At 38.9% G+C, this 72,089-nt stretch overlaps 1 protein-coding gene and 1 long non-coding RNA gene across 5 annotated transcripts; one reads left to right on the top strand and one right to left on the bottom strand.

Moving 5' to 3' along the window:
- The first annotated feature begins 11,150 nt into the window (after positions 1-11,150).
- Positions 11,151-13,215, top strand: LOC132605073 (uncharacterized). The gene is made up of 3 exons (XR_009569013.1): positions 11,151-11,384; positions 11,826-11,879; positions 12,676-13,215. It is a non-coding gene; the product is annotated as an uncharacterized LOC132605073 (long non-coding RNA).
- Positions 13,216-38,399: 25,184 nt separating this feature from the next.
- On the bottom strand, positions 38,400-42,557 carry LOC132606139 (uncharacterized). Of its 4 annotated transcripts, XR_009569610.1 has the most exons (5): positions 40,432-42,555; positions 39,537-39,738; positions 39,266-39,462; positions 38,961-39,193; positions 38,400-38,875 (listed from the first exon to the last, which is right to left on the bottom strand). XR_009569610.1 is itself a non-coding variant. In XM_060319498.1 (4 exons), exons 1-4 carry the CDS (start codon positions 42,191-42,193, stop codon positions 39,123-39,125), a joined length of 2,226 nt encoding a protein of 741 aa, XP_060175481.1. In that variant the 5' UTR covers positions 42,194-42,556; the 3' UTR covers positions 38,400-39,122. The 4 variants fall into 4 exon arrangements, 3 of the variants coding, with proteins under 3 accessions (XP_060175481.1, XP_060175480.1, XP_060175482.1); XM_060319498.1 differs by having other exon boundaries at positions 38,400-39,193; positions 39,266-39,456; positions 40,432-42,556; XM_060319497.1 differs by having other exon boundaries at positions 38,400-39,193.
- Between the last annotated feature and the right edge of the window lie 29,532 nt (positions 42,558-72,089).

The raw sequence follows: 72,089 nt of genomic DNA, 5'->3' as shown, positions 1-72,089 counted from the left end.
GATAAATGCAACCTTTTGTGATCATTTTCCTTGCCTTTAGATAGGAAATAAACCTACCTTTTGGTGACGCAGTATTCCCTTTCCATTATAAAACTGGTTCTCCCGGAAATTGGAAACGAACCATTTTCATTCTACAATCAACATTGGCATAGGAAGAAGCTAACCAATCCATGCCCATAATAACATCAAAATCCACTATTTTTAACTCATGTAAGTCAACCATAGTATGATGGTCACAAATCACAATTATGCAGTTTCTATATACTCGGCTAGCTATTACCGATTCACCAACTGGTGTAGACACCTCAAAAGGTTTGATCGACTCCGGTTTGACTCTAAACTGACTCGCAATATCCTATGTAACATATGACAATGTGGACTCCGGACCTATCAAAGCATATACATTATGAGAATATACCGATAATATACCTGTGACAACATCAGGAGAAGACTCAAGATCTTGGCATCCAGCCAAAGCATAAATACAGTGCTGAGGACCGCTAGAACTGGGGACTCTCCCTCTGCCTCTACCATGGCCGAATGGCGCATGTGAACCTGGCCCCATAGGATGATGAAGATCCGGCTACCGACCCTGAAGGCTGGGTCCTACCTCTACCACCAACTGAGGGGCAATCATGCATAATATGGCCTGGCCGACCACATGAATAGCAAGGCTTTGAACCCAATCGGCACTGACCCCAATGTAACTTCCCACACTGGAACATCGTGGCACGGGTAGCCTCTCCTGACCCAAATCACCCCTGAACTGCGAACCGAAAAAACTCTGACTCTGCCCGGAATGAGTAGATCTATCAAATCTCTGGCCTGAAAACCGTGGAGGCGCACTAGTCATAGAATGGCCTGAATGCCTCGAGAACTGTTGTCTGTTCCCTTCTCTATACTCACTCATCGGACCCGAAGATCTAGCCCTCTTGTTATACCCTCTAACATGCTCACGTTTACTTCTTTATTTTTGTAAGCTTTCTTCTAACTTTTGAGCATGGGCCTGAATGCGTGAAATATCCATGTTTTTCTGAAGGGATGCAGTCAAGCACCTATCCATCAAATGCGACCCTAGGCCTTTCACAAATCGGTGCACTCGGTCACCCATATCCGCTACCATGGCCGAAGCATACCTGGCCAAAGAATTGAAGCGGAGACTATACTCTAAATCACTCATGCTTCCTTGCCTCAAATTCAAGAACGTATCGGCTTTAGCTCGCCGAACCTCTGGAGGCAAATAATGTCGGAGGAAAGCATCTACAAATTTTTGCCATACCGGGGGAGGTGCATTAGCTCCCCGTGAAGCCATCCAAATTGTGTACCAATAAACCGCAACATCCCTCAATCTATAGGATGCTAACTCCACTGATTTGGTGTCTGAAGCATGTATCAACTGAAGCGTCCTCAACATTCCATCGATAAAATTCTGAGGGTCCTCATCCGGCTTTGATCCAAAGAATTCCGGAGGGTTTAAGCTAATGAAATCACGGGCCCTTACACTAACAACCCTATCACCTTGCCCTGTACTTTGTCACTACATCTGGGCAGCAACCAATTGAGTAAGCAAATGAATGGCTTCTTTTACATCTTAGCCTGAAGCATCCGGTGGAGGAGCCGGAGGTGCTGGAGCTGGGACTGAGGCTCCCTCACGCTCCTCAGAAATAGGCACTGAATGGGGGGATTGAGATTGAGCTGCATTCTGGGACTCACTTTCCTCTATAACTGGTGGTGGTGCTCTTTCAGTCCGCTTTTCTGCCACTGTCTTGCCCTTTTGGGCTGCCATAGCCTTTCTCTTTACAGGCATTTCTGAAATACATAACACACGGTTAAGGAAAAAGAAGTTCTTATGTCATAGCTCTATCGCACGATCTTATGAAGAAAGAAGGTCATTCATTCCTAAAATACCCACAGCGTCTTATTTATAAGTGTGGCGCGTAACACACCCATAACCAAGACTCTACTGGACACGGCTCGTAGACACAACCTAGGACTGAACTGCTCGGATACCACTTTTGTCACGGCCCAACCGGAGGGCCGCGATGGGCACCCGGTGCTAACCCACCCGGGCACCTCTTATAATACTTTCATATTTACATCTAGGTGAGCCATATAGCTAAATCATATTTTCCATCCATTATTCATACTGATCCCATTGGGCAACAATACACTTATATCATCGTCAACAAGTGTGCCCACAACAATGTACATAAGCCGACGAGGCTAACAAAATGATATCAAAAACATAGGCCGACAAGGACAAATACATCTAACCATATACACATGTCTACGAGCCTCTAAGGAGATTATGTCATATCATATAGGCGAGACAGGACCCCGCTATGCCCATAAATATGTACACAAAAGAATAAGTACCAAAAGTTGTAACTCCGAATGAAATGGAGCTCCGCTATGTAGTCCCTGAGTAATAAAGCTATGGATCAAGTCTGTCTCCCTGGCCACCTGAGGGCATGACGCAGCGTCCATAAATAAAAGGACGTTAGTACGAAGAATGTACTGAGTATGTAAAGCATGATCAACATCATTATGAAAGCATGATCAACATCATTATGAAAGCATAATAGACAACATAAGATATAGCATAGGATGGGAGATAGTAGTATCATCGTCGCAAACACTTATTTGCTTTTCATAGGGACTTTCCATTTACAATGCGTGATTGTGTACATACATCTGTATTCGTATCATATTCATATCCGTACTCAGTTACATTTCGTATCCATTTTAATATTCATTTACATATTCATATTCATATACATATCATTTACATAGCATACCCGACCATGAAGTTTCGGTGTTTCACATACCTGGCCCTACCAAGGCTCAAGGTCATACATACCTGGCCCTACCAAGGATCAGGTTGTCCGTACCCAATTGCAGTGGTGCGGGCGCAATATATATATACATTCTACCTGGCCTTATAAGCTCGGGGTTTCATAATAGCCATACATAGGCACATATACATAAAAGCCCATAAGCATCTTTAGCATCATTACTATTGTCGTTCATTACATCTTTCCCTTGAGGATTACTCATCATAGGAGGAATTTAGTACAATCGTAACATATCGAGAATCATGAGCTTAGTAGCTTTTAGAGATAGAATCATTTGGAGGACATCATAGGCTTATAGAAGATTAGATATTTGGCCAAGGAACCATGCCTTATGAAAGAAGGGTTAGCCTTACATACCTTTCCGTTCAACTATTCTATCCCTTGCACGTTCTCCTTCAATGCTCACGTTTCTACCTTCATTAGAGTTATACTATCATTAGAAAATCGATAGCTTAGCATACATGACTAAAGCTAGAGAAAAGCGGACAGCATTTCCTTTATTTATACGACTTCCTCCATATTATATATCGACTCCCAAACATTAATAATAATATTCACAACATCATAACAATGGTCTTTATTCACCCACATTATCCATATTCCTCAATTCACTTAGAGTCATCCATATCCATGGTCATAGCACACTATTACATTCACTCATATACAATGTAAACCCATGTTCTCTTATATCATTTATAACATGGTTATAATCATAACATATCAAGAATCATTACTCAACCCAAGCTACTACTCACATCATCACTATTCTCACATTCAAGACCCATTTCTATATTCTTCTACAATGCAAGTGTTTCAACTTCTCAATACCTTAAATAACATGGAAATACCATAAAACTTACCTTAGATGGTTTAGTAATAAGCCTTGGGTGGAAATACTTCACTTGAGCCAAAACCCTAGTTCACCTCCAATGAAATTTCTTGACTTGGATGATCTCTAATGAGTTTCTTACACTTGGTTTTCTTAGTTTGATGAAGTTGATCATAAATTTCTCTTGAGTTCTTATGGAAGAAGAGTAGAGAGGGTTCTAGAGAGTTCTTGAAGTGTTGGGTGAAAAATGAAATAAAACAATGAACTTGGTCCCTTTTTAATAACTTAAAAAATCTGACCCGTCGGGAAATTATACGGACACGTATACGGTCCGTATAAACTTATACGGTCCGTATAAGTTACTGTGAAATCGCCCTTTCAACATCTCGCTTCTGTGACCATTATACGGCACATTATACAGTCCATATAATTTTATATAATCCGTATAAGTGACCATATAATCCCATCAGTGAGGGAAATTCACTGTGACGGTTCTGCGGACCATTATACGGACCGTATAATCGGCCGTGGAACCCATATTTTCTCTGATCTTATTCTCGTTACTTCGTTTGATCTCCAATCCTTATGGAACCTTCTTGGTACTTGTTTAACACCTCATTAACGATATAAGAGACGTTATAATTCTTCTCTAAGACACTATTAAATCATCATTAACTTGTTACTCGTAAATCCATTCTGATACACATCGTATGCCTTGCCCTGTCTTGGCAACTTTCTCCTCTTACTCTGAATGTCTTTGCTAATCTCAATTACGGTCATCAAATGTCATTTCTCACTTATTGCAATACCGTATACTTCGTACTCTTCATTAGTCTATTCACTGTGCATCAACGGAAAATTTTCCGAGGTGTAACAGGAGGTTAGGATGACAGGAACACTTGAGGGTCTCTTGTAGTGAAATAAGAATTATCGTACATTGAGGTTATATTCTTATTGGATTAAAAGATCTGTACTATTTTGATGTTTAGCGGAAGAACTCTATTTTAGGCTTGAAACTCAAAAACAACCGCTTGTGGAATAATGATTTAAGAAGATAATGTAGTTGATTTAGGCTTTAATTTGTTATTTCCAGTTTTGGCATGAGGTAAGTTAAGCTTGAATCATGTGTTGTTGAATTAGCCTCCTTGTCGGAGTATAATGTCTAGATTGATATATTGTGCGCTTCCTAGTCAAAGCATATACATGTTGAACCTTTTGAGTATCTAACTCTTGGGAAAGTGAGATGAAGGTAGAAACCCCCTTATTTGTGTTGATACTTAAGTGTTCTAGTCGTTAGAATCCACGTGAGGATTACGTTGTTCTTATTTGGGTGTTAGTTGTATTTTTGTCTTTCCGGGGTCATTTATACAAATGAAGCTCGACTTCATGAATGGGCTCGTAGGGAGGTGGTTGAAGCCTCAAATGTTATGGTCACAGGTATTCTCACTATTTTCTCTCTTAATGTGTATTCTTTGATCGATCCAGGTTCGAAATCTTTCTTATGTGACTTCGTACTTTACCCTTGGTTTTGGTAGGGAACCCGAACAATTGTTGGAACCCTTTTTCTATGATTACCACTGCTAGCGTCCTTGTTATCGCCTCTAGAATATATAGAGACTGCGTCATTGTAGTTAAGGTCCGTGAGACTACTTTTGATGTGTCTGAATTAGAAATGGTGAACTTTTATGTGATTTTTGGAGATAGGCTAGTTTTCCAAGTGTCATGAAACTCTGGATTGGCAATCAAATTAATTAGGCTTGAATTTCCTAATGAACCCATTATATAGTAGAGGAATGATATTGCTAAAACCTCGTGGTAGACTTCTGTCATATCTTAAGACTTGCGGGATGAACTCGAAGGGGCGTAGTTCTATCTAGTTGTTGTAGTGTCACTCAAGCCGTGTTACCTTCATTTATTCCCTATTGTAGGTATGTGTTGAACATTTCGACTATGTATTCCCTGTGAAAGTTTAGATTAGATGTATGAATCCCTCGTCCATTTGTTTAGGCTTTAATGAGGTATTAATTATGTGGTTAGTTATATGTTACCTCTGAGAATGATCCTCTTTAATAAAGAACTCTAGAAATTTTGAAATTTGAGGTCTAGTGAAAAATCTTAAGCAATGACTTTCATTCGGGGACGAATGATCTTAAGGGGGGGATAATGTAACACTCCGTAAATTCGGGTTAGGTGTGAATGTGTATAATGGGTTTAAATGTGATATTTTAACTATATGAATCCTCTCGGGATGAATTTGGGTGAAAGATAGTCGTTATAGAATCAAACCAAGTAGTGAAGTTTGTAAGAGTTCTTAAAATCACCTAAGTTTTGTTGACCTGTCTTGTAGGCCAATTTCGTGAAAATCCGTTACGAATTTGGGAAAACAATTCTCTAATAAAAGTTGTAGATATTTGAAATACCTTTCCAAAGGTATAAAGTGGAGCTTAAACGGACTTGTGAGTAAATATTTATGGTCGTTTTACTAACGTACGTTTCGTGGGATCATCCTGTGGTTCAATCCTGCGAACACCAAAAATCATACTCCTCTGTCACATCGTGCCATAGGGCTGCATTTCACGGGTCAAACGTGCGATTCGCAGGATGCGTCACGCACCTTGCTCGACTATAAAAACCCCAGAATGTGAAATTTTCTTAAACCTTCATTTTACTTCATCTTTGGCCGACTTTTTGAGAAGAAATAACCCTAGGGTTTCCCAAAAACATATAAGGTAATTTATTGATCAATTCCTATCATTGCTACATCAGTCTAACGTCAATTCACTACTCTTAAAAACTAGTTCATTTTCTCAAACCCTAGATTCTTGAAAGCTAAAGAAAGAGAAGAAGAAAGGAACGTTGGAGACTTTGAGATTCCTTTAAAAAGGTATGATCCTTGATTTTTATGATGTTATTGAAAGGTTTTAGACTAATGTAGGCTTTTCTGTGGGATTAGAATCCATGAATGATTCATGAAGTGTTCAAGAACACGTTCTAGACATGAAAACCCTAGTTTTTCTATAAAGGGGTATGAGTAGAATTAGATTAAAGCTCAAATCTTTCTCATCTAAAACCATTGTACTGTGATTATTGAATCTTGGAAAATGAGATTGAGCGGGATTCGAGGTGTGTCTATATTTCAAAAATCGTCTTTTCATGTATGTCTAGATTTCCCAAAAATCTTTCTTGAAATATGTCTACTTTTCAGAACCTTTCTTTTTTGAAGTATGTTATCTTGTTTGGAACGTGTAGATGATTTTTTGTGACTTGAAATCTTCCTCTAGAATATGAACATGGATGGTTATAACTCTCGTGTTGGTGGAAGTTCTTTCGGAATCAAAGATGATTTCTTTTAGACAAGGTCATGCGTGTGTAGGGTCAAGCCCGCATCGAACCTTATACGAACTATACTACTTTGTGAAACTCGTTTTTCCCATTATTAGATGATTGAACTCATTTTTCTAAAGTTTGGACCTTAAACTTGTTTTGCTGTAGAATGGATTTAATTGAACTTGAAAATTGAATAACAGATTTGAATAAGATTCTAAATCGCTTATGACTTGAAATGCCTCTATTTTGAGATGATGACTTGAGAAGTGAGATTCGGCTCTAAGCCAATATTGATGATTCTGTAATATGCCATGATTTGTATTTTGTTTGTGTTTGGGCCTATATGGGCAAGCTATGCTAGTCCAGAGGACGATTAGCCGTTATTTATCCTAACGTATCGATACGAGTATTATTGTGTCAGTCCAGAGGACGATTGACCTCCGTTGCTTCCTAGCGCGGAGTATCTATTAATGTGCTAGTCCAGAGGACGATTAGCCTCCGTATCTTCGTAGACCGGAGTATCTATGGCTGTGCTAGTCCAGAGGACGATTAGCCTCCGCAGTTTCCTAACCCAGAGTATCGATTGATTGATTTGCCTGTGAGTGGCTTGTTTCATACTTTGATTAGCCTGTGAGTGGCTTGTTTCATATCTTGTTGCCTGTGAGTGGCTTGTGGTGATTTGAATTCGTCAGTGAAATACTTGGCCTGGTAAATGGTAAGGAGTTAAGTTAATGTGTCTGTCATTGTTGGATTCTTTGATGACTCTTTAATGTTGCTGACTTACTTTATCCCTAGGTTTGAACTGTTATTTTCATTGATATCATTTTATTGATTTTTATTCATTATGTCTTGTTTTGTTAACTATTGCCCCTTAGACACTCACTGAGTACCCAGTACTCAGGCATACCATTGTTGTTTTTTATGATTTGTTAGGTATCATTGAGGGGCAGGTTCGTGATATGCCTACGACTTAAGAGAACTTGCTGCTTTCGAGACTATTCGGTGAGCCCACATGATTGTTCGTGGGGCACCATTCTATCTTTACTTTTCATATTTTAGTTTCAGACTGCGTCCCGATGATTTAGACATTGCTCATTATCTTAGAAGCTCCATAGTATACGTTCTTGTAGGTAGTTGTCGAGTTATTGATTAACTGTCGGGCACGTTATTACGTTTGACTAAGTATTTGATGAATAAAGACTTCCGCTGATTTAATTCATATATTCATGATTTGTTACATTTATTTTATAAACTGTTGGAGGTGAATATTGAACCTGGCGGGTTCAAATATTGTTATTGCATCTTTTCGGTACTTCCGATGTTGTTCATGACGTCGGATGCCGGTCACGTCTAGGGTGGATTTTGCTGCGTGACAGTACTGGACTGAGTGGGAACTCAAAGCCTTTCTTAGACCCTCCTTAGCCTTATGTAAATCACTTCCTATGTTGCCACAAACCAAGTGACAACCATTTTGAACACCTTTTTCATTTACAAGATCAAATTCCATCTCATTTTACTTAGGTGAGTTGACTGGTCTAACTCATAATCTTGACCGTGGTCAATCTTTCAGTGCAATCCCGTGGGCAAGACAATGATCATGATGGGTATATTTTGCCACTGTTACGATCACGCTATGGTGTCATTATCGCACAAGAGAGATTGTAAAAATATAAATACAAGATCGTACAACAAACATTTTTGAAAAAAAATAAAATTTGAACTGGAGCTAGGGTTTCGAAAAGGTGGAGATTTGAGTCCATATATAAGGTAATGATCCCCACATCCATCTTAATATTATGCTTAATTTCTATGCAAGTTTGACCACTAAATCACTAGAATCAAAGGCTAAAATGGAAATTTTACACGTAGATCTAAAAGAGGAAAAATAGCTTCTTTTTAAAAAAAAATAAAAAAAATCCACTAGGCTTGTGAGCCTAGGGCTGGTTTTATAAATTTTTCGAAGCAAATTAATGAGTCTTTACAATGTAGCCACATGACTAATAAACAAGAAAATTTAAGCTAGTGACCAACTTAAGTCTTATTGAGGACTTAAGTTGGTACTACAAGTTGCTACTGCATAAGACCTCAAACTGCAAATGCCAAAAGCACTCATAATGCATCTTGAGACCGGAGACTCTCAATTCTGCAATTGATCCATAATATGTTCCTTGCTGTGATCCAACTGCTGCAAGTTGTGTAACCTGCAACAAAGGCTGGTTTTTTGTAAATTTGCAGCTGAGCCTGATTACTTCTCCATCAGAACCTCTGTCAATCAAATGGTGTCCCAAGTTTGATCCCTTGGTGCACCATATTTCCTCCATCTTCACTGGAAAGTCTCTAAAAAACCAGCAACAGTGTAAGTGGCCTGTTAGATATTTCTAAAATTTGTATAGTCTAAAGTTGGCATAACTGATGTACAATATATTCTTAATACAGCCAAAACAGTCTCCATATGGTGTCATCTCCTCTGCAGGCTGAGCACAAAGTGCTAATGCCACTGCATAAAGATTTGCCAACATGTAGAAACTGATTGACACTATTAGAATTTGCCTTAATTCCCATGACATCTGTTCTGCCACTGCCATATCATGTTGTATCATCATGCCATCATTTCCTATAAGATCAAAATCCAAGTTTTCCTCAAGAAGAAAAGGTGACTTCTGTTGCTTAAGATCCAAAATAGTGAAACCATATCATGTCCTATATGATTAGGATCAATGGTACAAAGAATTTGAATTACTTTGGTGAGGATAAATCTCCACTCAGTTTGCATTATATCATTTCCTACCATGGTAAGATCAACAACACTAAACTTAGCAGAAATTCCTGGAAAACTACAATTTTCCATTTTCCATGAATAGAGTTTGGTTGCAAACTCAAACTTCTACAAAAGGCTTGAAAAACCAGTTCTTGAACCCATTTCATGTCTTATGCGACTAGGATCTATGGTGCAAAACATTTGAATGGCTTTGCATAGCTGGAAATTATACTCAATATGTACTATATCATATCCAATTAGATTTGGATCAATGGCACAGTACTTAACATAATTTCCTGATAAGCTAAAATTTTCCAGTTTCCACGCATTAGGTGAACCAGCAAAAAAGAAAATGTTGTTAGTGATCAAAAACTCATCTTGTTCTCCTCCAAGAGGACTTGAACAGCATGATTTACTTCTTATATCCCAGCACCAACAACTCCTTTTCATAACATTATCACCCTGCTGCAAACCACCAGAACAAATAGCTCCAAATAACCACCTCTTTTGTATTGTCAAGTTATCAAGAGAATGAGCATGAAATGCCAATACCACACCCTGATACATTGTCAATATTGAGTTCTTGCCCAAGCCTCCATATGCATCTGCTAATAGAATCAAATGCACAACAGCTGTCCATATCTCAAAAATTGCACATCTATAAATCATGTTAAGCACCAGACACAAGCACTCAATATCATATCCTGTGTTCAAAGGATCAAAGCAGTAGATGTCAAGACATATTACTAACGAACTGGACCCCTTTACTTGAAGAAGTTTGTAACATCCCGTACATTAGCTTTAGGATGCGTCGTAGTAAACCCATATGAGCTTGAAGGGATTAAGGTTGTACATGAGATTATAGATTTAAACCCCGTAACTTTGACGAATTTCGAAATTTCTATATATTGCCTTGATATGGTATTTTCTTTTAAGTAAACCATTTTCTTAAAATTTGATAAATATGATTTTATACAGTTATTAAAATTACTAGTTTTTTTATATGGTTTAAATTATATACATGACTTGAGGAAGTTTATAAATGAGATTTTGTTTCTTGTAAGAATAGAAAATATATATATTTATATTTTTTTCTCACAAGACAAAAAAAAAGTTATTCTTTTCTATTTTGAGAATTTATAGTACAAAATATGTAATCTCACCGGTTTTGAGAATTTAATGGTATACGTTTTAATTTATCGGTGATATAATTACCACTTTAGAAGTTGGATAATTAAGGAGATTTTTTTTTCATAAAATTAATATAACTAATGATAAAGATATGGATCAAAATACTTGGTCTTTGTGTCCTATACGTGTACATATTATGCCCACTTACTATGACTCATTCAACCCAAAGGAAATCTTAATTTAAGGGGAGGTGGGCCCTACATATCCTTTACACTGCTACAAAACACACACAAAAACGTTTCTTTTTAAGAAATTTTCACACTTTGGAGTATCTTTTAAAAGCAAAAGTAGTTTCAGCCATTGATGTCACCTTGAACTCTCGGCCAACTCTAATTTTTTTTTTTTTTTTGGAGATAATTCAAGATTCTGATCAAGAATTTTAAGAACTCAAGAGTGCAAGTGAGGCTTCCTTCCACTTAGGGAGGTAAGAATTCCATTCTAGCTTTATCTATGAATTCGAATGGGATTAGTTTGTTTGTTTTATAAAGGACTCACGAGACGGCGATCGGAAGCCGTGAGTTCAAAGTGTAGAAATTGTACAAATAATTGCGGGCTGTTTTCTTTTGATATCGAGATGGGTGGGGGTTGGTAGCTTGTGTAGAGCTTGTTTGTTGTTAAAAGGAGGTCGGGTGTGGAGTACACCATTGTATATAGCTTCGGGAGCTCGTCGCTCCTTGATTGCTTGACGATAAAGTTGGTATAGATATGATATTTGCCTGTTCTAGTTGTTGTTGATACATGAAGTTGGAGGAAGTTAAGGTTACAGGGGAGATGCTGCCCAAATTTGTATTAACGATTTGCCAGCGTGAAGATTCAACTAAGTCTCTGAATGGTATTAACCATATGTCTTGTTGTGCTTATGTAGATTAAATCCCATTGTGTGCTGGTTTGGGAAGTTTTGTAGCTTAAGGAGATTGAGGTATGTTAAGGCTATCCTTTCTTTCATTTTGGCATGATCCTTACGATACGAACGAACGACAAACATATAAACCCCAAAAGTGACTCCCACACTTAGACACATTAGGGGAATTATGACTTGACCCCAAATGCTACCTTGTTATATATTGTTCATGTCTATGTTTCCGACAGCTTTACTTATTGAACATTACTGCTTAATAACGACACATGAAATCCTTATGTCCTTACATCTATTCAAAAGGTTCCATAATGATTCTACGAGTCTCATAAGCATTCATTTATATATATATATATATATATATATTCATTATGTTACTGACACTGAGCCGCGCTATAGTCGGCCGGGTACGGCACGTAGATATGCAACCACTGATCAGTTGGCTATTCAGACTGAGTCCTGATACAGGCCGGGTACGTTATACACACCGAGTCCTACTAGGGTCGGGTACGCTATACACACCGAGTCCCACTAGGGCCGGGTATGTTATATAGATATGATGGTGATAAAGGCCTATGGATACTTATGCATTGATAAATGGTTTTACATGAAAGCATTCATGATTCTTGCCTTCGGGGATATTTACATTTCTAGTCATTGCCTTCGGGGCTACTTACATTATTATTCTCTGCCTTCGGGGCTATTCATATTACAGGTTGTTTCTCGTACTTTCACTATGACTTATATCTCATTCTTTATGATTACTGTTGGCTTACATACTCGGTACATTATTCGTACTGACGTCCCTTTGCCTGGGGGCGCTGTGTTTCATGTCACACATCCCCATATTGCTTTGCAGGAAAGTTATACAGGAGTTTGACTATAGGATGTTCCAGGCTATCAACTGGATTGGTAAACTCCATTCTGTTCGGAGTGATGCCGCGTCGGATTATTTCCTTATGAGTTGAGTCATATGCATTATGGGTATGTTGGGGCCCTGTCCCAACTTAGGTTTTGATATCATATCTTACCTTAGAGGCTTTTGCAGATAGAGTCATGTATACAGTATGCCAGTCTTGTAAGTGGCTATTTAAGCCGATGTATCATTATGCATTACTTTACAGATTTCATATGATTACAGATTTTACTTGATTTGAGAAAGACGAAAAGAATGTTTTTGAAAAGCTTCCATTATGCATTTCATTTCATGACTTAAGAGTCCAGTGAGATTATGAGTATAACGAGAACCAGCGGGTTCGCTCGGCTCTAAGTAAGGGTCGGGTGCCCATCATGCCCTATCAGGATTGGGGTGTGACAAAGTTCTACATTGCAGCTTCTTACTTTTTTGCAGCAAAACACCTATGGTATTGATTTCTGAAAATTCAAGAAATTAGTAGAAATGAGAATCATTTTACTCTCCTTCATAAGAACTTGAGTATAATGATATCCTTTTTTCCACTTTAAACCACCAGGATTCAGCTTCAATATCTCCTCTTAGTTCTTATTCTTAAATATGGACATTGCAACTTGTCACTATTGAGAATTTTTCTTCCTTTTGAATCCAATTCTGCAAAGGAAGATACATTCACCTCACCATGATCCAGAGCTACATTTGCCAAGTGATCAGCTAACTGGTTTCCTTCTCTCATGATATGCTGAACTTGGACATCTGCATTGTCAATGATATCTAATAACTCTTCAACTTGAATTGCTATATGCCATTGGGGGTTTCCACATTCTATCTAGCATGTTCTTCATCAGAAGAGAATCAGTCTCCAAAAAGAAAGAGTATACATAATGTGCCAAACAATAACTAGCAGCTTCCAACAAAGCTTGAGCTTCAGACTCAGTATTAGTGCTATTCTCCATCTCCTTAGCACTTGCATGCACTAGATCACATGCAGCATCCCTCACACAAAAGGCAAATGCACTTATACCAGGATTGCCCCTAGTAGCACCATCTGTGTTACACTTGATGACTCCTTCAGGTGGAAAATGCCATAACACTTTTGTAATCTGCAGACTTGGCACAAACTGTTCCATGATTCTGAGAATATCATGCCATCTATGTGGTACATTTTTTATCCTTGGTTTCCTTAATCTCACCAGTTGTTGAATGTCACTAGAAGCTTGATAAATCACCCTACTAGTAGACACTCTATTGCTATGCTTATCTCCATTCCTCTTCTTCCACAACTGCCAAACTATGATAGAAGGTATAGCATGGAATAAATTCTAAATTCTTGCTGGCACATCTGCATACCACCATTGCATAATCACCTGGTGTAGATGCATACCTTGGATGTTAATCCCAGCTATTGTACAAAAATATGACCATGTCCTTTGAGCTGTTGCACAATTCAAGAATATATGAGGCACAGTTTCTTCCTTTGGCTCCACACAACAATCACATCTAGATGGCATATTGTATCCCCAACTTTTAATCACATCATCAAGAGGCACTTTCAAGTGCCACACTCTCCACATCAGAAATGAAATCTTGAATGGCAAGCCTTTTACCCAAATCTTCTTGTATGCATCTTTCTTTTCAGCTTTGCTTCTCATATACTCCCATGCAGACTTCACACTAAACTCTTCATTAGTTTCCAACATCCATCTTGGTCTGTCCAATTCTCCAGGCTTAGTAGGTGGCTTAACTTCATTCAAAATGAGTTCAGCCAAGTCCTCAGGCAAGTTGTTTCTAATAGCAGGTTCATGCCACCTTCCATTAGTAACAACATCTGAGACATTTTATATATACTCATTGCAAGGAAAATCAGTAGGAATAATGAAGTATAATGGTCCAAGACCAGTCCAGTTATCAAACCAAAATAGTGATGAGCCCATTCTCAATTGCCACAGTATTTGATGCTCAATCATGTCTCTTGCTTATAGCATTTTCCTCCAAACATGAGAACCTCTCTTCCATGGTACTAGAACTGGATTATTCTTTTTCAAATACTTCATGCTCATAAAGGCACTCCAAAGAGATGGCTTAGTCCTCATATTCCAGCATATCTTAGCAAACAATGCCAATGACATATCTGCTAGAGATCTAAAACCAAAACCTCCCTCATCAACTGGTAAGCACACCTTTTTCCATTTAGCCCAATGTCTTTTACTCTCTCCAATTTTGTTGGTCCAATAAAACTGAGCAAAAATCATATGCAGCTTTGTGATCACAAATGATGGAGGATCTATTGCAGACAAGAGATGCATTGGCATTGCCTGCAGAACATGCTTCAATAAAATTGCTCTTCCTCCAAAGGACAGAAGTTTGCCTTTCCATCCTTGTAATTTATTTCTTACTTTAGCAAGCAATTCTGAGTAAAAACACATCTTGCTCCTGCTATAGTAAATAGGACAGCCAAGATACATCAATGGAAATGCTTGTCTAGTAATGCCAGTAATTCTTTCTACTTTTTGAAACATTTGTTCATCCACCCTATCATGCAAGTACACTGAACTTTTTGCTTTATTTATCAACTGACAAGAAGCTGCTTCATATGTACCCAAAACCTGCATAATCAGTCTCAGAGAGATATCACATGATGATGCAAACATGATAGTATCATCTGCATATGCAAGATGATTAATAGGAGGACTCCATTTTGGCATCCCATAACTAGTATACTACAAATTATCATTCAATGAATTCAGTTCTCTAGACAAAACTTCAGCTGTTAGAATGAACAAAGTATGTGACAATGGATCACCTTGCCTTACCCCTCTAGTTGAATGGAAGAAACTATGTGACTGTCCATTAATGAGCACAAAATACCAGTTATTTCCAATAAACTCATAAATGTAACTGATGAACCTCTCAGAAAATCCCATTCTCCTTATGACATTTGTGAGAAAAATCCATGACAATCTTGTTACACCCCGGAAAATTCCCCATTGACGCACAGTGAATCAACTAATGAAAGGCACGGAGTATACGATATTACAATAAGTGAGAAATAATAATTGATGATTCTAGATGAGATTTCAAAGACATTTGAAGTAGGAGACGAAAGCTGGTAAGGGAAGCAAGGTATATGTTGTGTGTCGGGTAGGATTTAAGAGTATCGAATGAATGATGGCTTAATGATGTTTTGGAGAAGAGTTATAACGTCCCTTAGATTGTTAATGAAGTGTTAAACAAGTGCTAAGAAGGTTCCATAAGGATTTGAGATCAAACGAAGTGACGAGAACAAAATCAAAAAAAAGATAGATTATACGACCAATTATACGGTCTGTATAATGTTATGCGGTCGTATAATGGTCCGCAGAATCGTCACAGTGAAGGTCCCTCACTGATGGGATTATACGGTCACTTATACAGACCATAAAAAATTATACGAACCGTATAATGTGCCGTATAATAGTCACAGAAGCTAGAAGTTGATGGGGTGATTTCACGGTCACTTATACGAACCGTATAAGTTTATACGTCCGTATAATTTCCCGACGGGTCAGATTTGCCAAATATAAATATAAGACCCCATGTTATTATTTTCATTTCCCCCACTTCTCCACTTCTCTCTAACCCTTTAGAATATTCCACACACTTCTTTTACAAGAATATAAGACTAAACAAGAATCAACTTCATCAAACCAACAAAATCAAGTGTATGAGACACATTAAAGTTCATCCAAGCCAAGGAACTCCAATGGAAGTGAACTAGGGTTTTGGTGCAAGAGAAGTATTTCTACTCAAGGCTTATTCCAACCCTATCTAAGGTAAGTTTTATGATATTTTCATGTTGTTTAAGGTAATGATAGGTTGAAAGAATTAGATTATGGAAGGAGATAGAAAATGGGTCACAAAGATAGGAATAATGAGATTTTGAGTAGTAGTTTGGAATGAGTCATGAATATTGATATGTTGTGAATGTAAGTATGCTATAAGTGACATTTAGAATATGAGATAAGTATTATATGTGAGAAAACGCAATAGTGAACTATGACCATGATTATGGAGGAATTGAAGTGAAATAGTGAAATGTGGATAATATAGATGAATGATGATTGTTGCCTATAATATTGTGAATGTTGTTATGGATGCTTGGGAGTCGATATGTGATATGAGGAAAGTTGTATAAACAAATGAAATGCTGCCCAATTTTCCCTAGCTTTAATAAGCACGTTCTTATAATTGATTAGCTAATGTTAATACGAACTTTCTTGAAGGTAGAAACGCGAGCATCGAAGGAGAACAATCAAGCGATAGAATAGTTAAACGAAAGAGGTATGTAAGGCTAATCCTTTCCTTCTAAGGCATGACTCCTATGGCATGAATCTTCCAAATTTTCCATAATCTTCCTAAATAACAAAAATTATGAGTCCATGACTATAAAGAGCCACATACGCACATGATAAATAAAAGAGATACGATACGAGCATGATACTGATGACGATGAGCTTAAGTATAAAGAATCCTAGAATGACATACGATTTCCATGAGGTTAATGATCCTAAGTATGGTTCCATCGATGCTTTTTCTTGTGTACACTCACCTTAAAATGTTAGTCCTCTCAAGGTGAGACATAATGAGTATGATCATTCCATAATGTAATCGGGGGTTCACGACCTTATGTCACCCCGACATAGCCATAGTTGCCTTCAAGTTCTAATGTATGTTTGATGATAAATGTATAATGACGCTAAGCTTATGATATGCCTGTGAGATGTATAATAATGATAAGTTTATGTTGACTATATGACGATACGACTCCACCGTGCCTAGTTGGCCGGGTATGTCACCGCAAAGGCGGGCTGTATACGATTCCACCGTGCCTAAATGGCCGGGCACCCCTAAGGCGGGCTACTATGTTTACACTGAGCCTAGAGGTCCGGGCATGACACCACTAGTGGGCGGCATATGATGGTTACTCGGACGCGGGTTAACGATGATGATATATACGATACGATGATGTATGCGCTATGATGATACATGTACTATGATTATATATGAGATATGTATGAAATGTATCCACACTTAAAAGTTACGCAGGTTATATCTTCATCTTATGTCTTATGATTTCTCTATTATGTTCATTTCATTCATGCCTTACATACTCTGTACAATGTTCATACTGACGTCCGTTTTCTTTGGACGCTCTGTTCATGTCCACAGGTAGACAAGGAGGTGATCCACACTCATAGGAGCTATTAGCTGACTTGAGAGCACTCCATTGTTCTAGAGGTGCCATTGAGTTACTCTTTTGTGTGTATATATATGTTTTGGGCATGACGGGGTCCGGTCCCATCCATAAGTCTAGTACTCTAGTAGAGGCTCGTAGATACGCATGTGTGGGTAGTATATATGTTTTGATAGCCGTAGGGCTTATGTATATAAAGGTAACTATGTTTCAATGTGAAGAAAGGGTTTTCCTATGATTTTGAGTATAAGACAAATGAATGAACGCTTGATGTGTACGATGGGTAATGGTATGAGCGGTGCTCGGTGGTTAGCCTTGGGTACCCGTCATGGCCCCTAGTCGGGTCGTGACAAAAGTGGTATCAGAGCAGTTCAGTCCTAGGAAGTGTCTACGAGTCGTGTCTTGTAGAGTCTTGTTTATGGTGTGTTGCACGCCACACTAATAAACAAGAGGCTACAGGGCATTTAGGAAAAAATGACCATCTTTCATCTTAAGAGATCGTGCGATAGAGCTGTGTTATAAGATTTTTTTTCCTCCTTAATAGTTTGCTATGATTTCAGAAATGCCGCCAAAAGGAAAAGCTACAGCTGCCCAGAAGGGCAAGACTACAATGAAAAGGCGGGTAGAAAAAGAGCCGCCAATGAATGTAGAAGAGGACGAATCACATAATGAGGCTCCATCTAATACTTCTCCTACTCCTCCTATTATAGAAGAACAAGAAGGGGCTTCAGCTCCAGCTCCTATGCCTCCAGTTCCTCCACTGGCTACTTCGGGTCAATAAGTGACCGAGGCTATTCATCTATTGACGCAGTTAGTTGCCGCCCAAGCATAGTGGCAGAATGCGAGTCCAAGTGATCGGGCAGCTAGTACTAGAGCTCGTGATTTTATGAGTTTAAATCCCCTGGAGTTTTTCGGGTCAAAGCCGAATGAAGACCCACAAAGTTTTATTGATGAAATGTTGAGAACATTAAAGATTATTCATGCCTCCGAAACTGAATCTGTGGAGTTGGCATCTATAGACTCCGAGATGTGGTGGTATTATGGTACAATAATTGGATATCATCAAGAAAAGAGAATGCGCCTCCTCCTGTTTGGCATGAATTTGTAGATGCCTTCATCCGCCACTATTTGCCACCCGACGTCCGCCGAGCTAGAGCGGATAGGTTCTTAAATCTAAAACAAGGAAATATGAGTGCCCGGGAGTATAGCCTTCAGTTTAATTCATTGGCTAGATATGCCTCGACTATGGTGGCCGACATGGGGGATAGAGTGCACAGATTCGTGAGTGGATTAAGGCCGCATTTGTTCAAGGACTGCTTAACGGCTTCGTTGCAAGATAGGATGGATATTTCTCGCATTCAAGCCCATGCCCAGAATTTAGAAGGACAACAACATCTGAAAGGGGTGATCGTGATATTGATAGAGGGCAAAGCAAGAGGGCCAGATCTATTGGGGCAGGTAGTGATTATAAGGGGGAATCAAGGCAGGCATATTCTAGACACTCAGGCCAGTCGGCAACTAGTGCACCTCCACGATTTGCAGGTAAGAGATTTGATCGCTCCTTTCCTTCAGGATAGGGTCAGAGTTCGAGAGCTTCAGGTTCTCAATTTGGGGGTGATCATAGGCAGAGGTGACCATCCGTACCGCGATGTAGTCAGTGCGGTAAATTACATTCGGGGCCATGTCGCCAGGGCACAGATGCTTGCTATGTTTGTGGACAGACTGGGCACTTGATGCGTGATTGTCCCTCGAAGTATGGTAGAGGTGGGGTTCAGCCCACAGGATCAGCAGCTGGTTCCTCTTCAGTGCGCCCGGTAGGGCAGACTCCCCAGATTCCAGCAGGTCGAGGTAGAGGGATAGGGGGAGCATCTACTTCAGGTGCCACTCAGCCCCGTATGTATGCTTTAGCCGGACGACAGGATCTTGAGTCCTCCCCGGATGTGGTTTCAGGTACATTATCCGTATTTTCCCATGATGTGTATGCATTGATAGATCCGGGTTCTACCCTATCTTATATTACTCCGTATGTTGCTGGTCGTATTGGGGTAAAACCCGAGTCAATTAAACCTTTTGAGGTATCGTGATAGCTAGACAAGTGTACAAAAATTATGTAATTGTGATATGCGACCGCCAGACTAAAGCTGATTTAGTTGAGCTGGAAATGTTAGATTTCGATGTGATTATGGGTATGGATTAGTTGGCCTCATGTTATGCTAATGTTGATTGCCGAATGAAAGTAGTTCGATTTCAATTCTCGGGAGAGCCCGTGCTTGAATGGAAGGGTAACGCAGGATCTCCCAGGGGTAGGTTTATTTCCTACCTTAAGACAAGAAAGATGATAACAAAAGGCTACATTTATCACTTAGTCCGAGTTCATGACACCGAAGCAAAGTCGCCAACTTTCCAATCCGTTCCGGTAGTGAATGAATTTGCGGATGTATTTCCAGATGAACTTCCAGGCCTTCCCCCAGAAAGAGAGATTGATTTTGTCACACCCCAATTCTGATAGGGCATGATAGGCACCCAGCTTTTACTTAGAGCTGAGCGAACCCTTTGGCATTCATATAATGAAACTAGACATATGGAAAAATTTCGGAAATATAATAAAGTACTTTCCGTCAAACCATAGAAATTTGCGAACGATACTCAATTAATCAAAAACCGATTAAGTCAAGCTGACATATCGGCCTACATGGTCGCTTCACTCAACGCATGACATCTTAACATACTAACCACAGGACACTATTTGCAAAGTCTCTAAGAGTAAACACCTGAATCATATGAGTCGGGACAGGGCCCTGACATACCCATACACACATATGATAGCCATAATGACTCGGCACTGCTCCAGGAAAAAAATGGAGTTTGCCAATCCCAGCTGATAGCCAATCATCCTAGCTGAATACTTTTACCTGCAAAATAATCTGGGATTGTGTGCCATGAACACAGCGCCCCCAGGCAAAGGGATGTTAGTACGAACAATGTACCGAGTATGTAAGGCAGCAGTAATCATAAAGAATGAGATATAAGCCATAATGAAAGTATGAGAAACCACCTGTAATATGAATAGCCCCGAAGGCAGAGAATAACCATGTAAGTAGCCTAAAAGGCAATGACTAAAAATGTAAATATATACCATACTCGGCCCTTTAGTAAGGGACTTGGTGAAATATAAATATATACCCTACCCGGCCCTCTAGTGAGGGACTCGGTGAAGTAATCATATATATATCGTACCCTGCCCTCTAGTGAGGGACTCGGTGAAATAAACATATATATACCGTACCCGGCCCTCTAGTGAGGGACTCGGTGAACAATGCAATGAAACTGTGCACGAATACATACCCATCCCGGGACTCGGTGAATGATATATTAACAGCATGCACGAGTAGAATATCATGAGCAACCATATGCAAACTATATCATCATCTGGGACTTAATAGAATGATTAGAGTGAACCGCCACTTAAGAATCAAAGACAACTATCATGTCAAGTACCACTGAGAACTAGAATTCATGGGAATTATGTACGTTCATCGTCCGCTCGTTTTATGTAATTCATGTCAAAAAGAAAGAAGAGATAGCTTTACATATATATAGAAACAAATGAATGCAAGTGAGACTCATAAGATTATTTCTGAAACTCTTTGAATAACCTGGAAGCATAATACCCTCGAATGTCACTATGGATTATAATATCAAAATAGGACTTCAGGAATCATAGACACGTATCAGGACATAATGAAATAGCTTCTAGAAATCAAGAACATTAGCCATTCTAGTATTTAAGAATAGAAGCTTCTTTGGAGTTTATACGTTCGTCGTCCGTTTGTTCCATATAGACCATGCCAAAAGAAGAAAAGGGAATAGCCTTAACATACCTTGTCCGCTTCTTAAGCTAATCCAAACTTAAGTCTTGGGTTCCCAAGATCTACAACAAGATCAGTAGATACCAAACATTAGCTATAGGTACTTAGGAATCCAACCCTAAGCCAGCACGTCATTTATAGAAATTCGGACAGCATTTCCTTTATATATTCAACAAACCCCGAGAATTCAACTTGGCCAAATCATCAACAACAATACCAACAACCATATTAACAACATCACAATTAATCCCATCGATCCAGCCCCTCAACAATATAAAAAAATAGTTTCAATAATGCGACGAGCGGCAAGCTCGACTTGTCAATTAAACAATAGTTTTAAACCCCATCTTCATTTCGGAATTTCTCAACAATATTAACAACAACAACACAACAATAAAAATTTCCAAAACAGCCACCAAACAACCCATACGATAACAATAATTTATCCGATTTCCGATATAACTTTCGTATTCCTTTCATCTAGCAATGTAGATACGACTTGGATAACTCAAATATGTCTAGTAGAGGAGAATTCTTACCTCATATGCCAAGAAATAATCTTCTTCCACCTTACTTCACTTCGAAGAAAGCCCGAATTCATCAACACGACAAAATGGAATAACGAGATCGAGCGGTGAGTAAAACCCGTATGTTGTATTTGTCAATTATACTTCGATCTCCGGTTGACATGAAAGGAATGTTGCTATTGGTCCTGTTAAAGAAATTATGTTGCTGCCTAATGTATCAAATTCTTGTGAAAAGATGGATGATATACATAGACGTGTATATTGAACTTGTTTGTTGAACTCTTAAACTCCCGTACTAGACAACAATTAATGGTCTCTTACCATATATGTTTATTGGACTTCTCCAAATGGGGGCTTAACCGAGAATTCCAAGGAATGACCTTCAGGGCCGAAACTAATTTGTTTCCACCAAGATAGTTTCTATCGTGAGAAATGATTTTAGGAGGAAGTGTCTCTTGTCCTAGTATTGTAATGTAAAATAGATAAGGCCCATCATCAACATAAATTATTATTATTTTAGATAGAATGAGTCATAGCTATCATATCTACTATGTATACACGTATGGGCCTTTTTGACCAAGCCTTTGGTGCTTATCCATGTTATTCATAAGAATAGCTATTTAATTAGTGGACCCCACTTAGTGGAGAAAACCAAATGAAAATATTAGCCCCCCTTATAAAACATTTGACATTATTCAAAAAGAAACATTTCAGTAGTTACCAAATGTCACACATAAAATATTATTTGCAATCATCGTCGTCACACTTTTCTTCGTCTTAAGTCATTTCGGGACTTCATTCCTTGTATACACTGATTTCTTAATTTTCATGCTTGAATATGACAAAATCCTCCGGGCTCAGGTAAATTTTCTAATGAAGGATGGTTCAATTTCTTGGTCCAAAATACGGGATATTATAGCTTTGACCGTATTTCATTCAAATAAATTTCGAACCTTGACGAAACTTATTTTCTTCGATTGGTTTAACTTCTAATCCTTATGATACATTTGAAATCACTCTAACAATACCTATAAGCTTGAGGGATAACCTCATTTTCGTTACTAGTGTCATTTAACTCGCACGCTTTCCAACGCATGAAAACACGGGATGTAACAGATTTCGCTATTGATGTGTTGCCGGACACCAAGCCTATTTCTATTCCTCCTTACCGAATGGCTCCGGCAGAATTGAAAGAATTAAAGGCACAGTTGAAAGATTTGCTTGAAAAGGGGTTTATTAGACCCAGTTCATCACCGTGGGGAGCACCATCCTATTCGTGAGAAAGAAAGATAGTTCCTTACGGATGTGTATCGATTATAGGCAATTGAATAAGGTGACGATAAAGAACAAATATCCTCTTCCGAGAATTGATGATTTATTTGATCAACTACAGGGTGCCAAGTGGTTTTCCATAATAGACTTGAGGTCAGGTTATCACTAAGTGAGAGTTAAAGAAGCAGATATTCCCAAAACAGTTTTTAGAATGAGATATGGCCATTATGAATTCCGGGTGATGTCATTGGGGTTAACTAATACTCCGGCAGTGTTCATGAATTTGATGAATAATGTATTCAGGCCTCTCTTGGATTTATCCGTAATAGTATTCATTGACGATATTCTTGTATACTCTCGCACAGAATCGGAACATGCAGATCATTTACGTATTGTTCTTGGAATTCTTCGAACCCGAGAATTGTATCCAAAATTTTCAAAGTGCGAGTTTTGGCTGAATTCTGTGACATTTTTGGGTTATGTTATTTCAGATGATGGCATTCGAGTTGATACTCAGAAAATTGAAGCTGTGAAGACTTGGCCAAGGCCTACGACACCTACAGAAGTCCGTAGTTTTCTAGGATTGGAAAGTTACTATAGAAGGTTCGTAGAAGGATTTTCCTCTATTTCAGCCCCATTGACGAAGCTAACCCAAAAGTCAGTTAAATTCCAGTGGAATGATGCTTGTGAACGCAACTTCCAAGAGTTGAAGGACAGATTAACCTCAGCCCCAGTCTTGACACTCCCAGAAGGGTCAGATGGTTATGTTGTATGTTGTGATGCTTCCGGTGTTGGGTTAGGATGTGTGTTAATACAGCACGGTAAAGTCATTGCTTATGCTTCGAGGCAGCTGTGGAAACATGAAAAGAACTACCCAACTCATGATCTCGAATTGGCTGCAGTTATTCATGCATTAAAGATGTGGAGGCATTACTTGTATGGCATGCATGTTGATATCTATACAGATCACAAGAGTCTTCAATACATTTTCAAACCGAAGGAGTTGAATCTGCGGCAGAGGCGGTGGTTAGAATTATTGAAAGATTATGATGTGAGTATTTTATACCACCCCGGAAAGGCAAATGTAGTAGTTGATGCGCTTAGCCGCCGGTCGATGGGCAGCCTATATGAAGTTCCTCCGGAGAAGAAAGAATTAATTCATGAGCTCCACCAACTAACTAATCTTGGAGTACGTCTAATTGATTCAGGTAGTACAAGAATTGGTATTAATGATCCCACAGTTTCATCCCTGAATATGGAAGTAAAAGAGCGTCAATATGAAGATCCTCAGTTGAGCCATTATAGAGACACATTTCATGAAAAAGAGGAGTCCCCATTTGAAACTTCTATGGATGGAATTCTTAGATACCGAGGAAGGCTATGTGTTCCGAATGTTGCAGAATTACGTCATCGAATCCTCGAAGAAGCTCATTATTCTCGGTATTCTACTCACCCAGGTGCAACGAAGATGTATCATGATCTCAAGTTGATATATTGGTGGGATGGCATGAAGAGAGACATAGCAAAATTTGTAGCTCAATGTCCAAACTGCCAGCAAGTGAAAATCGAACATCAAAAGCCAAGAGGATTATTGCAAGTAATGGAAATCCCTACTTGGAAATGGGAAGTGATCAACATGGACTTTATTGTGGGGTTACCTCATTCCCGAGGCAAGTATGATTCCATATGGGTGATCGTGGACAGACTCACGAAAGCAGCTCATTTTCTTCCTGTTAGAACCACATACTTAGCAGAAGATTATGCAAGGTTGTATCTCAAGGAGATTGTACGACTCCATGGTATTCCGATGTCTATTATCAGAGATAGATGAGCACAATTTACAGCTAAGTTCTGGAAATCCTTCCAAGAAGGTTTGGGTACTCAAGTAAAGCTTAGCACGGCATTTCATCCGCAGACTGATGGGCAAGCCGAATGTACTATTCAGACCTTGGAAGATATGTTACGGGCATATGTACTAGATTTCGGTGGTAGTTGGGATGACCACTTACCTCTTATTGAGTTTGCATACAACAATAGCTACCATTCCAGTATCCAAATGGCTCCGTACGAAGCTTTATATGGAAGGAAGTGTAGGTCTCCAATCGGATGGTTTGAAATAGGAGAAGTACAGCTAATAGGCCCTGAGTCAATTCAACAAGCAGTAGAAAAAGTCAAGGTGATCCGAGATCGATTATTGACAGCCCAAAGTCGCCAAAAATCTTATGCGGACAACTGCCGACGAGACTTAAAATTTCAAGTTGATGATTGGGTATTCTTAAAGGTGTCACCAATGAAAGGAGTGATGAGATTTGGTAAGAAATGAAAGTTAAGTTCTCGATACATTGGACCCTATAAGATTATCCGCAAGATAGGTCAAGTAGCTTATGAATTGGACTTGCCTCCAGAACTTGAATCAGTCCATCCAGTTTTCCATGTCTCAATGCTCTGCAAGTGTGTTGGATATCCTACGAGGATTGTCCCAATAGATGATGTTCAAGTGACAGAAAATCTAGTCTATGAAGAAGTGTCCATTGCCATATTAGATAGGAAAGTACGGAGACTTCGAAATAAGGAAGTGGCCTCTGTTAAAGTATTATGGCGAAATAACAACCGAGAAGAAATGACTTGGGAAGCAGAAGAGAGTATGAAATTGTCACACCTTGATCTTGATCAGGGCATGATGGGCACCCGACCCCATATTCGGAGCCGAGCGAACCCGCTGACTCTTATTACACTCCTAATCTCTTAAATCACAAAATGAAATACATAGTAAAGGCTTTTAGAAACATTCTTTCCGTCGTTCTCAAATCAAATAAAATCTGTAATCATATGGAATTTGTAACATAACACGTAATGACACATCGGCTTGCAGAGCCGCTTACAAGACTGACAACCCACATACATGACTCTGTCTGCAAAGTCTCTAACATCAATCAGGAACCATAACACATATACTCTGACTCGGCAAAACTCCGGAAGCATTTGGAGTTCGCCAATCCCGTTGAAGCATCTTTTAGCAATGTCTTCCACTCATCTGGGTGTACCTGCGTGGCATGAAACGCAGCCCCCGAAGAAAAGGGGTTGGTACGGAATATGTACTGAGCATGTAAGGCATGAAATACAGTAAAAAGGAACATAACTAAAATGAAGATTTTACCAGAAACAAGTATGAGTCTTAGGAACATCAATACATATGCCTTTTGAGATGTAAATCATGCATACCATTATCATGTACCGTACCCGGCCCATTATGGGACTCGGTGGACAAAATCATGTCATCATATCAGCGTACTATCATATCATCATGCATATATATATATATCGTACCCATCCCTCTAGTGAGGGACTCGGTGAACAAAATCATGTCATCAGATCAGCATACTATCATATTATCATGCATATATATATATACCGTACCCGGCCCTCTAGTGAGGGACTCGGTGAACAAAGTCATCATATGCCCTCCTGGCCGCCATAACATATCATCATCTCATCATGTCATCACATACATATACCGTACCCGGCCCTCTAACGAGGGACTCGGTGAACAATGCAGTGGAGTGCGCACGATAACATTCCCGGCCCGGGACTCGGTGAAAGACATATTGAGGCATGCACGAGCAGAGTAGTGAGAAACGATATGCACATAATTCAAGACTCGATAGGTAAGCACACAAATCGACACTTGAGGATCATAAACACGTTTCAAGTCAATCCGGTTTAGTATGAGAAAGTTATGGACACTTTTACCACAGAACCTCTACGAACGTTTCCAAAGCAATCCAAGACTATATACAAAAGTTAGAGACATTAATACTTATGGAACCCCTTTTAGGGACATGAACTCTTTATGCTTTACTCGTTATTCAACCATATAATAAGCTCAACTATACCGAGCGTACTCATGTCAAGAAGTGAATAAGAATCATAGACAAACTCAGAAACATATCAAATAGAGCTTCGGAAATCATAGATACATATCAAAACCATATGGAGTAGCTTATAGAAATCAAGAATATTAGCCATCCTAGTGGCTCTAAGAATAGGAGCTTCTTTGAAATCACACATGTATGTCATCTGTTTGTTTCATAAGGATCATGCCAAAAGAAAGAAAGGGTAAGCCTTACATACCTGTTCCACGACCTATTAGCTACGCTTATTCGTCCAGACTTGCTAGTCTACATTCAAGAGGATTTACAAAATCATCAGACTCATCGTCATACACTTGTATTAGTCCTTCAAATAAATTCATTTATAATCTACCGAAATTTCGGCAGCATTTCCCCTGTAAATTCAACCAACCACGAGAATTCAACTCGGCCAAATCATCAACAACAATACCAACAACCAAATTAACAACTTCAACAATTTAATTCAAAATGCATTCTAACATTAGTAGCTCCTTTTTACCTAATTCGACGGCATTTCATTTATATTCAATTCAATCACATACAATCAAGCCAACATAAATGCTCACATGTTCAAATACTTGCCTAAGACCTTTCACACCGAACTCAAGAACACTTCAAACAATCCGCGCAATGGCCAAAACATCCCAACCAATGCACACTACCACCCGAAACCTCACAACACCACCAAAGACAACAACACATTCTTTTCTTCCAAATTCATGAACTCCACCAACAATCTACATTAACAACTTCATTCATACAATTATAAGAATTCATGCTAGTGTCACATTAACTTCTTCAACAATCCACAAATAATTACAATGCCAACTAGAACCATTAAACCTTCATTTGCATCATAGAATCCACAACAACAACAATCAAAATACTAAATAAAATCAATGCATCACATCCTACCAACATGGCTCCTATTCGGCCACCACCAATACACACCTACTTCATGCATTTCATCCATTTCTACACACTACAACATGTACATATCATCCATGACACATGTAAAAGAAGATTAGACCTTACCTTTCTCACTTCACTTCTTAACTTGGCTAGGGTTTGTAGATCACTCAAATAAGTGCTTGGCTTGCTCCAACAACCACTCCACGTTGTTAGGGACGTTCCAATTGGTTGGAATACTAGAAGAAAATAATTTTTCTTGATCAATTTCCATGGCATAAATTTTTGGAGCTATGGCTGAATGCCTCTTAGTTTCTTTTCCTTCAAGTTTCTTGAATTTTCATGAAGATGAATATGTCTTGTTATGTAAGCCTTGTCCATATTTATAGTTAGCTCCAACAAATAAAAAGGTGGACACATGCCCCCACCCTTGGCTTGAGTCAATTGGCCAAGACTTGGGGCGGGGACCACACCCACACCACACGGCCACAAGTGGTCCCTTCAAGAACTTTCTTGAATTTTTGTGAAATTTCCGTTTTGCCCCTAGCCTTCCACAATATTACCATGAACCACCTTGTGAATTTCCCTTTTTACCCTTAGCCTTTCTCAATATTTCCATACTAATAAACAACTTGTATATCAAAATAACTTTGGAAAATGGTCTTGCCCCTAACTTACCACGACTATCTTGAAATATCCGACTGTAAAAAATACGGGATATAACATCCCAAATACCCGCACTTATTTCAGCCCCCAGAAGAGATCCACGATGAAACATCGAGATTGTGAGGTATGTATGTTTTCTTTTTATGCATATTGGGCGTGTGTGGCCAACTTATATTGCTATTGCGTTGTGGCCCTATGAGGCAATTTTATTATGGGATGTTGTGACAGGATGGTAGTGCCATATTACAGGGGAAACTCTGGCGAAATTTTCGAAGAATTCCCGAGTGCTTAACATTCGAGGACGAATGTTCCAAAAGGGGGGAAGAATGTTACACCCCGAAAAATTTCCCGTTGATGCACAGTGAATAAACTAACGAAAGGCACGGAGTATACGGTATTGCAATAAGTGAGAAATAACAATTGATGATTCTAGATGAGATTTCAAAGACATTTGAGAGAGGAGACGAAAGTTGTTAAGGAAAGCAAGGTATATGTTGTGTGTCGGGCAGGATTTACGAGTATCGAATGAATGATGGCTTAATGATAGTTTGGAGAAGAGTTATAACGTCCCTTAGATTGTTAATGAAGTGTTAAACAAGTGCTAAGAAGGTTCCATAAGGATTAGAGATCAAACGAAGTGACGAGAACAAAATCGGTGAAAAGATAGATTATACGACCAATTATACGGTCCGTATAATGTTATACGGTCTGTATAATGGTCCGCAAAATTATCACAGTGAAGGTCCCTCACTGATGGGATTATACGGTTACTTATACGGACCGTATAATGTGTCGTATAATGGTCACAGAAGAAAAAAGTTGATGGGGTGATTTCACGGTCACTTATACGGACCATATAAGTGTCCGTATAATTTCCCGACTGGTCAGATTTTCCAAATATAAATATAAGACCCCATGTTATTATTTTCATTTCCCTCACTTCTCCACTTCTCTCTAACCCTCTAGAATATTCCACACTTCTTTTACAAGAATCTAAGACTAAACAAGAATCAACTTCATCAAACTAACAAAATCAAGTGTATGAGACACATTAAAGTTCATCCAAGCCAAGGAACTCCAATGGAAGTGAACTAGGGTTTAGGTGCAAGAGAAGTATTTATACTCAAGGCTTATTCATACCCTATATAAGGTAAGTTTTATGATCTTTTCATGTTGTTTAAGGTAATGAGAGGTTGAAAGACTTAGATTATGGAAGAAGATAGAAAATGGGTCACAAAGATAGGAATAATGAGATTTTGAGTAGTAGTTTGGGATGAGCCATGAATATTGATATGTTGCGAATGTAAGTATGCTATAAGTGACATTTAGAATATGGGATAAGTATTATATGTGAGAAAACGCAATAGTGAACTATGACCATGATTATGGAGGAATTGAAGTGAAATTGTGAAATGTGGATAATATAGATGAATGATGATTGTTGCCTATAATATTGTGAATGTTGTTATGGATGCTTGGGAGTCGTTACGTGATATGAGGAAAGTTGTATAAACAAAGGGAATGCTGCCCAATTTTCCCTAGCTTTAGTAAGCACGTTCTTATAATAAATTAGCTAATGTTAATACGAACTTTCTTGAAGGTAGAAACGCGAGCATCGAAGGAGAACAATCAAGCGATAGAATTGTTAAACAAAAGAGGTATGTAAGGCTAATCCTTTCCTTCTAAGGCATGACTCCTATGGCATGAATCTTCCAAATTTTCCATAATCTTCCTAAATAACAGAAATTATGAGTCCATGACTATAAAGAGCTACATACGCACATGATAAAGAAAAGAGATACGATACGAGCATGATAGTGATGACGATGAGCTTAAGTATAAAGAATCCTAGAATGACATACGATTTCCATGAGGTTAATGATCCTAAGTATGGTTCCATCGATGTTTTTTCTTGTGTACACTCACCTTAAAATGTTAGTCCCCTCAAGGTGAGACATAATGAGTATGATCATTCCATAATGTAATCGGGGGTTCACGACCTTATGTCACCCCGACATAGCCATAGTTGCCTTCAAGTGCTAATGTATGTTTGATGATAAATGTATAATGACGCTAAGCTTATGATATGCCTGTGAGATGTATAATAATGATAAGTTTATGTTGCCTATATGACGATACGACTCCACCGTGCCTAGTTGGCCGGGTATGTCACCGCAAAGGCGGGCTGCATACGATTCCACCGTGCCTAAATGGCCAAGCATGTCACCGCTAAGGCGGGCTGCTATGTTTACACCGAGCCTAGAGGGCTGGGCATGACACCACTAGTGGGCGACATATGATGGTTACCCGGACGCGGGTTAACGATGACGATATATATGATATGATGATGTATGCGCTATGATGATACATGTACTATGATTATATATAAGATATGTATGAAAGGTATCCACACTTAAAAGTTACGTAGGTTATATCTTCATCTTATGTCTTATGATTTCTCTATTATGTTCATTTCATTCATGCCTTACATACTCAGTACAATGTTCGTACTGACGTCCGTTTTCTTTGGACGTTGTGTTCATGCCCACAGGTAGACAGGGAGGTGATCCAGACTCGTAGGAGCTATTAGCTGACTTGAGAGCACTCCATTGTTCCAGAGGTGCCATTTATTTACTGTTTTGTGTATATATATGTTTTGGGCATGACGGGGCCCTGTCCCGTCCATATGTCTAGTACTCTAGTAGAGGCTCGTAGATACGCATGTGTGGGTAGTATGGTCTCACGATTTTTCCACGTGTATATATATATATAGCCGAAGGGCTTATGTATATAAAGGTACTATGTTTCAATGTGAAGAAAGGGTTTTCCTATGATTTTGAGTATAAGACAAATGAATGAATGCTTGATGTGTACGATGGGTAATGGTATGAGTGGTGCTCGGTGGTTTGCCCCGGGTACCCGTCATGGCCCCTAGTCGGGTCGTGACAAATCTGTCATAAGCTTTTGTCATGACAAGCTTCATTAGAACATTAGGGACTATTTGATTTCCATTCTTCTTTCCTTTATTAGTTATGAGCCTAATATCAGATATAATCTCTTGAGTTAATAAGATGTTCTCCACTATACTTCTACCCCTCACAAAACCAGCTTGATTTTGAGAGATCAAGTCTGGTTACAAGTTAACCACCCTTTCATGAATAACTCTAGCGAAAATCTTATTAACAAAGTTGCTTAAGCTTATAGGTCTCATGTCACTAAAAGTCTGAGGATTCTGCTTCTTAGGCAACAAGACAAGATTAGTGTGAGTTATGTACCTAGGTAGTTGCATACCTCCAAAGAAATCCCATACCATATTGTATATATCATCTCCAATGATATCCCAACATGCTTGGAAAAACATGCCTGTGTATCCATCAGGTCCACCTGCACTTGCATTAATCAAAACAAACACTGCATGCTTAACCTCATCTTTAGTAGGATTAGCAATCAATTCTGCATTTTGTTCAGGTGTGATCATTCTAGGAACCTGCTGCAAAATATCAAACTGAGTAGGCACATTAGTTTCATGGAATTGAGCATGATAAAATCTAATAGCCTCATCAGCAATTTCTTCATTTGTTTCAAGACAAGTTCCTTGAGAATCCTGAATTCTCCTAAGCTGCAGAAATTTCCTTCTTCCATTCACATGTGCATGGAAGAATTTGGAATTCTTAGCACCTTCCTGGAACCATTTCAAACCAGTCTTTTGTTTCCAATACTCCTCCTCCTCCAATGCATACACTCTAGTCAATTCATCTTGTAACTTCTGCAGCTTTTCTCTATTGAGTAAAGATGGATCTACTTCAAACTGTTGCTCATGAGCTTTAATGACCTCTTCAAGATTTGTAACTTGCTGAAATATATCCCCATACGTTGCTCTATTCCATTGTGACAACACTTTCTTCATTCTCTTCAGTTTCAAGTTAAAGGACATGAAAGAATTTGCTAGCACATCAGTATTCCAATTTACTCTCACAACATCAAGGAAAGTTTCATGTTTCACCCAAAAGTTAAGAAATCTGAATGACTTCCTAATTTGAACTGCTTCTTCTCTGCATTCTAACAATGAAGGAGAGTGATCAGAACCATTTTTTATCAAGTGTGTGATCTCCAAGCCTGGAAACAGCTGTTGAAATTCAAAGCTACCAAGGCATCTGTCCAATCTCTTGAATATACAATCCCCAGCACCTCTTCTATTCCACCAGGTATACACACTACCTTTGTATCCCAAATCTGTTAAATTGCATGTGTTAATGCAGTGCCTAAAATCCTCCACCTCATTCAAGGAGACAGGTTGTCCACTATACTTTTCATGCTCATCTGTGATCACATTGAAGTCACCACCAACTAGCCATGGTGTATTCATATCTGATGCTAAGTTGTACAAGGAATCCCACAACTCAATTCTTTCCATCCTGTCACATTTAGCATAAACTAAAGTGACAGTCATCTCCATGCCAATCTGCCTATTAGATAGTCTCAAAGTGAGTTGTTGTATTTGAGCTAACATTTGGCATCAAAATAATATTTTAATTATATATATTTGGTTTCCTTTACTAATGGCTAATGCGCTTGATTATTTCATTTTGGATTTTGACCTGTTGACTTGAGGGTTGACATTTTGGTCAATCTAAGAGTTTACTTTAACTTCGGGACGTTCTAAATAATGAGATCAGTTTACATAGGCTAATTGGACCAGTTATTAAGGATCTTTAATAGAAAAAATATTTTTCGTGCATCAAACAGGGAATCGAGTCCGTCGATGACTCTACCTTTCACCGATATATATATATATATATATATATATATATATATATATATATATATATATATATATATATAAGGGTGGGGTGAAGATGACGTATGTTGGAGGTGAGGACACAATCAATGTGGAATACCACTTGTGGAACTTTTTTTCCCTACTACCGCTAGGAAAGATATGTTCCTCATTTTTAAGGAACTTGTTTTATTAGAAAAAAAGTGTGTGCATCGAACAGGGACTTGAGTCTGTAGATGACTCGACCTTTCACTGAGATGTGTGTGGGTGTGGGTGTTTGTGTGTATGTATAACCGAGTGTCAATGATTCATGGGTATTTACAAATGGTTCCGGGCGGAGTGATTGTATTATGACCTGGCGGGCCGGTTGAATTGATTATTAGCATATGGACAACATGGTTGTCCCCTATAGTCACACTCTCCGACACCCCGTTGGAGTTAGTGTGTATGTTTGGCACTGGACGTACTCAATTTTAATATTGTTATGGTGAGAGTCTGCATTGCATATGACTATTTTCATGCATATCATCCATATATTTTGACTTGGTGCATTTAATATGTTGTTTTGATGGAAGTTGTGCATATCATCTATATATGTTGAATTTGAGAATTCTATGAAGCTCGATTCTTAGTGTTGGATTGGATTTGTGGATAATATCTGCATGTGCTGATTTCGTGCTTAATTAAATGTTGTTTGGATAACACTATCTTGTATTATGTCTTGATCCTATCTGTTGTTTATAATTATGAATAAGGCAGGCCAACAATAAGTTTTCTATAGGCTCATCACTACTTTGTTAGGGTCGGTCGATGATACTTACCGAGTACGCATTGTTTTTATACTCATGCTACACTTACTTGCATTTTTATGTGCGGAATTAGATGTGAGTACTAGCGGAGTACACAGATATGATTAAAATGCTGCTATTTGGAGTTTCAACGTGAGCTGCTAGCTGGTCTGTAGCACCGAACTCCGATTCTGTTATTTATCTGTCATTCTATTCATAGACAGTGTGATGAAAGATGAAGAAGATCAAGAAATCCAAGAAAATCAAGAAACACAAGATTGAAATTCAAGAAAAAGAAAAGTCCAAGAAGCTCAAGTTTGAAGATTATTTCCCATTCTTGTTTCTTGAATCCTTTTCTAAATAGGTTTCTTGTTTCTTGATTTATATTATAGTAGGATTTAATTTCCTATCATTAGTAGGATCTTTATCCTAGTTCTAGTAGGATTCTAGCTTTTTTTATTCTTTTCCTTGTAGAATAAGGATTTTATTTTCCTTGTTTTTAGTTATTTCCTTTCTAGAGTAGAATATGGATTTGTAGTCATAAAAGAATAAAATCTAGGCCTATATAAAGGGTTCTCATGACTTGTAAATATACTATTCACGTTTTTTAGCATAAACCCTAGTTTGCAATAGAGTTATTTTCTCTATTTGGTCTTCTTTATCCTTGTTTTTGGTTCCAAGCAAGGTGGTGATAGTCTTTATCTTGTTTTCAATAGCGTGTGGTGTTTCTTTATCACGTAAGTTGATTTCAAGTGGTGACTTAAGAACTTTATTTGTTCTTGATCATTCAAGAACGCGTTTCTTGATTAAAATTCGTTCTAGTCATATCCAGAACCCTAATTTTCTTTCCATCACTCCGCCTTCAATACTTACTTGATTTAAACCATTCAATAGTTATTTTTATAGTTCAAATCGTCATCTTTCTCCTCGTCTTGAAATCACATAATTTCGAGAAGTATAGCCCGATTTACGTCCGTTTGTTGAATTCTGCCCATCAATCGCTTCAAGAATAATATCCTGGTCGATTGGTTCTTTGTTAACTCGAAGAATCACATCAATTTGATATCAGAGCACAGTTGAGTAATTTCATGGATTATATGCAAGAAATAAGAGGACGTTGGGTTCAAGAAGATGAAAAGAAAAAAGAATCTCTTTTCCGCACTAGATGTACCTCACATGGTAAGGTATGTTCGGTGATCATTGATAATGAGAGTCATATTAATGTTGTTTCTGAAGAGATGGTTTCTAAACTTGGCTTGTCAACCAAGCATCATCCATATCCTTACAGTATCGAATTTGAGAATGGTGATGGTTTAGAGGTAACTCGTCAATGCCTAGTTTCTTTTTCTATTGGCAAAATATATAAAGACGTTGTTTGGTGTGATGTAAAAAAGATGGATGCTTTCCACTTATTACTTGGAAGACCATGGGTGTACGATAGGTGTGCTAAATAGGATGAATATCGTAATACCTACTCTTTTACAAAGGATGGACGAAGAATTAAATTGGTTCCCTTGAATCAAGAAGATGTTGCTAAAAACTCCAAGAATGTTGATGATTCTTTTGTGACCAAATTACAAATCATTGGTCCCATAAATATGGAACAGCAAACGGAGGAGGAGAATGTATTGGATCCACAAGTGGAGGATTTACCTCCAAAGTTTGATGAGGATCCATTGGAGCATCCAACTATTTGTGAGATTGAGTTTCCACAAAGGGATTTCAAAAAGAATACAGATTTTGTTTCTTACTCCACACCAACCAAAGTAACGGATTGCATAGGACCAATAGTCTATGAAGATTTGGAAGAGAAAGAGAATAAGTTGCTGAAAAAGGAGGTTATGAATGAGAGTTTAATTTATTATCTAATTCGAGCAAGATTTATTCCTCAAAAGGTTGAATCTTTGCAAGAAAGTGCAGATTTAATATCTCTCAATTTCATTGAGGTTAATGGCTATAATCATGTCAAATATGAGAGCATCAAAATCATCAAGGAGCACATAAGAAGACATGATTTATTCTCTAACCCTGATCCAAAGGTTCATGAATTTGATTTATTTAAAGGTTTTTGTGGCACTAACTCAGATTTTGCATGCAAATACCATATCGACACGGAAGTGTTCAAGATTTATGAAGAACAAAAGGAAATAAGTTATGATCATGGTTTACACATTGAAGATCAGTTTAAGATGATATGTTTGAGAAATCATGGTATAATGTTACCACTAAGAAAGTGGGATTTAGTTCGGCCATATGCAAAGCTTTCTTTGAACATGATGAAGCTCTATGAAAAGTTAGAAAAATGCAACTTAGAGCCTGGTAAGTATGGGTTGTTCCCAATTTTTTTTTTTTTTTTTTTTGGTTAATCTTTCACCGTTTATAGAGCCTTTAGACTCGAGGACGAGTCTTTCTCAACAAGGGGAGAATGATGAAAGATGAAGAAGATCAAGAAATCCAAGAAAATCAAGAAACACAAGATTGAAATTCAAGAAAAAGAAAAGTCCAAGAAGCTCAAGTTTGAAGATTATTTCTCATTCTTGTTTCTTGAATCCTTTTCTAAATAGGTTTCTTGTTTCTTGATTTATATTATAGTAGGATTTAATTTCCTATCATTAGTAGGATCTTTATCCTAGTTCTAGTAGGATTCTAGCTTTTTTTATTCTTTTCCTTGTAGAATAGGGATTTTATTTTTCTTGTTTTTAGTTATTTCCTTTCTAGAGTAGAATGTGGATTTGTAGTCATAAAAGAAGAGAACCTAGGCCTATATAAAGGGTTCTCATGACTTGTAAATATACTATTCACGTTTTGAGCATAAACCCTAGTTTGCAATAGAGTTATTTTCTCTATTTGGTCTTCTTTATCCTTGTTTTTGGTTCCAAGCAAGGTGGTGATAGTCTTTATCTTGTTTTCAATAGCGTGTGGTGTTTCTTTATCACGTAAGTTGATTTCAAGTGGTGACTTAGGAACTTTATTTGTTCTTGATCATTCAAGAACGCGTTTCTTGATTAAAATTCGTTCTAGTCATATCCAGAACCCTAATTTTCTTTCCATCATTCCGCCTTCAATACTTACTTGATTTAAATCATTCAATAGTTATTTTTATAGTTCAAATCGTCATCTTTCTCCTCGTCTTGAAATCACATAATTTCGAGAAGTATAGCCCGATTTACGTCCGTTTGTTGAATTCTGCCCATCAATCGCTTCAAGAATAAGATCCTGGTCGATTGGTTCTTTGTTAACTCGAAAAATCACATCACAGTGTGGTCTAAAACTCTTGTATTTACTTTCAATTTTAGGTGCTCTTCACTCATATTACCAAGTCATGGGGTATTTTGGTTGAATTTCGTCACAATTGATATATTCAAATTTGAGGCATTATTGTTGTTCACGTATGATTTCACTATAATTGTTTATAAGAAATAAATGGCTAAAAGCGAAATTGGTTCATCTACCGGTCTGGTGTAAGTGCTATCACGGCTTGGGGGATTTTAGGTCGTGACATTAAAGAATAAATAGTCTTTAATTATTTAGTATTCAAATCTTAATAGTACATCTTAACAATTCAGATGTGCATTCAGATTCAAATGTCTAGATTTTAATCCACATTTGAATATTCAGATGTATATTTAGATACAAAAGTCTTAATTTTAATGAAAACAAATGAGGCGTAAGTCCAAGAAAGCTTGATGATGCTCACGAAAAGAAAGAAGGATAAAAAGAAAAAGAAAGCAAGTGACCAATAATGACATTTCTCGAAAGGATATTCACCATGAATACAGCTGAAGCTAGTGAAAAGAGAGAACATGGGATCTGAGACCTCAAAGGCAGTTTGTGTATATTCACAAATATGAGCATATGATAAATGTAAAATCCAATCGGTCTTTGGAAAAGCAGGAAAACATTCTGGCTCAATTTGCACACTCTAAAAATTTGATGTAATTTCCAGATATGCAAGAAAAGACTCCACTCGTATGCCCTGGAACGTCACCGAGAATAAATGCAGGAGGAAACTAGAGAAAAACAGAACCAGGTTCAGAAAGAAGATTTCTCCCTCCCAATATATTACTTTAGAGCAGAAGTGATACAACTGCTCTGCATTTTGAGACACCAATCACTTCTCTGACTGATCCCAGATCCTCAATTGGTCACACCATTCAACAAACAAGGCCTCTCCAACAGGCAACAGTTTTCCATCTGAAAAGAAAAACGTCTATGTCACATGCTACATGAGATTGCCACAGGAGTAAAGGGAAGACGCAAAGAAAACAAGTTTGTGTACAGGAATAGCACATAGCCGCTGAGCATCAGCACCAAAACCTCAAACTGCTTTTTGCTATGGCTTAAAACTATAGTCCAGGTAAGCCACCATGCCTGACTCAGCATAATCTTCCCATTTTCCTTCCAACAGAAGGAAAATCTTCAATATCAAAAGTTCACTCATTTACAGTGTCTCCTCTCCAATCTCTTCTTCATTATCTTTTGGCCCACCAAAAATTTCAAAATCATCAAAACCTGCGGTAAGAGTTGACGGTCAGCAAAAAATTGCAGTTTTCAGATATTTCCTACATGAGAAACATAATTTACCTGCACCTAAGGCTTCAATATCATCAATTAATGGACCTAAGGGAACTATGCTGCCCGAAGGTGGGTCAACTGTCATCCAGTCTGAACTTTCCATGTCCTCCGAACTTAGTTCCCTCCTGGAAACCCAATCATGGACAAGTTCCATTTTGTCATAGGAAATAGAGTCCATAGAATCTGGCTCCATGTTCTTCCTATTGCTGTAAGAAATAAATTAGACATACTCTTTTACAGCTCAAGAAATGGAGAACAATATGTCAATTTCTCCCTTTACCTTTGCCTCAGCCACAGGTTGTACTGAACAAAAGCCAGATCATTAAGTCTTTGATGCTCGATGCAATTTTTTGTTTCATGCATCTCTTCTAAAGGAATTCGACCTGGCTTGGACCTGATCAAACTTGATGTTTGACTGAGAATACGGATGGCCAAGCGAGTCAAATTTGAGCATCCTCCACCATAATTTAACCACCACTCAGCTGCAAAATTACAATATAATGACTCCTGTCAATTCTGAAACAGACAAAGATTCACTATACGAGGAGGATGACACTACATTATTACTTGTTAATTTGCTTTGCCAAACTCCAATAATTTCCTTAACTAAAGAATATTCCATACTTAGACTAAAAAGAATTTTTCTCCACAATCTGTAAAGTCAAATCTCATGCAAACAAAAGGGCAAACAACCCATGCGGCTTGAAACCTTACCAGCATCCCATCCAAGCAAATGCAAACTGTCTAATAGTCTCTTGAAACTAGAAGGATACACTCTATGCAATAGAGCATAATTCCAACAAGCTTGTGGCCATTAACACCAAAATATTTCTCTGATCGAAGGATCTTAAGTAGAAAATAAGTATCAATCCCATTACTACCAAGCATATACAAATAAAAGCTTGTAGACATAAGCTGACCACACTAGAAGGAAATGGGAACTAAACAAGAGATAGAAATGAATATAAAATATAATATAATATAATATAATATAATATAATATGCATATTCATTTTGATGAGGGATAGAGCTACAGTTTATTTGACACTCTATGAGCAAGAAAATCCCAGAATTATAGGTAAGCGGTAATATTCAAGTTGAGATAAACTAAATTTGCTGAATGACTAATTGTTTCAAAATTTCAAACCACACAAACAGACATTTATGACACTCACCAGGAAAAAGAGTGTCTCTGGCTCTCACTGCCATTTTCCTCCCAAAATCTCCAGCACAGTTGTGGTAAGAAGTAGTTTCTTTCACAATTTTGTCTTGGATTTTAGGATCAGGAACCAACTTCTCTATACAATCATATACAAGTGATCTGATATGGAGGTGCACGTCTTCCTCAGTGGCATAGAAAAACTTGGGATTGAGGTAAAACCCTGCAGCATGAAGAGGATGTCGTTCAAGTGGTTCCCACCTGTGATCTATAATATTCCAATAAACTGAGTATTCCTTCTTATCGACAAACTCTTTCTTAATTGTTTCTTTTGCTCGATAGAGCCCTGCATAAACATACGCCATTGCAGGCCTCTCCTCACTGCAGACTATCCTTAAAAGCCTCAAGAAGGGATCTGTCAAGCGGGTAATCAAGCTGCAAGTAGACCAAAAGGACTGATTATTGATATAATCTAGCACGGCAAACCCCTCTGGTTTCTTTGAATATGGGCTCTCCATCCACTCCATTGAAGTAACCATCGATTGCAGATTGTGTTTGATATTTACCATTCTTTTTAGTGTCAAAAAGTCGGTTGCCGAGCGTGTAACTCCAAAATCAACCAAGTCAACTCCAAAGGTGAACTTTCTCATCATACTCAAGTGAACGTTATTGTTGTAGATGAATCTTGATATCGACTTGGCTTGTTCCATTATAGTACTGATCCACTCAACCTTTTTTATGTCCTCGAGCATCAAGTCAATGGAGTGAGCAGCACAAGGAGTCCAAAAGAGTGTAGGGTAAGCATCAGTGAGTCTTTTCCCAGCAATAACGTATCGCTCCTCATTACTAGTTATTACTTGCAACACATTTCTCACACCAACTTCCTCCACTACCTCCTTAAGCAACTCATATAGAGAATCTGTAGAATTAATTAGGGTAGACGCTTCCACAGACCTCAAAAACATTGTCCCTTCGGGGCAGTAGACCAAAAAGTTTACCAATATTTTACCCTTCCCTGTAATAAACTCATCAACCAAAAGAGAACAACCAGTCCTTGCCCAGGTGGTTGAACATTGATCAATGTCATGCCTCACATCTTGAACTGAAGCTTTTAGAACCCAACTTCTGAGATCATGGTAAGAAGGGCCTGCAACTTGTGTTCCTTGGGAAGCGATCACATCAATCATCGGTTGGAAATAAACGGAATTTACAGCATCAAGAGGCACCCTTGCATCTAAAAGGAATCTGGCTACTGCCATATGCACATGATTGTTCACTCTTTTCGACTGATTAATCGCTACAGCCATAGCATTATTATTATTATTAACTAAGGAAGAGGCTTTTCTAATCCTACTTTTTTTCTTCCTACCACCAACTCCTCCTTCGTCTCGATTCAAAAACAAATTAGAGGTTTCTGTTTCGGGTATTGGAAGCAAGTCAACTTGGAGGCCACAAGTATCAGTAAATACACCATTATTATTATAAGTTGATATTTCCTGAGCAAGTTTTTGTTTTTTTCTCTTCTTCATTACAACACCATTTAAGCTCTCTTGCATAAGAAGGCGAACATCAGGTTGAACTCTCAAACAAGTAGATGCATTACCTTTCTGACCAGCAAGATGTTCTTTAATCCTATGAATTCCACCACCCTTAAATATTTTACCACAATATATACACTTTAACTGCACCCTCTCCCCATTCATATACATTTCACAATGTTTCCATGCTGGGTCATGTTTTAGTGAGGTAACTGCCACCGGTTCCAAGTTAGAACCCATTATACCCTTCAATCTATTCTATATATACTTAAAATAAAAATGAATAATGTAAAGGCGTAAAAATGAAGACTTACTTGTAAAATTGTTGGTTCGCTAGAAAGATGGGAGAAACCGAGTTAGGGATTGCAAGATTGTTTTTTTTTATTTTATTTTAATAGGGAAAGAGAGAGTCGAAGGATGACCGGTTGAGATTGTAAATCGGGAGAACAAAAGCTCGGGTTGACTTGAGAATGGTGAGGGTTTGGACCGGTTTACTAAGGCAAGAGAACCGGGAGTTTCAGTATCCTGTCATTTTTGGTCATAGGCAACGGCCTAAGCCCTACAGAATTCGGTTCTTGTTTCTTTCCTTGAACCGGCCACACTCGAGCAAAACCCCTCTAAAGAGTCTATATGGCCAACCAATTAAAACTTGCTTATTTTGAGAAGTGTATTTTAAAAAAAATTACTTTTATGAAAAAATTTTGTGTTTAAAATGTATTTTTGATAAACAGATTGTGTTTGATTTAATTTTTTTTTAAAAGTGCATTTGAGTGTCAACTTATGAAAAAACACAAGTATCAATGAATGTTTACTATTAAGATTATTCTATAGAGAGAAATCATTTTAAATATTTATCATGAAAAACTTTAATTAAATTTTTACTTTTATTTAATTAAAATTAAAGATAACATATTAAAAATTTCTATCAATATAATACATAGATGAATCCAAGACATAGTAAATATTGGTATGATAAGTAATTGTAATTTTATTTTTATCATTTATACGTGTGAGTGAGATCTCATTAAGAATCACAATGAGTTGGTATGCATAAATATGTATAATTAGAAATTAATAAATTAATGAAGAATGTACTTGGTAAATATATTTTATGGTGGGGATATTTTTATGTTTAAAAAAGTAACTTTCAGTTTCTGCTTTTTTCAAGAAGCAGCTATTATTAGCTTCTCCCCAACTGTAGAAAAACTGGTTCTGGTTTTGCTTCTACTTAAAAGCACTTTTATATATTGGCCAAACACCTCAAATTTTCAAAGAAAAGTGTTTTTCCTCCCAAAAAAAGTGCTTTTGGCAACAATTGGCATGAGTGAAAATATCTTACGTAGGAAGCTTAAAAGACATTTTTTACCCTTTTTAAAATTTTGTAGCCTTTTTTCAACTAATTCTAGCATATGTATTGAAACTGTATCATTGTTGTATAGAACATGTATCATATGTGTAGAAACTATATCATTATTATATCGAATATGTATCCATATTGTATGTGTATAGAAAATGTATCATTGTTTTATAATTTGTGTATAATAAATGTATACTCAGTGTATAATGTATACATAATAATTATACACATATTATACAATTATTATACACCATATACACACATACAAGGATTATCGGAGAAGAAATAGAGACCGCCGGGAAAATTTATCTGATCAGATCTACTTTACGGATCTGAAGGTTAGGTGGGAAAGTTGGGAACAACTTCATTCTCTAGAAAAAGCGTCGGACCAGGGGAGGAGAAAAGGCGGAGCACCAGCACTGCCGCACCTGCCACCAGTAACTGACCAACTCCGCCGCAACTGCCGTTATTAACTGGACCAGGGAAGAAAAAAGGCAGAGAGTTGTAGAAAAGAAAGAGACGAAGATGGAGGAACCGACACAGAGGATGTTACACCCCATACTTTCGTTAAGTTTCTTTGTGAGTTGGTTGCTACAGATTCAGAAAGCGGAGGTACTTTCAAGGATATGTGAGATTAGACATGTTCATCTTGAGTATACGAGGGTTTAAATTCATGTTTGGTAAGTGTTGGAAGGATTAGAGGATGAACGAATCGAAGAGAATATGTTTCATCGAAAGCGGATTTTGGCAAGCATATATACGGACCGTATATGGGAAACACGGACCGTACTTGGAAATACGGTCCGTACTTCATTAGACGGAGTGGATGATTTTCATCCAGAGAATTACAGTCCAAGATACGGACCATATTTAAAAATACGGTTCGTACTTGTGGCCGTATTTTTAAGTCAACTGTAATTTTTTTTAATATATATTTCTCATGCTTATCATTTTGGTTCATTTTCTCCACTTTCTCTAACCTCTAACATTCTAGAAACCCTCTCCATCATATCCAATCAACTCCTAAAAAAAATCAAGGATCAAAAGAGAAATTAAGTGTTTAAAGGTTCTAAAGTGATCATGGAAGCTTGTTTCTCATCTTGGTAGTGGTTTTGGAGGATACTTCAAGGTGAAGCACTCTTGGAATTGATGTGTCCTTGAGTTTTGAGGTAAGATTTTATCTGAACTTCATGTTTATGAGTTTATATAATGGTTATGCTAGGTTTGGAGGGAAAGGAGTTGGAAGAAAGGTTCAAATATGAATTTGAGTTTATGTTGAGATGTAATCTAACTTGAGTCATGTCGTAAATATGTTTTTAAGGCAAAAATCTTGTTTTAAGGATAGTAGTTGGTGTTGAGATTGTATTGAGGATGTTATACTTGGTATAATTGGAAGAAGAAAGATAATTGGAAGAAGAAAGTGTATAAGTGTTGTATACAAAGTGTGTATGAGTTGTTTTGATGTAAATCTTAGGGCGAGTATTGATGTGCAATTAAAGAGACTTATATGAGGTTGTTGTTGTGTTGTTGACAATTAGGTGTGCTGTAGGGATTAAGGAGATTGGAATACTAGCCTGATAGTTTCATTGTGGGATTTTGGTTGACGACTTGAGGTATGTTAAGGCTAATTTTCTTTCTTTTGGCATGATCCTTATGAACGAAAAGTAAACGTAACGCTATTCCATAATGATTCTATTCTTAGTAGCTCGGGATGTTCCATGTTGATTCATGTTCTAGAATGTTGTTTTCAGTAAGTCCTTCTTCAGATTCAATATGTTTCATAGAGTCACTTGTTGATGAAAATGCTATCTCATAATATGTTCTGAGGTGTAACGACCTTACGTCACTCCGACAGATTCAGGATATACTCTTATCATGTTCATGCATTGCATTATATATATAGATAGACCTATGACCCCTCAGGCGTTATATACGCGTATATTATGTATTATCTATATGGGGTATAAGGAAGGTGACAGCGTTATATACGCACTACTACCTGATCGGCTGGTCATATGTTGGTGATGATGCCCACAGAGGTCGATATGATATGATGGGATGCCCATAGAGGCTTGACAAGTGTTATATACGCATATACATATGTATGACCCCTATGCGTGCATGTACAGTATTTATCCATATCATTGGCCCTCAGAGGCAGTTCAGACATACAGGTTGCATTCATTTCATCCTATGTACTTTTACATCTCTTTAATGCTACTCTCATGCCTTACATACTCAGTACTTTGTCCATACCGACGTCACTTTTTCTAGGGGCGCTGCGTTTCATGCCCGCAGGTTCAGGTAGACAAGTTGACGATCCGCCCCTGTAGGTTGTTGTTCAGCTGATATTGGAGCACTCCTCTTGTTTCGGAGTAGTTGTTGTGTTTTTGGTACATTATACTTTTGTGTACATACGAGTATGGCAGGGCCTTGTCCCGACCTTATTATGTCATATACTCCAGTAGAGGCTTGTAGACAGTCATGGGTTAGTTAGACGTTGCATGACTCTCTCGGCCTATATTTTTGCTGGATGGTATACCATGATGGACTTGTCAGCTTGCACAGTTTTGTCCAGCATAGTCATATAGTATGTCTTTTCGGGCTCATCCCTTTTTTCAGCATATTTCTCTTATTATTTAGTAGATTTCCATTTGATGACCCTCGAGGTCCACTATTGTTTATGATTATGATATGAAAGTATGATTAGCGGTGCTCGGCAGGTAGGGCCCGGGTGCCCATCATGGTCCTCCAGTTTGGGTCGTGACAAACTTGGTATCAGAGTTATTCCGTCTTAGGGTTGTTTACAAGCCGTGTCTAGCAGAGTCTTGTTTATAGTGTATTGTGCACCACACTTATAAACAAGAGGCTGCAGGGCATCTTGGTAGATTGTCCTTCTTTCTTATCTTAGTTCGTGCGTTAGAGCCATACCATCAGTGCTCCTTTTCTAATAACATATTGTGATTTCAGCGATGCCTGTGATGAGGAAAGCTTCAGCTGGCCAGAGAGGCAAGGCTGCGGCAGATGAGGGTACCAGTCAGGTGCCACCAGTGGATGCGGGCCAGGGTGAGTCCCAAAGTTAGGCCCCATCACAGTCTTCTCAAAGCCCTTCCGTCCCAGCGGATCCCAGAAGGGCTGCAGCTACAGTATCCCCAGTTTCTCCACATGATGCATCAGGCCGGGAGATGCGAGATGCTATTCGATTATTGACTCAGATAGTGGCCGCTCAGGCCCAACGTCAGGGTACAAGTACTGGTTATGTTGACAGGGCTGTTAGTGCCAGGTTCGAGACTTCATCAATTTGGACCTTCCAGTATTCTTTGGATCAGAACCAGATGAGGACCCGTAGAATTTTATAGATCGGATGCTGAGGACGTTGAGGACGTTGAGGGTGATGCATGCTTCTGACACTGAGTCAGTAGAGTTAGTTTCCTACCGTTTGCGAGATATCGATGTCAGGTGGTATGAGGGTTGGGAGTTATCTAGAGAGGTTAATGCACCTCCAACATGTTACACCTCACCCTCCCAGGAGCTAAGGATGTTCAGTACTTATGGCGTATTTTCGGAGAAGGAGCTTATGGAAGGTTAACGTCGTGAGCATACGCGGGATATAAGTCATGACAAACGGGTGTTACACGAATTTCATATCGTTAGTACCGTTACTAAACGAACAAGAGCCTGGAGAGGCCATGGAACTCTTATAAGGCTAAGAAAGACTTCTAACAAGTAATAAGAGAATAGCTAAAGGTTCCAGGGTCAAGCGTGTTATATCCCGTATTTTCGCGTATTCGGGAAAATTCGGAATAATTATGATTTGTAAGGAATGAGGCCATATGTTGATTTGGATTAATGTATGTGTGTATTGTTCATGAAAAATATTGGTGTGGAAACACGGAGGAAGGCCAAGGGCAAAAATTGGAATTTTGAAAATTAGTTTCGGGAATTTCAAAACGAGAATTATAAGTTATTGGGCTCAAAAAAATGGATGAAAAATTAAGCCCAATACCAAAGGGGTGGCCGGCCATGTGCATGGCCCAACCCATGAATTTAATAAATTTTCCATGTGCTATAATTAATGTATATATTGGTCCTTATATCATAGAAGCTTCATGAATTAAAGAAAAGAAAAACAAGCACAAAGAAGAGCAAGACTCAAGGGCACATTCGGCCCTTGCTCTTCACTTCCACCTCTCAAGAATTTTCCTCCAAAAATATTTTTCTTGTGGTATTCCTACTATATTAAGGGTCCTCTACAACATGGTGCAATTGTTTGGGAAGAAAGAGCACTTATTTCATCAAAGTGACCATATACTCAAGTGAAGAAGATTAGAGAATAAGGTAAGAATCCATCCCTTTTATTTATGTTATGAAGGTTTGTTTGTGTTGTAGTATATAGAAATGAGTTGAAAGTATGGAAAAATGGAAGATTTCAAAGTGGGTATGGAATGTAGTAGGTGGCCATGAGTGTATATATGTGGTATACATATATGAGTTAAATTTTATGTTATATTCTAATTGTGTGGATGATGGTATTCACATTGGAAATGAAAGTTGAATGAATTTAGTTGGGGTTAGTAATGTGGTGTTTGGCCGTGTGGTATGAAGTTGGTGGAATGGAAATGAATTAATTTTGTTTAATGTGTTAGTTGTGTTGTTGTGATGCTTGCAATGTATATGGAGATAAAATGATATAAGTTTGTATTGAAATGGAATGTAGAAGCTTATGTCGTTTTAGTACGATTTTATGACATTATGAAAAATGAAGTTGTTAGGTTGCAAATTATGATGATCATTGATAGATTTGGAAGATGGAAACATGTTATGAATATGTATGCCAAGGATTAGAAGCTTTGGATGAATTATGACTTTGGTGGAAAGTTGTATATTTTGTATATCGTATGAATATTTGGTGGAAATGATATGAAATGCTTCTAAATTGTATTGTAATGATCTTGAGTAGTGATGAATATGAAAATGTTGAGCTTAGTTTGGAAGTGTGAAGTCGGAATGAAAGTTATCGTATTATGTCGGAAAGAAGAATAGTGGTGCCATATTGTGTTTTGTGGTTATTATGGTTGTTCCTAGTATTTCTCTTGGGTTGTTGTTGATTATTTTGGCCGAGTTGAATTCTCGGGGATGCTATATGTATAGGGGAAATGCTGCCCAAATTTCTGTAGAAAAGTGTTGACGTTAGATTTAAGCCTAAAGCCTTATGGTTAACATTTGGTAAATGTGACCATTTGCAGATTTTGGACGAAACGGGAAGTGAACTTGGAAAGGCGTAAAGTGCGTAAAAGGTATGTAAAGCTACCCCGATTCTTCTTTTGGCATGTCCTAGATGTACTAGGATCGGATTCACGCCTCGGAGAATATTCTGCTCATCGGAATCTGCGTCTGAAGTTGTCACATTTTCGTTCAATAGAATTGAACCCCTTTAGTATGCTTTATTGAAAAATTATGCAAAACTTCTCCAAACTGCCTAGAAAGTTATGGAACATCCCTAAGACCTCTGCAGGTGACCCCATAAGTTTGAAATACGCAAATTGAGCCCGCCGCCTTGTTTGTCCCGAGGCGGGCCCACTATTTTCGATTTTACCCTTATGACGATTTGTAACTTGATTTCAAGCGATTTTTAAGAAAACGTCTTAACTACTTTTCCAACTACTAATGATACTTATTCTGGATACTATATTGAGTCTCCGTAAAGGTACGATATTTTGTATTACGTTTAGCTCCACTATTCCCGCTTTGCTCTTTTATCGTACTATTGCCTTATTTTCGAACAATATAAAATAAAATGTTTTAACTATCCTTTCAACTACTAAGGAAAATCGTTTACTGACTCCCTCGAGTTTGGTAAGCCATTTTGGAATATGAAAAAGATTTCAGGAGGACTATTCTCCCGTAACTCATTATGACATATGACATACACTTGCTATGATTCCGTCCGACTTCATTGATTTGATTTGTCATTCGATATGCCTCATTGAGTCTCTGGAAATCTATGATATTTTTATTGCATTTAGTCTCTCACTACTCCATTCGTGGATGCCTCAATGTTTCCCACACTGAGCTCGGGCCAGGATATGTTGTCAAGCGTATGCCATTGCATTGTTCGCCGTGCCTCGATGTGAGGGGGCAGGTATATATATACATGGGTTTTGGAGTATGTTGTTCCATGTACACACATTTTGATATGATATGATCTGATATGGCTATCTGATATGATATGATATGTTATGTTACGGGGTTATCCCCTACTTTGTTCCTTATGTATGGTGGCACCAGCGTCGGGGGGTGGCCACGTTCTGTTTCGCCGAGCCCTTGGAAGGGGCCGGACATGATATGGTATATGTTTCTGAACACACTCCTCATGTTTTGAAAATATGCATTTGATACTTCGGAGGTCACACTCACTTCTCTGTAAGTCCTGTTTCGGTTATGATCTTGTTCCGTATTGGGACCAGGTACGACATGTGTTTTCAACAAATACTATTTATGCTTTATGATCTATATTTTGCTAATCTGGATATTCTGTCCATTTTCTGTACCTTCTGTTCTGATTATGACTTTGTTTACTACGTTCTGTGCTTTACATACTCAGTACATATTTCGTACTGACCCCCTTTCTTCGGGGGCTGCGTTTTAATGCCGCGCAGGTACAGAAGACAGGTTTGCTGACCGCCTACCTAGGACATCTAATCTGCTATGATGGGAGTGCTCTTTTGTCCAGAGCCTATATGTTGGTATAGTCCGTCGCTATTATATATATGTATGCTATTCAGGGGTATGACGGGACCCTGTCCCGTCTTATGATTTTGTTATGATCTGTAGAGGTCTGTAGACATACTTGTGTGGGTTCTGTATATGTTTGGGTATGATATGATCTGTGACAGCCTCATCGGCTTCCATGTACGGTGTCGGTTCATTTATGGTTATTATTAACGCTAAGCGACTTCTATATTTGAAAATATTCTGTCGTTTGCTAATTTGGGTTATTGGGTACGTTTGAGTGTCCAGCACGGACACTAGTCGCGGCCTACGGAGTTGGGTCGTGACAAAGCTGGTTGGAGAAAGTAAGTTGTCAAAGCTTTGGGAAAAGCTGGGCAAATTTCAAAGTGGATTTTTGGTCCAACTTGAGAGAGGTATATCTCCTAGCATATGAGGAGTTATGGAGTGAGTAAGGTATCCAAATTGAAGTTCATCGAGTCTAATTTCCAACACAATAAACCGTTCATCGATAGGACATCAGAGTAGGGATTTATGGGCATTTTAAAACGGACTGCCAGAAGCCCATGAACCTACGCGAAAATCCTAGAAGCCCACTTAAAAGCCCATTAAGTGACCCGACCCACAACCCTATAAATAGCCCCAAACTCATTTTTCACCTATTCTCACCACCTACAAGTCTCTAGAAACCTCTCCAACACTCCTTCAAGCCTCCACACCAACCTTAGCCCAATTTGGTGGGTTCCAACTTCAACTTAGGCTTGGAAAGTACGTATTGCTTTGTAGTTTTCAATTTTCATTATCGTATCATCTTGGATAAAAGCGGGAACCTCTAACCCGACTGGTGTCTCACGCATGTAACACATTTAAGGTAAGATTCTTCCTCTATTATCGAAAGCTTACATGAATTCGTAAATGGGTATTGCTAGATTTAGCTCGTGTTTAGTCAAATTGGTGGAAATACGAAATAAATCTATGATGGGTATTGATGATGGATTCTAATGGATATTTTTTTGACAAATTAATATGGGAATGAGTTTGGATTATGATTGTTGGTGTTGGGTTGTCGTTATAATCCTTGGATCGGAGTATAAACAGAGGAAATGCTGCCCGAATTTCCATAACTCCGAAAGAATTAGATATAACACCTAGAATACTTTGCATGCAAGCTAAGAGAAGACTAACCCAGGTTGTATATTTCCACTTAGGTGCGAGAGAAGGACTAGAGTGGGAATAGGGAATTCCTCTAGGTCACATTTTGAAGATAAAGGTATGTAAGGTTTTCGCTATCGTTTTCCTTGGCACGAATCAATACAACTCCTAGGGTGCATTATCAATCCATTCAGAGTCTATTCCGGATTTCCTACATTTTACGATATATATATATATATATATATATTACGAAGAATACGTATTTTATGACAAGTACATATATTTTATGAAAGATGCATTTTTTTTCCCGAAAATCTCTATTTTTACGAAATTTTCGATATTTTATGAAATTAATTAAACGTCCCCAGGTAAGTCGTTCATTGACTCCTATTAAACCATCTGCATACTTTATGAAAGATCCTTAGGATGTTAATGTGAGTATTATCATTTGAGTCATTCTTTGTCCTCGATATGTGTCCCCTAATATATTCGGAGGAATAACGACCTTACGTCACTTTTTTGACCCCTTATGCATTTATATATATATGCACTATTTTACTCCACTGAGTCGTGCTACAGTCAGCCGGGTACGGCACGTGGATGTGCAACCACTGATCAGTTGGGTATTCACACTAAGTCCCATTAGGGCCGGGTACGTTATGATATAATGATGTTTTTTCCTGGATGCGGGAGGATGATGATATGATGATGATATACACACCGAGCCCTGAAAAGGCCGGGTGCATTTCACACCGAGTCCCTAAAGGGCCGGGTACGCTTCACACCGAGTCTCACTAGGGCGGGGTATATATATATATATATATATATATATATATATATATATATATATATATATTATGTATATTTACTTGCATCTGAAAAATGATTTTCTCATGTAAGGAATTGTATGGTTTCAAATGTCACAGGTTACTAGTTATCACTATTCTCTCATGTTTACATTTATATTTTACTGATGTCATTACTTCCCTGCGTTACTGACCGTCCCACTTCTTAAAGCACTGCATTTCGTGTTGCAGGTCTTGACAGGCAGAGCAGAAGGACCTTCTCAGTAGGATCGCCAGTTTCAGCGGGACGTCAGCGAGTACCATTATACCGGGCTTGTAGTTGGGTATTTATTGAGTCTACAGGTTATGTAAATGACAGATGTACGTACTCCTAGAGGCTCATAGACAGCATAGTGCGTGTCGGAGTCATGCATGATTTCATTATACTTATGATACACAGGTTATACCCTGGGCCGCTATATGATATTTTACGATATTCATGTTGCGGCCTTGTCGGCTAGCTTATGTATACGGTCGTTCACAAAGAGGTTATGTTATCCTTATGTTGGGCCTTCCTATGTACCAGTGCTCTTATATGTACATGTTAATGATTACGATCAGGATTGTTGTATTAAGGTTATATTATAGCACGTCAAGTGGTACTCGGCTGTTAGGATCGGGTGCCCGTCATGCCCCTCATTGAGGTGTGACAAAGCAGTATGGCAGGAGTTCACTGAGGCCTTCCTTCAACATTATTTGCCAGATGAGGCCCGACGGGCTCGAGTTGATAGATTTTTTAATTTACGCCCGGGGAATATGAGTGTGTGGGAGTACAGTCTTCTATTTAATTCACTAGCCAGGTAAGCTCCCACGATTGTAGCGGAGATGAAGGATCGGGTATACCAATTTGTGATTGGACTTGGGCTGCACTTGATTAATGATTGCATGATGGCCTCTCTTCAGGAGGGTGTGGATATCTCTCGTATTCAGGCATATGCTTAGGGTTTAGAGGAGTGGAAGGAGCAACAGCGAGCCGATTCAGAACATGATAGGGGCCAGAGTAAGAGGGCTAGATCTTCTGGTTCTTTTGGTGAGTTTAGGGGTGGTCATAGACAACAGATTTCTAGGCGTTCAGCTTATTCAGTGGCTAGTGCGCCTTCACAGTTTCCAGGATTGAGGTTTGATCGACCCACTTATTTTGGGTCAGGCCAAAGCTCCAGGACTTCCAGTTCCCAGTTCTGTGGTGATTTTTGTCAGATGAGGCCATCTCTACCACGATGCGCTCAGTGTAGTAAGTTGCACGGTGGACTGATTAGCTAGTTGGTGAGGCAATAGCTTACTAAGGTGATGATCAGTAGTTGGTCCGAGCGGATGATCAGCCACACTGGGACTGAGACATGGCCCAGACTCCTACAGGAGGCAGTAGTAGAGAATTTTCCACAATGGGCAAAAGCCTGATTGAGCAATGTCGCGTGGAGGTAGACAGTGCCGTTTGGGCTCAGATGTGTGTTATACCTATGGTCAGCTAGGCCACATTATGCGAGATTATCCGTTAAGAGGTGGTGGAGGTGTAGTTCAGCTGACAGGATCTGCAGCTGGTTCTTCATCATCGGTACGCCCTACGGGGTAAGGCTCTAAGACATTAGCTAGTTGTGGTTGAGGTAGAGGTGGAGGATCGTGAGTCATCGCCTGATGTTATTACAGGTATATTGTCAGTCTTCTCCTATGACGTGTATACATTAATAGACCTAGGCTCTACTTTATCATATGTCACTCCTTTTATTGCTGGTAAGTTTGGGATAGAACCGGAAATGATTAGGCCTTTTGACGTGTCTACACCTATTGGAGATCTAGTGATGGCTAGATGAGTATACAAGAACTATGTAGTTATAATTTCCAATCGCCATACCGTAGCAGACTTGATTGAGTTGGATATGGTGGACTTTGATGTTATTAAGGGTATAGGCTGGTTGGCTTCTTGTTATGCTAATGTTGATTGCAGAACAAAGATGGTCCGGTTTCAGTTTCCAGGAGAGCCAGTGCTGTAGTGGAAAGGTAATACAACTTCACCGAGAGGTAGGTTTGTTTCATACCTCAAGGCAAAGAAGATGATCACAAAAGGTTGTATTTATCACATTGTTCGAGTCTGAGATACAGAAGCAGAACCACCGACCCTTCAGTCCGGTCCCGTTGTTAATGAATTCCCAGATGTATTTCCAGATGAACTTCCGGGCATTCCGCCAGAGTGGGAGATTGAATTTGCTATCGATGTACTACCAGATACTCAGTCTATATCTATTCGTCCTTATAGAATGACCCTTGTCGAGTTGAAGGAATTGAAAGAGCAGTTGAAAGATTTGCTCGAGAAGGGCTTTATTAGGCCTCGTATGTTACCGTGGGGAGCACCGGTGTTATTTGTAAGGAATAAAGATGGCTCGTTGCGAATGTGTATAGATTACAGACAGCTGAATAAGGTGAAGATAAAGAACAAGTATCCGCTCTCGAGAATTGATGACTTATTTGATCAGTTGCAGGGTGCCAGATGTTTTTCAAAGATAGATTTGAGATCAGGTTATCATCAGGTCAGTGTCACAGAGAAAGACATTCCGAAGACGGCATTCAGGACCAGATATGGTCATTTCGAGTTTCTTGTGATGTCTTTTGAGTTGACTAATACGCCTGCAGTATTTATGGATTTGATGAACCGCATATTTAGACCTTTCTTAGATCAGTTTATGATTGTGTTTATCGACGATATTCTAGTCTACTCCCGATCAGAGGCAGAGCATGTGGATCATTTGCGTGCTCTGCTCAGGGTTCTACAGGATAAGAAACTGTATGCGAAGTTCTCCAAATATGAGTTTTTTTTTAATTTAAAACCATCTAGCAGATTGCTAGTGGTTTTTTATTCCAAAATCAAAGTATTTACACAGATAGGAAAAAATAAGAACAAAACAAAACAAACTAAAAAGAAAAGAAACTACTCTAAGCTAAAGACACTGTAAACAGTATCAAAGTGCTGCAAACGGGTGGCATGCTGCAAGTTCTCTTGTTTTGGGATGATAACACTATCAGACACCTTAAAGCTCTCACCAGGTGCTATGTTATCACACTCCATGATAATTCAAACAAGAGTAAAGCTGCATATGCAATCTGCTACTGTCCATAATCCTGAATAGACAAGTTGAATCCCTTTTACTACCTATAGTGATCATAACATGGCTGTTATAAACTCCTAATCCAAGCCTGCTAGAAGAATGAGCAGTAGAACTGCTAATACCACTATCTAGCTTGGCCAGTCTTAGTAGTTACTAGTCATATTACAATCTGATGATAAGTAGTGAGCATGAATTAAAGTGCAAAAATCCTTCTTCAATCTGGTTCCCTTTCCTTGTTTGTTTTGAACCTGAAGTTCGGCATCATAGATTTATCCATATTTAGCAATCTCCTTCCTGTAGGTGTGAGTTCCTGAAAATTGTCAACTTGTAATGTACTTGCACAATTGAACACACTGTTAGCTAAAACATCTGCTACTGTATTGCCCTCCCTCAGGACATGGACAAACTGGACTTGTCCTCTCTTTCTCCACTCTTTAATCTTATGCACCTCCATACTAACTTTCCAAGGAGTTTCCCAGTCTCCTTGAATGATGTTCACCATAGCAAGAGAGTCAGTTTCCATGATACAGGTAATACTTGTTTATTAACACAATATTGCAGACCATCATGAATTGTAACTGCTTCTGCACATATATTTGTTGTGTCAGCTATTCTTCTAGCAGCAGCATGAACCAGATTACCTCTTTCATCTCTAATACAAAAAGCAGTTGAGCTTTGGACTGGATTACCCTTTGATGCACCATCAGTATTGCACTTATACCAGCCTGCACTTGGACATCTCCATTGTACCATTTGACCTCCTACTCTAGGCTGAAGTTCTTCTAAGAGCTGTACCATTTGAGGCCAAGTATGTGGGACATTCTTCAACTATGGATATAGACTAATTATCAAGTTATGAACGTTCTGATTAATGCAGTAAATGACTTTACTCTTACTCATTTGTGCTCCATTCATGAGTGCATTTCTTCTCTTCCACAACTGCCAACAGATGAATGATGGTATTGCTTCAAAAACTGGTTTCAACTTGACTGCACACTTTATATTCCACCATTTTACCACTGCTTGATGTAACTGTAGTAGAGGGCCTAAGATAGTTGATGCTGTGGTATAGTACTGCCACACTTCTGCTGCACAATTACTAGTCAAGAAAAGATGTTGCAATGTCTCCTCTGACTGTGAATTCAGACAGCATTTGCATCTTGATACAATGGAAATATTCATCCTTTTGAGTACATCATCCACTGGGAGTTTATCTTTCCACATCCTCCATAAAAAAGAATGAAATTTTGAATGGCACTCTTTTACTCTATATTCTTTGATAGTTTAATGACTCTTGCTCCTACTGTCTCATTAATTTCCATGCACTACTCACTGTAAATTTGCCAGACTTAGTTAAAGTCCACCATGGTACATCTGCATCTGTTGATTGCCCCATTATGCTCAGTTCAGATCTAACATGATTCACCACTTGCTCTGGTAACACTGCATTCATTTTTTGGAAATCCAAACCCTCTGAATTCATGAGTTCAACCACATCTTCTATATTGTGATCTGTGATTGAGAAATCCCTGAGAGGACCTAATCTAGTCTAGTTGTCTTCCGAAAAATCACATGAACCATTTCTAGGTTCCCACCAAATTAAGTGATCCATTTGATCCTTGGCTTCTAACATCTTTTTCCATACTTGTGAACCTCCCTTCCATTGTACCCTTGTTGGTTTCAGCTTCTTACAGTATATATTCCACAGAAAGGTAGACCATAAAGAATTTGAGGTCCTAAATCTCCACCATAGCTTAGAAAAAAAAGCTTTAGAAATATCAAACAAGGACCTAAATCCTAGTCCACCCTCAGCTTTAGGCATGCAGATCTTCTTCCATGATACCCAATGTTTACTTTTATCCTCTTCCTTATTGCTCCAGAAAAACCTTGCAAAGATCCTATGGAGCTCATTTAAAGTGTATTTAGTAGGTACTACAGCAGATAGCACATACACTGGTACACATTGTAGAACATTCCCTATCAACACAGCTTTACCACCAAATGACAACAATTTGCCCTTCTAGCTCTGCAATTTATCCTTCACTTTGTTGATGAGATCTTGGTAGTAGACTTTCTTCTTTATGGCATGAAAAATGGGGCATCCTAAATACTTGAAAGGGAACTGTCCCTTTGTGAATCCTGTCACCTGCTGCACTTCCTGCATCACTCTATCTGCCACCTTATTGTACATGTAAAATGCACTTTTTTCAGTGTTGATCAGTTGACCAGATATTGCTTCATAATCTCTGAGAATGTCCATGATCATTTGTAAAGAATTCCTCTCAGCAGATGCAAAAATTATGGTATCATTTGCATATGCTAGATAATTAATATTGGTACTCTATTTAGGCAAGCTATACCCCACATACAAACTGTTGTCACGCAATGAGTTTAATGCCCTTGATAGCACTTCTGCTGTCAAAATAAACAAAGCTGGTGACAAGGGGTCACCTTGTTTGACACCCCTTGTAGAATGAAAGAAACCTGTAGCTTTGCCATTAAACAAAATTGAGTACCAGTTATTTGCTATCAGTCTGCATATCCTATCAATGAATACTCCTGAAAATCCCATCTGATTTAGGACTTTTGTCAAAAAAACTCCAGGAAACTCTATCATATGCCTTTGCCATATCTAGCTTTAAGATCACATTAGCAGGTTTACCCCTCTTTCTAATGTTTGTGACAATTTCTTGTGTGAGAAAGACATTTTTAATTATACTCCTTCCCTTCACAAAACCAGCCTGATGAGGAGAAATTAGAGTAAGAAGGACCTTCTCTAACCTGTCTGTCATGCATAACTCTGGATAAGACTTTATTGATAAAGTTACTCAGACTTATTGGTCTTAAATCTGAGTAACTTTGAACCATCTCTTTCCTAGGGGGTAGCACTACATTAGTATGAGTGATTGACTTTGGAAGAATATCACGTTGGAAGAATGCAATTACCATCCTGAGCACATCTACTTCTACAATAGGCCAACAAACTTGATAAAATAAACCTGAAAAGCCATCTGGTCCACTGGCACTAGAACCACTGAGGTTGAACACAGCTGCTTTCACTTCCTCCTTTGAAGGAACCTTACATAACATTTATTGCTCTCTTGATCCAACATGCATGGAATATGTTATAGAATATCCTCATTTGTATGTCCCATATCCTCTTGAGTAAACTGCTTTTGATAGAACTTTACTGCTTCATTTGCCATTTCCTCTTCATTCTAAACAGTTACCATCAAGATCTTGAATCCTCTAAATTTGTAGCCTTTTCCTCCTACCTTTCACCAGATTATGAAAAAAATCCAGTGTTTCTATCACCCTCCACAAACCAATCAATCCCAGATTTTTGTCTCCAATATTCCTCCTCATAGCGTAAGTATTTTTTGTGTTCAACTTGGGATTGTTGAAGCACACTTCTATTCCCACTACTAGGACATTCTTCAAATAAATTTTCCTTAATTCTAACAATTTCCTCTCTAATGATCAGCTGCTTGAAGATATCCCCATAAGTAGATCTACTCCATTGAGATAGCACCCCTTTTATATGCTTCAACTTCAGCTTGAAGCTGATAAAAGGATCTTCATGCATCCAGTTAGGCCAATTCTGCTCAACTGTGCCAAAGAAAGATTCATGATCCACCCAAAATTTGAGAAATTTGAAAGGTCTGTGTTGATTCTGAGCGGCTTCCCCATAAGTACATAATAATGGAGCATGGTCAGAACCGGTTCTAGCCAAATGCTCTACCTCCAAATAAGTAAACCAGTTTTGTAACTCTGCATTCACCAGCATCCTATCTAATCTTTCAAAAATACAGTCATTAATGGCTCTTCCATTCCACCAAGTGCAAGGGCTGCCCTTGAATTGAATATTTTCCAATTCACAAGAGTTGATACAAAAAGCAAAATCTTCAATATCTTGAGAAAGAACAGGTTTCCCTCCTATTTTCTCTTCATCATTCAATACCACATTGAAGTCTCCTCCTATCATCCAAGGAAGTGAAATATCATTTGCCAAGCTATAAATGCTATCCCATAGATGCAGTCTGTCCACCTCACTATATTTGGCATAAACTAAGGTAGTAACCAAACTTTTACCAGTATTATTAAAGACCAACTTTAGAGAAATTTGTTGGTCACTATCTGAAAGAACCTCCACCTCTATATTATCTGCTACAAAAAAACAGATCTTTCCATTGCAATTAGCTCCAGCCTGATTCATTTTCAATCTTCTCCTATAATACTGCAAGTGCCTAACATGCTGGAATGGTTCCATAAGTGCCACAAGGAAGAACTTATGATGTCTATGAAGCATTTGAACTCTTTGAAAAGCTTTTTGAGCCCTCACTGACCTGATATTCCAAATCAATGACTTTATCATCATTTACAATAGGCTTTAGCTGCAAATTGGCACCACCCTGGTAGTCTGCTGTTTTTTTGCTGGTACAGTCTTGCCACTCTTCTTCTGACCCTTATTAGTGACTAATTTTGGAGAAACACCAACTGATTTTTGATTTCCCTTTCCAGTGCTGCCTTGTTCTACCTCATTGACAGTCTTCACCTCAAGACTAGGCTCATGACCTGGATCTTCTCCATCTTTAATCACATTATCATCAATGTTTTCCTTCAATAGACTACTATGATCATTAACAAGTTTGTGTGAAACCAAGTCATGTAAATTTCTCATAAGAGAACTCTTTTTTATTGAATACACCTTTCCACCACTTTGACTAGATTCAACCCCTTCTTTAGCCTCCACCTACTTCCCATCTGTAGATTTTGAAGGAAACCATTGTACTGATGAATCCACCTTCTCCTGTGATTGATTTACATCTAGATTCTGTTGAGGAGAAACCACTATATCAGTATCTTGATCTAACAAATCACTCTCCTTTTGTATAACCTCCTCAGATAAGTCCCTTTCATCAACTTCCCCATCCTCTAGTTCATCTTCCACTCTATCACCCCATTTAGAAGGGGATAAATATTTTCCATCTTCAAATGATTCTGTATTCCCCAGAACATCCATTATAACTTTATCTTCTCATGAGATTTCAACATGTCAGTATTACAAGCACTTACTATGACTTGATCACCACAGTTCTGAACATCAACTGTGTTGTCTTCTATAGCCCTCTCCTCGACCTTCTCCATCAGATCATCAGCTTTAACACCATTTTCTGTAGTTTTTTTCTCAATATATCTTCTTCATTGAACAGAACAGAAAATTTGTTTTGCATAGCCACTGATTCCAATCCTTCCTTATCAGCATCATTGTTCTTCATTAGACTTTTCTCCTTTGTTACTACTCTATTATCTTTGACTGGATTGAATTTAACAACATTCCCAAACACCTTTCCCCTTGTTAAATATTTATCATACTTAACCATATTCCATGCACTCCCATCTGTCTTCAGGATAACCTCTCCATTTAGTTATTCTTCTACTTTCTCATTCTCACCATTGTGACTACTTCTTAATTCAGGATGTAATATTCTACAACCCTCTTCATTATGCCCTTGTAATTTACACCTTTTATAGTAGTTAGGCAAAACATCATATTGAATCTCAACATCCACATCCCTAATCTTTTGCCATAGTGACAGAATCAGGGAGTTTCTCCATTAAGTCAACTAGAACCTTAACCCTAGCACAACTAGGTCGAGTTTTTATTGATAGTAGCCATATCCAATTGTAGAGGTTTACCTACAGCAGATTCCAATGAGAACAAAGACTCCCTAACAAAGAATGTAGGTAATAGATGTGGGAATGAAATCCAAGCCATAGCTTTTGTATTTTATTTTTCAACCTTAAAAGATGGATCATAAATCAAAGGCCTCATTGGATATTAATATCCATCCTTGGAATGAATGTTATGAACACCTTTAGATGTCATAGTGATAAAATCTTCCAGTCTCTCCAATCGCATCGAAATATGACGATGCCTAAACAAACCAACCCAACAATCTCCTTTTATTCAACTTTGTTTAGGAATTTGAACTCTCAATTCTTCAAGTTCAGGCTAGCCATGAGAAAACTTTCCCACCACTGCATAATCAAGTTCTTCAAAGGAATTCATACGTAATACTTCATCCTCTGTCCAAGTAACCACTTTCTTTCCATCTTTTGTCACTACAGGCTTGATCTCTATGGGTTGAACATCAACTTTGGTCGTGTGCATGGACAAATCCAGCAGCAGCATGTTAACAAGATTGGCATACGTTAGGGTTTTGTCTAGGGTTTTACTCATGTTCTCTACTATAGAAGGATTTGTATTCGTGGATAAGGGATTTAACGGAAGAAATTGAGATGAAGAAGAAATATCATGACCAACCACCAGTGGTGGCTGGCCGCCGGCCACCATCATGACTGTTACACCTCGGAAAATTTCCCGTTGATGCACTGTGAATGGACTAACGAAGAGCACGAAGTGTATGGTATTTCAATAAGTAAATAATGACATTTGATGACCCTAAGTAGGATTTCAAAGACATTCGATGTTAGACAAGAAAGTTGCCAAGAGAAGGCAAGGCATACGACAGGTATCGGACGAGAATTATGAGTAACAAGGTGATGACGGCTTAATGATGTGTTGGGGAAGAGTTATAACGTCCCTTAGATTGTTAATGAAGTGTTGAAAAAGTGTTAAGAAGATTCCATAAGGATTAGAGATCAAACGAAGTAGCGAGAACAAGTTCAGTGGACTGATGGGTTATACGGCTCATTATACGGACCGTATAATGTTATACGGATCGTATAATGGACCGCAGACCCATCACAGTGAAGATCACTCACTGGTGGGATTATACGGTCAGTTATACGGACCGTATAAATTTATACGGCCCGTATAATGGTCACAGAGAAGACTGAATGAAAGGTCCATTTCACGGTCCCTTATACGGACCGTATAAATTTATACGGCCCGTATAATGGATCGTATAATGTCCCGACAGATCAGATTTTCGGGTTATTAAAAAGGGGACCAAGTTCATTATTTCATATCCACATTTCACCCCTTCTCTCTAAAACATCTCTCTACATTTATTTCACACAAATTCAAGAGATATTAGTGATCATCTACATCAAACTAAGTGCATCAAGTGTAAGAAACCCATTAAAGCTCATCCAAAGCAAGAAAACCAAGTAAAGGTGAAACTAGGGTTTTTCCCAAGTGAAGTGTTTGCACCCAAGGTTCATTTATACACCATCTAAGGTAAGTTTGATGACATTCCCTTGTTGTTTAAGGTATTTGAAAGTTGAAACACTTGGATTATATAAGGAAATAGGAAATGGGTCATGAATGTGGGAATAGTGTCACTTTTGAGAAAATGTTTGGATTGAGTTATGATTCTTGATACATTATGATTATAATCATGTTATAAATGACATTGAGAACGTGGAATAGACATTGTATACGAACGAACGAAGTCGTGTGTTATGACCATGAATATGGGTGATTGGAAGAATTGAGAAATATAGATAATGGGAATGAATAAAGACTATTGTTATGATACTGTGAATGTATTAATGACGTTTGGGAGTTGATTTACGGTATGGAGGAATGTCGTATAAATAAAGGAGATGCTGTCCGATTTTCTCTAGCTTAAGTCATATATGCTAAGCTATCAATTCTCTAATATTAGTATGCACTCTAATGAAGGTAGAAACGTGAGCATTGAAGAAGCACGTGCAAGTGATGGATTAGTTGAACGGAAAGGTATGTAAGGCTAACCCCTTTCTTTCATAAAGCATGGTTCTTTGGACAATCATCTAAATCTTCTATAAGTTTATGACGTATTCCAAATGATTCTATCTTCAAAGCTACTAAGCTTATGATTCTCGATATGTATTACGATTGTACTAAGTTCCTCATATGACGAGTAAGCCTATAAATATAGATGTAATGAATGACGATAATAGCGATGACGATGACGATAACGATGACGATGATGATAGTGGTGTTAATAGTAAGGATGCTTATGAGCTATTATTTATATGTATCTATGTAGGACTATTATGGGACCCCGAGCTTATAAGGCCGGGTAGAGTATGTATATGATTATGTAACGTGCGCACACCTCTGCAGAGGGTACGGATAACCCTGAAGCCTTGGTAGGGCCAGGTATGTGTAACCTTGAGCCTTGGTTGGCCAAGTAAGTATGAAACACCGATCCTTCATGGTCGGGTATGCTATGCAAACGCTATGTATATGATATGATTATGTATATGATATAGATATGAGTATGAATACGAATATGGTACTAATCTGAATAAGACTGTATATATGAATACGGCGATGAACGCAACGTAAATGGGTACGAAAATGAGTACGGACACGGATATGGATGAATGTACACAAATACGCATTAGAAATGGAAAGTTCCTATGAAAGGAAAGTAAGTGCTTATGACGATGATATTATGATCTCCCATCCTATGGTATTCCTTATGTTGTATATTATGCTTCTATGTTGACATTGATCATGCTTTACATACTCAGTACATTCTTCGTACTGACGTCCTTTTGTTGTGGACGCAGCGTCATGCCCGCAGGTGCACAGGGAGACAGACTTGATCCATAGCTACATTCTCAAGGACTACATAGCGGAGCTTCATTTCATTCGGAGCTATAGCTTTTGGGTACTTATTCTTTTGTGTACATAATTATGGGCATAGCGGGGTCCTGTCCCGCCTATATGATATGACATACTCTCCTTAGAGGCTCGTAGACATGTGTATATGGTTAGATATGTTTGGCCTTGTCGGCCTATATTTTGTACATCATTTTGTTAGCCTTGTCAACTTATGTACATTGATATGGCATAAATGCCAATGTGATATAAAGGTATTGTTGTCCAATGGGACTAGTATGATTGATGAATAGAAATGTATGTTTAAATACGTGGCTCACCTAGATGTAAGTGTAAAGGTACGTTAAGGGGTGCCCGGGTAAGCTAGCACCGGGTGCCCGTCGCGGCCCTCTGGTTGGATCGTGACAACAGTAGAACCAGAGCAGTTCAGTCCTAGGGCGTGTTACGAGCCATGTCTAGTAGAGTCTTGGTTATGGGTGTGTTGGGCGCCACACTTATAAACAAGAAGCTGCGAGTATTTTAGGAATAAATGACCTTCTTTCTTCATAAGAATCGTGCGATAGAGCTATGATATAAGAACTTCTTGTTCCTTAACCGTGTGTTGTGTATTTCAGAAATGCCTGTAAAGAGAAAGGCTACAGCAGCCCAAAAGGGCAAGACGGTGGTAGAAAAGTGGGCTGAAAGAGCACCGCCACCGGTAGTAGAGGAAAGTGAGTCCCAGAGTGTGGCTCAATCTCAGTTCTCCCGTTCAGTGCCTATATTAGAGGAGCGTGAGGGAGCCTCAGCCCCAGCTCCAGCACCTCTGGTTCCTCCACCAGATGCTTCAGGCCAAGATGTAAAAGAGGCCATACATTTGCTTACTCAATTGGTTGCTGCTCAGACTCAGCGGCATAGTGCAGGGCAAGGTGATAGGGCTGTTAGTGCAAGGGCCCGTGACTTCATTAGCTTAAATCCTCTGGAATTCTTTGGATCAAAGCCGGATGAGGACCCTCAAAATTTTATTGATGGTATGCTGAGGACGCTTCGATTGATACATGCTGAGGACACCGAATCGGTGGTGCTAGCGTCATATAGATTAAGGGATATTTCGATCCATTGGTACACAGTTTGGATGACTTCACGGGGACCCAATTGTCACACCCTAATCTTGCTAGGGTGTGATGGGCACCCGACCCTTACTTAGGGTCGAGCGAACCTTCTAACCCTTAGTACACACATAATCTCTTTGGACTTTTAAATCAAATAAGAATGAAATACATAGTAAAGCTTTCAGAAACTTTCTTTTCATCGTGCTCAAATAAAATAAAATCTGCCATCACATGAAACTTGTAACATGAAACATAATAACACATCGGCTGGTGGAGCCGCTCACAATACTGACATTCTATACCCACGACTCTGTCTGCAAAGTCTCTAACATCAATCGGAAATCATAGCGCATATAATCTAACTCGGCAACACTCTGGGAGCAAATGGAGATTGCCAACGCCGCTGGAACATCTTCTATAATGGCTTCTACTCATCTGGGTGTACCTGCGCGGCATGAAACGCAGCCCCCGAAGAAAGGGGGTCAGTACGGAATATGTACTGAGCATGTAAGGCAAGAATCACAGTAAAAGAATCATAACTGATATAAGGGGTGCAGAAACTTATACAATGTCAAGAATACCAAAACTCTTGCCTTTGAAACATTAGTCATGCATATCATTATCACATAGCGTACCCGGCCCGTTATGGGACTCGGTGGATAAAATCATGTCATCATACATTCATATCATCGTGCATGCATATACATGTACATATATATATATACCGTACCCGGCCCTCTAGTGAGGGACTCGGTGAATGAAGTCGTATACACGTATACCGTACCCGGCCCATCATGGGACTCGGTGCCATAATTATATCATCATATACATATACCGTACCCGGCCCTCTAGTGAGGGACTCGGTGAATAGAATCATGTCATCACACTATCATATCATCGTGCATGCATATATATACATATATACCGTACCCGGCCCTCTAATGAGGGACTCGGTGAACAAAGTCATCATATGCCCTCCTGGCCGCCATAACATATCATCATCTCATCATGTCATCACATATACATATACCGTACCCGGCCCTCTAATGAGGGACTCGGTGAACAATGCAGTGGAGTGCGCACGATAATATACCCGGCCCGGGACTCGGTGAAAGACATATTGAGGCATGCACGAGTAGAGTAGTGAGAAACTATATGCACATAAATCAAGACTCGATAGGTAAGTACATAAATCGACACTTGAGGATCGTAAACACGTTTCAAGTCAATCCGGTTTTGTCACGACTCGACTCGGGGCCGCGACGAGCACCCGGTGCTAGCCCACCCGAGCACCCTCTTAGCTTACTCTTATACTTACATCTAGGTGAGCCACATGATTATACATACATTTCCCTTCATTCATCAACGAGTCCCAATTGGACAACAGTACATTTATATCACCATAGGCATCTATGCCACATCAATGTACACGGGTCAACGTGGCCGACAATTGATACACAAAACATAGGCTGACAAGGCCGGACATGTATAACCATATACACATGACTACGAGCCTCTAGGAAGAGTATATCGCATCACATGAGCGGAACAGGACCGCGCTATGCCCATAATTATATACACAAAAGAATAAATACCCAAAAGCTATGGCTCCGAAGGAAATGGAGCTCCGCTATGTAATCTCTGAATAAGCAGCTATGGATCAAGTCTGTCTCCCTGTGCACCTGCGGGCATGACGCAGCGTCCACAAACAAAAGGACGTCAGTACGAAGAATGTACTGAGTATGTAAAGCATGATCAACATCAATATAGAAGCGTCATAGACAATATATGAAGTGGCATAGGAGGGAAGACAATAATATCATCATCATGACACTTACCTGCCTTTCATAGGAACTTTCCATTTCTCATGCGTATTTCATAATAGTGCTCGTATTCGTATACATGCCCCTATTCACATTCATATACATAGTCTTTTCACATTCATATTAATATTATATACATAGCCATACACTTATATACATACATAGCGTACCCGACCATAAGGTTCGGTGTTTCATACATACTTGGCCAACCAAGGTTCAATGTTATTTCTACCTGGCCCTACCAAGGCTTCAGGGTTATCCGTACCATCTGCAGATGTGTGCGCGCGTTACGTAATCATATACATACATATATATATACGTCCATATACATATATTCTACCCGGTATTATAAGCTCGGGGTGTCATTATAGCCCTTCATAGCCACATGTGAATATAATAGCCCGTAGGCACCTTTAGCATCATTATTATTATCATCGTCATCACTAACATCGTCGTTTTCGCTACATCTCTGTCTTATGCTTACTCGTCAAATGGGGTGCGTAGTACATTCGTAGCACGTATCGAGGATCGTGAGCTTATGGGCTCGGAGTGTTAATCGTTTGAATACAACATACTCATATAGAGGGTTCAAGAGTTTGGCCAAGGAACCATGCCTTATGAAAAAAAAAGGTTAGCCTTACATACCTTTTCGTCGGACTATTCTACACTTGCACGCTTCCTTCCAATGCTAGCATCTATACGTTCATTAATATCATAACAATGGCCATTAGTCATCCACGTTATCCATATTATTTAGATTCCTTAATTTGCCTCTAATTCACCCATATTCATGGTCATAACATCCAACTTTGTCCATTCGTCTAAAGTGTCTAGTTCATGATCTTAGTACCATTTATAATGCATTCATATCACAACACAACAACATTCATGAGTCAATTCAAACTATTCCTCAAAATGTCACTATTCATCATTTATGACCTACTTGACCATATTTTCTACAATCCATGTATTTTAACTCTTCAATACCTTAAACATCATGTAAAAATCATGAATCTTACCTTAGAAGTTGTAGGAACAAGCTTTGGTTAATAACACCCCACCTTGAGCAAAACCCTAGTTTTTCTCCATTTGCATTTCTTGACTTGAATGGTATTTAATGGCTTGCTTACACTTGCTTCACTTGTTTATGTTGTTGGTGACTTATAATCCTTGAAAACTTATGAAATAAATGTAGAGAGATGATTCTAGAGAGAAGTGGTGTAATGTAGAAATGAAATAAAACAAGTCTTGGTCCTCATATTTAATGAATTGAAATTCTGTGCGTGTACAGTGGTCGTCCATGGAGGTTTACGGTCCGTATTCCAGTTTACGGACCGTCCCTCGTGGTCGTCTTTAACCTTAAGCAGAACCAGAAACTTTGGCTGCATGCATGGTGATTTACGACCATGGTTTACGGGCCGTAAATCACATTACGGTCCGTCCACCAGGTCGTATTTTACCACTTCTCAACTGGGCAGACAGTTGAAACCTTGCATGGCAATTTACGACTGCCAGTTTACGGACCGTATTCCATTTTACGGTCCGTATTTTGCACTTTACGACCACTTGGCAGTTTTGCCAACTTTCAACTTTTCACATTTCTCGACTTTTCATTCTAATCATTCTCGTCCATATACGCACATAGCTCATGAAACATTATACACTCGCACTCCTCGCACACATCACTAGTTCGTTTACTTGCGTACCAACGGGAAATTTTCCGAGGTGCAACATTCTCCTCCCCTTAGGAACATTCGTCCTCGAATGTTAAAGTCTCGGGGAATTCTACAAAAATTTCGCCAGAGTTCCCCTTATAATATGGTGCTACCATCCTGCCACAACAACCCATAATATCGATGCCACACAGGGCCACAACGTAACAACATAATTGTTTTTTTGCCATACATGACCCAAAAGCATAAAAGGAAATATACATACCGTATGATCTTGACGTCTCATCTTGGGCTTCTTCCACGGGCTGAAATAAATGTGGGTATTTAGATCGCATACTTTCTTCTGCTTCCCATGTCATCTCCTCTCGATTACTATTCCTCCACAGAACTTTAATTAAGGCCACTTCCTTGTTCCTAAGCCTCCGTACTTGCCTATCTAATATGGAAATGGGTACCTCTTCATAAGTCAATTTCTCTGTCACTTGCACATCATTGACTGGGACGATCCTGGTGGGATCTCCAACACATTTTCGAAGCATCGAGACATGAAATACTGGATGGACTGGCTCTAATTCCGGAGGTAGATCTAACTCATAGGCCACTTTGCCTATTTTGCGCACAATCTCATATGGTCCAATATACCGAGGACTGAGCTTCCCCTTTTTTCCAAATCTCATAACGCCTTTCATTGGCGACACTTTCAAGAATACCCAATCCTTAACTTGGAACTCTAAGTCCCTTCGACGATTATCCGCATAGGACTTCTGGCGACTTTGAGCCGCTAACAACCGATATTGTATGAGCTTGACTTTCTCTATAGCTTGCTAGACCAAATTTGGCCCTATCAACTTGGCCTCTCCAGTTTCAAACCACCCAATCGGGGATCTATACTTTCGCCCATATAAAGCCTCATACGGTGCCATTTGAATGCTAGAATGATAACTGTTATTGTAAGCAAACTCTATGAGTGGAAAATGGTCATCCCAATTTCCTCCAAGGTCTATCATACATGCTCGTAACATATCCTCGAGAGTCTGAATAGTGCGTTCAGCTTGCCCATCGGTTTGTGGGTGAAATGTCGTGCTTAGGCGCACTTGGGTCCCTAGACCCTCTTGGAACGATCTCCAAAACTTAGCTGTAAACTGGGTCCCTCTATCGGAGATAATAGATACTGGAACGCCATGGAGTTTCACTATCTCTTTAAGATAAAGCTTCGCATAATCTTCTGCCACATAGGTCGTCTTGACCGGTAAGAAATGAGCTGACTTTGTGAGTCTATCCACAATCACCCATATGGAATCATACTTACGTCGAGAACAGGGTAAACCTGTAATGAAATCCATATTAATCACTTCCCACTTCCAAGTTGGGATTTCTATAGCTTGCAATAATCCACCCGGCTTTTGGTGTTCAATCTTCACTTGTTGGCAATTAGGACACTGAGCTACGAATTCCGCTATATCTTTCTTCATTCCATTCCACCAGTAGATAGACTTAAGATCATGATACATTTTCGTCGCTCCGGGGTGTACGGAGTAACGGGAACAATGAGCTTCCCTCAATATTTGGTGACGTAGGCCTACCACATCGGGAACACATAACCTGCCTCGACGTCGGAGAACTCCGTCTCCCGAAATATCAAATGATGACTCCTCCTTCTGAGGGAGTGTATCTCTGTACTGCATTAGCATGGGATTCTCATATTGTCGCTCTTTTACTTCCGCTACTAGCGATGAAACTACTGAATTCTAAATAGTAGCTCCGCTGCTACCTGAGTCCACTACTCGGACTCCTAGGCTCGCTAACTGTTGAAGCTTACGGGCCATCTCTTTCTTTTTTGGTCGTACATCACTTAGACTTCCCATGGATCTGCGGCTAAGAGCGTCAGCCACAACGTTAGCCTTTCCGGGGTGATACAAGATATCAACATCGTAATCCTTTAGCAACTCCAACCATCGTCGTTGCCGCAAATTCAATTCTTTCTGCTTGAAGATATACTGGAGGCTCTTATGATCTGTATAAACATCCACATGGACACCATATAAATAATGTCGCCATATCTTTAATGCATGGACTACTGCGGCTAATTCTAAATCGTGGGTCGGGTAATTCTGTTCATGTTTCCGCAATTGCCTAGAAGCGTACGCAATCACCTTACCGTGTTGCATCAGTACACAACCTAGCCCGACGCCTGAAGCATCGCAATAAACAACATACCCTTCCAATCCCTCTGGAAGTGTCAAGACTGGGGCAGAAGTCAATCTATCTTTCAACTCTTGGAAGCTACGCTCGCAGGCATGTGTCAATTGAAACTTAGCTGACTTCTGAGTCAACTTTGTGAGCGGTGCAGAAATAGAAGAGAAACCTTCAACAAATCTTCTGTAATAACCTGCTAAGCCCAAAAAGCTACGAACCTCCGTAGGAGTCGTGGGCCTTGGCCAAGTCTTCACGGCCTCAATCTTTTGGCAATCCACCCGAATACCATCAGCTGCAACAATATGGCCCAGAAATGATACTGAGTTTAACCAAAACTCACACTTGGAGAATTTTGCAAACAACTCTCGAGCTCGCAGAACTCCAAGGACTATACGCAGATGCTCCGCATGATCTGTCTCGGATCTAGAATACACCAGGATATCGTCAATGAATACAATCACGAATATATCCAGAAAAGGTCTGAATACATTATTCATTAAGCCCATAAACGCTGCCGGTGCATTAGTTAACCCAAACGACATTACTCGAAACTCGAAATGTCCATATCTTGTTCTGAAAGCTGTCTTAGGGATATCTTTCTTCTTAACTCTTATTTGGTGGTACCCGGACCTCAAATCAATCTTTGAAAACCATTTGGCACCTTGCAATTGATCAAATAAATCATCAATCCTCGGAAGAGGATACTTGTTTTTAATCGTCACTTTATTCAATTGCCGATAATCAATGCACATTCTCAGGGAGCCATCCTTCTTTCGGACGAACAATACGGGTGCTCCCCACGGGGATGAACTAGGCCTAATGAAGCCTTTATCAAGCAAGTCCTTCAATTGCTCTTTCAACTCCTTCAATTCTGCGGGTGCCATTCTATATAGGGGGATAGATATATGTGTGGTTCCTGACAACACATCAATGGAAAAATCAATCTCCCGTTCGGGAGGAAGGCCTGGAAGCTCTTCCGGGAACACATCCGGAAATTCGTTCACTACGGGAACTGACTGAAGAGTCGGCGATTCAGCTTCTACATCTTCAACTCGCACTAGATGATAAATGCACCCTTTTGTGATCATTTTCCTTGGCTTTAGATAGGAAATAAACCTACCTTTTGGTGATGCCGTATTTCCATTCCATTCTAACACTGGTTCTCCCGGAAACTGGAAACGAACCACCTTCATCCGACAATCAACGTTGGCATAACAAGAAGCCAACCAATCCATGCCCATAATGACATCAAAATCTACCATTTCTAGCTCATGCAAATCAATCATAGTACGACGATCACAAATCACAATCACACAATTCCTATATACTCGGCTAGCTATTACTGATTCACCCACGGGTGTAGACACCTCAAAAGGTTTGATAGACTCCAGCTCAATTATAAATCGACCCACAATACATGGAGTAACATATGATAATGTGGAGCCCGGATCAATCAAAGCATATACATCATGGGAGAATACCGATAATATACCTGTGACCACGTCCGGAGAAGACTCAAGATCTTGGTGTCCAGCCAAAGCATAAATACGGTGCTGAGGACCGCTAGTACTGGGAGCTCTGCCTCTACCTC

The sequence above is a fragment of the Lycium barbarum genome, chromosome 8 (genome assembly GCF_019175385.1).
Source record: "Lycium barbarum isolate Lr01 chromosome 8, ASM1917538v2, whole genome shotgun sequence".
Lineage (NCBI taxonomy): Eukaryota > Viridiplantae > Streptophyta > Magnoliopsida > Solanales > Solanaceae > Lycium > Lycium barbarum.
Note: the sequence above shows the minus strand (reverse complement) of the source record. Positions and strands in the feature narration are given on the sequence as shown.

Excerpts from the sequence above, each read along its gene's own strand:
- LOC132606139 (XM_060319497.1), bottom strand. The coding sequence starts at position 42,193 with ATGGGTTCTAACTTGGAACCGGTGGCAGTTACCTCACTAAAACATGAC. Across the intron at positions 39,739-40,431 it reads CAGAGACACTCTTTTTCCTG|CTGAGTGGTGGTTAAATTAT; the intron begins GTGAGTGTCATA and ends GTAATTTTGCAG. Across the intron at positions 39,463-39,536 it reads AACCTGTGGCTGAGGCAAAG|CAATAGGAAGAACATGGAGC; the intron begins GTAAAGGGAGAA and ends TATTTCTTACAG.